This window comes from Silene latifolia, chromosome Y, assembly GCF_048544455.1.
Source record: "Silene latifolia isolate original U9 population chromosome Y, ASM4854445v1, whole genome shotgun sequence".
Classification (NCBI taxonomy): domain Eukaryota; kingdom Viridiplantae; phylum Streptophyta; class Magnoliopsida; order Caryophyllales; family Caryophyllaceae; genus Silene; species Silene latifolia.
The window spans coordinates 169,132,288-169,204,376 of NC_133538.1; the positions used below are offsets into that span (position 1 = coordinate 169,132,288).

The 72,089-nt window shown below is 41.1% G+C and overlaps 1 pseudogene; it reads right to left on the reverse strand.

The window, feature by feature from the left end:
* Nucleotides 1–31,291: 31,291 nt before the first annotated feature.
* On the reverse strand, nucleotides 31,292–59,826 carry LOC141629393 (alpha-glucan phosphorylase, H isozyme-like; annotated as a pseudogene).
* Nucleotides 59,827–72,089: the final 12,263 nt, after the last annotated feature.

Here is a 72,089-nt window from a genome sequence, read left to right on the forward strand (position 1 = left end):
AAAAAGAATTTCAAATATTTCAAATATTTCAATATGTGGGGGCTTGCTCCTAGTTTTAAGGATTCCGTTGCTATGGCTTGGGCTACTGTCTATAGAGGGACTAAAATGTTTTCAGTTGTTAAAAAACTCAAAGCTCTGAAGCCTATTCTGAAGAACATTAATAGAGAGTGCTTTTCTGATGTGGAGAATAATACCAACATTGCTAGTATGGCTTTGGAGCATATCCAGAAAGCCTTAATTGATAATCCTGGGGATGCTGATCTTATTCAGCAAGAAGCTGCTTTAGCTCATGAACTGAGAGATTTAGTATCTGCCAGGGACAGTTTTCTGCTTCAAAAAGCAAAGGTGCAGTGGTCCTTAGAAGGAGATCTTAACACTTCTTAATTTCATCATGTCATTAAGAAGAGAATGTTGCTCAACAAAGTATTCCAAATTGAGGATCGGGAAGGGAATTTGTGCACTGATGGTGATTCAATCCAGCACACTTTCTTAGAGTACTATCAAGGCTTACTGAGGTCTACTAATACTACCACTGAGGTTAATGTGAATGTGGTCAGAAAAGGTACCTGTTGTACTGTAGCTCATTGGGACATCTTAGCTAATCCTGTTACTATTGAAGAGGTTAAGAATAGCATCTTTAGCATTCCTAAGAATAAGCCACCTGGTCCTGATGGCTATACAAGCCAATTTTTCAGGGATGCTTGGGATGTAATTGGGACTGATGTGAGTGCAGCAGTAATTAATTTCTTTGACACTGGGAAGTTATTTAACCAACTGAATGCAACTATAATTACCTTAATTCCTAAACTGGACAGGCCAACCAGTGTCAAGCATTTCAGGCCAATTTCCTGCTGTAATGTTCTTTATAAAGCTATTTCCAAAATTCTTTGCAATAGGCTGGCTCTTGTTTTACATGATATAATAAGTAAGAATCAGGGAGCTTTTGTCAAAGGCAGAAGCATTCTAGAAAATATCTTCATTTGCCAGGATTTGGTAAGGCTTTATCACAGGGGAAATGCATCTCCTAGGTGCATGTTTAAGCTTGGTTTACAAAAAGCTTATGATTCTATTGAGTGGGCTTTTGTGGATCAAATGCTAGGTGCCCTTATGTTCCCTGAGAAGTTCAGACAAATGATTATGACACGCATTACTACTTCTTCTTTTACTATTAATCTCAATGGGGCTCAATTTGGTTATTTCAAGGGTAGAAGGGGCCTTAGACAAGGTGACCCTATTTCACCTCTGATTTTTTGCATTTGTATGGAATATTTGACAAGGATTATGGATTTTGCAACAAGAAAATGGTATTTTAGGTTCCATCCTCTTTGCAAGAGTTTGAAACTTACTCATTTACTCTTTGCTGATGATCTCTTAATGTTCAGCAAAGGTGATGTGCAGTCCATTATGCTAATTCTCAGAGTTCTGGCCACATTTTCTGCTGCATCAGGTCTTACTGTTAATGCCTCTAAATCTGAGGTTGTGTTCTGTGGAGTCACTGATAGTTTGAAGACTGACATTATCCAGGTTTCTGGTTACCAGGAAGGGAAGTTGCCATTTAAATATCTGGGTATACCTATCCAGCCTTGTAGACTGAATAAAGCTGATTGCAGTGTGTTAGTTGAGAAGATTGTTTTCAAAATTAGAGGGATTGGAGCAAGGAAGCTAAGCTATGCTGGTAGACTTGTGCTAATCAACTCTGTGTTCAATACCCTACATAATTATTGGGCTTCTATTTTTCTGATTCCTAAGGGAGTCATCAAAAGAATAGAAGCAATTTGTAGGAATTTTCTCTGGTGTGGTGAGTCATATTATAACAGAACACCTTTGGTATCTTGGCATGATGTTTGCTTCAGTAAGAAGGAAGGTGGTCTGGGTATTCAGAATGCAGGGGTGTGGAATGTAGCAAGTGTAGGTAAGCTTGTTCATTGGTTGTATACAAAGGCTGATAGGTTGTGGGTGCTTTGGATAGACCATGTCTATATCAAAGGAACAGCTTGGGTGAATTATAAGCCTCCTCCTGATTCTAACTGGAACTGGAGGAATATTTGTCGAGTTAGAGGTCTTCTTGAGGGTGGTTATCAAGGTAATACCTGGATAGCTTCTCCTGGTGGTTACACTGTCAGTGCTGGCTACCATTGGATGCAGGGTTCACACCCCCCTGTCCTTTGGTATAAGGATGTGTGGGATAATTGGTTACTACCCAAGCATTCTTTTATTGCTTGGTTGATTTAGAAAAAGGCTCTTAATACTAGATGTAAGCTTCATAGGATTGGTATCTGCTTAACTAATAGATGTATCCTATGTGAAGTGGGAGAGGAAACGCATGACCACCTGTTTGCTGAGTGTGTTTACAGTTCTAGGGTTATTGCAGGTGTTGAGGAAAGGTTCCATATTAGTTTTACTGGGTCTACTCAATTCTACTCGAAGTTAAGAAAGAAGACTTGTAGAATGGCAAGAATGGTTACATTCTACATGATATGGCAGGAGAGAAACAATTGCAGGCTAACTCTTCAGATTAGCAGGCCTGAAACTTTGGTGTCCAAAATCTCACAGCAAGTGCATAACAGACTGGTTGCAAAAATGTCTACTGTGGTGAAGGCTAATGACTGTGGTTGGCTAAGTAGAATACACATTCGTTGTAATTTTTGTACTTAGTCTATATGATGGAATATGAAAATGGATGATATTGTAATATTTTTGATTATATGAAATACAAAAAGCTCACATGTTACCAAAAAAAAAAAAAGAATTAAGATGTCGTAATTAAACGTAAACGGTTATATTTAATAAGCAAATTATAAATATGCATATTTATAGTTAATGTATATATTATACGAAATTGTCATAATAAATGATGACAGACCAGTATTAATAAATCGACTGCAAACTGTTATGTGTGAACTTATTAATACGGGACGATATAAATGACAATTGATAAATAATACACATTTTATACATTTTGATAACAACCAAAAATAAGAAGATTTTCTCCTTATTTTTGGTGGTTGGTCAAACCGAAAAAAGGAGAAAAAGAGGAAGAAAAATATCTTCCCCTAATTCTCTCCATTTGGACTGTTTAAGAGGGATAGGAGAGGATTATTTTTCTTACTTCCTTTTGACCTAATTCTCACATCACAAAAAAAAACCTAAAATCATTAGAAATTAGGGATCTCATTCTAGCAAAAGGAGAGGCATTTCTCAAAGCATTTTGGGTGCAACAATTAGGAGAATATCGATCTCGATATTTGTTCTTAGGCCAAATTTCTAGGACCAAAGGTTAATTCTAATCTCTATTCTTTTGTTTATACAATTCGTTTATGACTAGCAATTTCATATTTCATAATTTCGTTATAATCCGAAATTTTCTTGATGAAATATACCGATATTTCCCACAAGTGGTATCAGAGCATAGGCCACGAAATTATTCTATATGATTTTCATAAATGAATTAAAACAAACAAAAAAATTTGAAAAAAAAAATTTCGGCCGAAACCAATTTTTTGTTGCCGAGAGTTTTTCTGTTTTTTTTTTTTTTTTGATGTTTTATTTCCATTTGATTTATTGATATTGTTGTTTTAATATGTTAAGATGATAATATGATAAATTTGTAGATGTTTTGATTTAATAAGAATTAAATTAAAATGTAAATGGAAATCGTTTTGTTGATGATTTGTTTTTGCTATATAGTTTTGGCATACAAGTTAATTTAATAATGTTCTAATCAATTGTGATGAATCAAATATTCGGATAATCGATTTAATCATAATTTAGATATTCATTTTAAGAGGTTAAATTGAATCATCTAGTTTGAATCTATGTTTAAATTAAAAGATGATGATTATGCCAATCTTGTTATATTAGCAACATTAAACATTTTTGTTCACATAAAAAGTTTTTTTTTTTGAGAAAAGAAAGAAAAAAAAAACGGCTGAATGCCGTGAGCTTTTAAAAAGAAAAAAAAAAACTGTTTTTTTGTATTTAGGGCAAAATGCCGAGGGCATTTAAAATTAAAAAAAAAAAAAAACTGTTTTTTTGTTTTTGGAAATGCCGAGAGCTTTTATTAAAAAAAAAAAAAATTATGTTTGTTTTGGTCAATAATTATTATACATTAAATTTATAATGTATGATCGATTGTTGTGAAAAAGTTCACAAATTAAAGATACCCAATTATTTTAAAGAGGTTTAAAATAATGTTATATTAATTCATATCACTAGTTAATGTGAATTAAGATTGGAATTATTGTGAGTAATTGAGGAATTGTCACATAATTTTGATAATTATAAAATAGGTGGTTTGATAAATTACTCTATATAATTAAGGAATTATGTCTTGAATGATTAATTTATAGTTGATGTATTTTATTTAAGTTGTATGAATTGTTGAATGGTTTAATTTACGTATTTTTGCAATCGGTTGTAATTTGTATTACCTAGTGTGGCCTTAGTTGATTATGTTTTCGTAATGATGGAAACATAATCTTAATGTAATTTTGAGATCTTGTATCTCCTTTGGTTTTCTTTAAGTATTATGTTTTTGAAATTAGAATGTAAATAGGTTTATTTTGTAATTTTATTTTAATTTTGAGAAGACTAAAGATGGAGATTGGATTGCTCACTCCCGCTACATGGACCAAGATAGAACATCAAGACAAGCTTCTCGGGTCCAAGGATGGATTCCAAAGTTGTATTTATATTCATTTTGGTAGATAGGCCAAACTAGGACTTTGTTTTTGTTTTACGTTTTTACATTCTCGTTGCTTTTCTATGCATGATAATTAGTGCATCATACTCCGCCTAAACCAAACCACCTACTAATATGCATGAAAATTGACTCATATAGATTGAATGTTAGTTATCATGGACATAAAGATGTCACACCTTTTAAGCCATCATCTTAATTTATTCATTCTCGCATGCTAGATATTAGTTCACTTAAAATGAACTAAAATTAAGTTGATGGGATCTTCCTCTATAACTAAAATTGAGACTAGTCTTTATAAGGGAAAACAACTATGAATCCCTTCTTCGTCGGTAGGCATATAGGACCTTACTCTCCATGTGACCCCTTCTACGTTGGGTAAGTAGTTTGTGTTGACTTATTTTACCTCAACATTATAATCCGAAGAGTTTCTCGTGATTATGATGGACTATAGATAGAATTTACAAAAATTTATCAACCAAGAATTCTAACAGTAGAATTAGCCAAGAGGTTGTCTCATCAATTTACAGATAATTGAGTCTTGGGATCATTTATATAATTCTTGAGGGAGGTCAATTGTATAAATGCTTGAGTCTTCGCTTATAACAGTTTTGCATTAGACTTAAATCATAACGATGAGTATGCTTATTATGTTTTTATTCTTCTTTTCGCAGTGTAGAATTCGTTTTATATTGATAATACTGCTTACAACAAATGGCTGGAAATAATAATATCCCTATGCCAAGTGCCACACTTGCACGCGAGTCCTGGCTCAAAACTTTCATGGACCACATGAATCAGTCCACCCGACTGCAGAATGACGGGTCCAACTTTGCGGACTAGGAGGCATCATTAAGGAATGCTGTCATTGCTGACGGTAAGCTCAAGTACTTAACTGAGCTAATACCGCCAAACCCAGGCCCCAATGCAAGAGCTAACGAGTCACTTGCTTATAGTGACTTCGTCATGGAAGCGGGTGCGATAAAGAATGTACTCATTTTTGAAATGGAAACCAATTTGCAAAGACGCTTCATTGCCCAAGGTGCAAACAAGATTTTCACCACGCTCACTAATGAGTTCTCAAAAGCACCGAAAATCGTTACTTATGAGCATACTTGTCGCTTCTTTGATGCGAAACTCCAGAAGGGCCAACCGGTTAGCCCACACATTCTTAACATGATTGAGAATGTCGAGAAACTGGAGGCACTTGATTGCAAAATCAGTGAGAGCATAGTCATTGACCGTATGCTTCATTCACTTCATGATGGTTTTTCCCTCTTCAGGGCAAATTACTACATGAATGACATGAAGAAAAGTCCTCATGAGCTACACTCACTTCTCGTACAGATCGAGAAGGATATGAAATTGAGTGGGAGCATGAAGCAAGATGTTCTCATGATTTCCAACAAGAATAAGGGTAAGGGAAAAGCTCACGGCGACCTAACTGTAGGAAAGCCAAAGTTTAAGAAGTCGGGAAACGGTAAGAGTGGGCCTGGTGAGACTAATGGCTCACAAGGCAAGGCAAGGCAAAGAGCAAAGACGGTAACGTTGGGTGCCACCATTGTCACAAGACTAGGCATTAGAGGAGGAACTGTCCCGTGTACCGTGAGGACATAAAAGCAGGCCGCATCACTCCTGTTGGTATGTCATCTTATATTCATATGATTGAGATTAACCATGCAAGTTTCGAAACTTGGGTACTTGATACTGGTTGTGGTTCTCATCTGTGTACTCATTTGCAGGGCCTAAAAAACATCACACCTCTCGCAAAGGGTGATGTGGACCTGCAAGTCGGGAATGGAGCAAGAGTTGCTGCAGTCTCAAAGGGAACATAAGTAATCCAGCTCCCGAGTGGTTTTGATTTATATTTATATAATTGTTACTATGTGCCCAGTTTATTTAAGAATATTATTTCTGTTTCCGTACTTGATAAAGACGGTTTTTCATTTTCAATAAAGGACAATAGCTGTATTTTCTCTTTTAATGAAATGGTTTATGGCAAAGCAGTTTCCATGAATGGAATTTATATCTTAGATCAAACCACAGATATATTACATGTGAATAATAAGAAATTAAAGGTTGGTTTTCAAAGATCAAACTTATCTATGGCATTGTCGAATGGGACACATAAATGAAAAACGTGTAAAGAAACTCATTGAGAGTGGGACTATCCCCACATTTTATTTCTCTTCATTTGGCACGTGTGAATCATGTCTTATCGGCAAAATGACTCGAATTTCCTTCAAAGGTGTTGGAATGCGAGCTAATGACCTATAAGGACTCATACATACTGATGTATGCGGACCTATGTCAATCACCGCAAGATACAGTTATAGATATTTTATCACTTTCACGGATGATTTGAGTAGATACGGATATGTCTACTTAATGAAGCATAAAAGTGAGTCTTTTGAAAAATTCAAGGAATACCAGAATAAGGTTGAGAACCAACTGGGAAGAAAGGTTAAAGCACTGCGTTCAGATCGTGGTGGCGAATATCTTTCAAATGAGTTTGATCAACACCTTAAAGACTGTGGAATAGTTTTACAGTTAACTCCACCTGGAACACCTCAATTAAAATGGTGTGTCCGAACGGAGAAATCGAACACTACTTGATATGGTTCGATCCATGATGAGTCACACGGTAGTACCTAATTCATTATGGGGTTTTGCTCTTTTGTCATCTGCTCTTATACTTAACCGAAGTCCGTCTAAAGCTGTCGACAAGACTCCATATGAAATGTGGAAGGGAACGGTCCCTAACTTGTCCTTTATTCGGGTTTGGGGCTGCGAGGCTTATATCAAGTGGAGACACGAGGATAAGCTCGGCCCGCGATCGGTCAAGACATACTTTATTGGTTATCCAAAAGGAATGTTTGGTCATTACTTCTATTCGCCTACCGAACATCGAGTTTTTGTTGCGGCTAGTGCAAAGTTCTTAGAGAAAGAATTTCTCGAGAACAAGTCAAGTAATAGAACCTTCGAGTTGTCGGAGATTCAAGAACCAACAACCGAGGAACAGATGGAGGAAGTTGTTCCTTCAACTAATGATACGGTTAATATTCCACAGGAACCTAGGAGGTCGGGTAAAGTCTCTAATCCTCCAGACAGATACATTGGTATGGTCGAGGAAAATGACGTTTTGCTCCAAGAGAGTAATGAACCCGCTACCTATAAAGGTGCCCTGACCTGTTCCGACTCTAAGATATGGCTTGAAGTCATGCAATCCGAGATGGACTCCATGTATGAGCATGACGTATGGGATCTTGTTGATTTACCTAACAAGGTACGACTTCTTCAGTGCAAATGGCTTTACAAAATAAAGCATTATGTAGACGGGCAACCAGATACCTATAAGGCACGACTAGTGGAAAAAGGTTTTACTCAAGTGCACGGATTTCATGATGAAATCTTTGCACCCGTAGTTATGGTGCGTTCCATTCGGATAATCTTAGCGATTGCCGCTTTCCATGACTATGAAATTTGGCAGATGGATGTGAAAACCGCCTTCTTAAACGGTTATTTGGAAGAAGAATTTTACATGGTACAACCCGAAGGTTTCATAGATCCTGAAAATCCTAAGAAAGTGTGCAAGCTTAAACGTTCCATTTATGGACTTAAGCAAGCTTCTCGGAGTTGGAATCATCGTTTCGACCAGGTGATAAAAGAGTATGGTTTCACTCGATCGGTCGAGGAACCATGCTTATATATCAAGTCGAGTGGGAGCAAGATTGTTTTCTTGATATTGTATGTCGATGACATACTCTTGATTGGGAATGACATTCCTCTCTAATCTTCGGTAAAAGGATGGTTGAAGAACCATTTCCAGATGAACTGGGTGAGGCACAACGCATATTGGGAATCCGTATCTATCGAGATAGATCACGACGGATGTTATCACTGAGTCAGGAGTCTTATTTAGATAATATTCTTGAAAGGTTCAGCATGACCAACTCCAAGAAGGGGAACCTTCCAATGACGTCTGGGATGCATTTGAGCAAGTCTCAGTCACCCAAGACACCTTAAGGGGTTGAACGCATGAGTCGTGTTCCTTATGCATCAGCCATAGGATCAATCATGTATGCCATGATATGCACACGTCCAGACGTGGCATATGCATTGAGTATGACAAGTCGGTACCAAGGCAATCCAGGTGAAACACACTGGATAGCTTTTAAAAACATCCTTAAGTACCTACGGAGGACTAAGGATTGGGTATTGACTTATGGAAGAGATACTAAGCTATGTGCAATCGGTTACGCAGATGCTAGCTTCCAAACAGATCGAGATGATTTGAAATCTCAGTCTGGATTCGTCTTTACTCTTAATGGTGTTGCAGTCAGCTGGAAGAGTTCCAAACAGGAAGTTTTAGCAGATTTTACTACTAAGTCCGAGTACTATGCCGCTTCAGAAGCAACAAAGGAAGCTATATGGATGCGTCAATTCTTACAAGGACTATCCATAGTTCCTAGTTCGAATGACCCAATCACCATCTATTGTGACAATAGAGGTGCCATCTTCTAGGCCAAGGAGTCTAAGTCTAGCAACAAGTCTAGACATGTACATCGGAAGGCTCACCTGATCCGTGATTACGTGGAGCAAGAGGAGATAGTGATTGACAAGATTGCTTCGGATGACAACATCGCGGATCCTCTCACTAAACCATTGAAATATGATAAGCATGAAGGACATGTTATTTCCATGGGAATTAAACGTGTTTCTGAGTTGTACTAGTTGCTAATGGATTCGATACATTATCTTTTTCATATGCTATTTATAACTTCATCGTATCATTTCATATTTTGTTTTTCATGTGGATTGTACGAAAACATTGAACGCCACAAAGTGAACTGAATTACATTATATTTATTTTGGTCCGTAATCGCCTACATGAGCTGATAACTCTGGCTATTATTTTGTGAAGTTGATTGATGGTGGGTTCAACGAGCCATAAGTCAAACGGTTGGCTGATCGATCACGGATGCGAGTTATAACGATACCTCGTAGGACATTGTGACAACGTAATGGAGTCCTAAATGTTTAAAAACATTCGGTGCCAGATCGTGGATTGGACGTCCATTGTGTTCCTAGAGTCGATTCTTTTGACTATCGACTGTCTCTTGAGATTAAGGCAGTTTTTGGGTGACTTTGGTTTCTTTCTCATGGTCGACCGTAACAGGAGGCTAAGCAGATTTTTACTGGGTCATTTCATACTGTGCTTATATCTATAGGATTCGAGTTGAAGAAAATATCCAACCTTTATTAGGTTTAGTTATTTCTCAGGGCCACTCGAGGAGTTGTAACTGAAATGCATGGTCATGCTCGAATGATGATTCGTTTATCAGTTAAGTTACTCTCTAGTCGGGAAAACCACTCTTGATATTGATCACTTGTAAAATACGACCTTTGTGAATACGGATTTTGCAAATTGTTTTACATTAAGTGGGAGAAATTTTAGGATATGAGAATCGGTTATCGCACATACACTTGTGAGGACAAGTGGGAGATTGTTGGAGCTAGTGTCCTCCACAGTTAGTGTGATAACGTGTATAAATCTCTTATAGGTTCACAGGGTATACTTAGTATTTTATCGGTTCATTAACGTTTACTAATAACGGTTGGCTTGCTAGAAGTTTGACGTTATTATCATACTGATGACGGTGATCAACTAGTCCCTAAAAGTCACACCTAAAGGATGTGTTTGAGAGATGTGATTATATGAAAATATAATCACATTGATGCCTTATATGACTAAAAGGTTAGTCCATGTATTTGACTAAAAGGTTAGTCAATGTGATGATGAGACGATTATTTAATTCAATTAAATAATATCAGCTGAGACGAATTAATTGTTAATTCGTAAAATTGAATATAACTGTTATATTTAATTAATGTATATAATGTTAGCTTAAATGAATTAAGATGTTAATTCGTAATTAAACGTAAACGGTTATATTTAATAAGCAAATTATAAATATGCGATATTTATAGTTAATGTATATATTATACGAAATTGTCATAATAAATGATGACAGACCAGTATTAATAAATTGACAGCAAACTGTTGTGTGTGGACTTATTAATACGGGACGACATAAATGACAATTGATAAATAATACACATTTTATACATTTTGATAACGACCAAAAATAAGAAGATTTTCTCCATATTTTTGGTGGTTGGTCAAACCGAAAAAAGGAGAAAAAGAGGAAGAAAAATATCTTCCCCTAATTCTCTCCATTTGGACGATTTAAGAGGGATAGGAGAGGATTATTTTTCTTACTTCCTTTTGACCTAATTTTCACATCACAAAAAAACCCTAAAATCATTAGAAATTAGGGATCTCATTCTAGCAAAAGGAGAGGCATTTCTCAAAGCATTTTGGGTGCAACAATTAGGAGAATATCGATCTCGATATTTGTTCTTAGGCCAAATTGCTAGGACCAAAGGTTAATTCTAATCTCTATTCTTTTGTTTATACAATTCATTTATGACTAGCAATTTCATATTTCATAATTTCGTTATATACCGAAATTTTCTTGATGAAATATACCGATATTTCTCACAGATTATGGGCCCACCACGCTTCCGCTGCGAAACACTAAACGCAGTGATCAAAACCCCTTCTCTTAGCATACCCACAAACAACTCAATCCCACGTTCCGCCATCTCAGCCATCAAACACCCAGAAATCATTGAGTTCCAAGTCACAACATTTCTCTCGGACATTTCATCAAACACCTGATATGCACACCCGATACGATGACATTTCCCATATAAATCAACAAGGGCACTACAAACATAAACATTCGACAACAACCCCACTTTAACCACGGTGGAATGCAGTCCGAAACCTGTATCGAAAAGGCAGGATATTGAGCATAAAGATATGATTTTGTTGATAATATGAAGTGATCTATCATATTGTATCTCACTTAAGAGGTCTAAAACAAGAGTTTTTGGGTCGTAATCATGATTAATAGTGGAATTAACGGTCTTTAGGCACACGTTAAAAAAACCGTTATTATTATAAGCATTTAAATGGAGATTAGAGGTTGAATATTTATAAGAGAAAGTTAAACCGCGGGAAAATTTGAAGACGGTTGAATATAGAAGTTCGGACAAGGATCTAAGTGACAACGAAGTGGTCATAGTAGTCCGTTGACCATAAGGTACTGTTTAAGCCCAATTTTGTTACATAAATTCTCATTATACACGGACACTATCCATCTATAGTTATTAACGGATAATGTCTTTCTCACAAATTAAAGTCGGTAGTGCAAGTGGGTGGGAAATGGATACTCCCACTTGCACTACCCACTTTAATTTGTGAGGGGGACACTATTCGTCTATAGCTATAGACGAATAGTGTCCGTCTATAATGAGACTGACTGATTTTGTTAACACTTATACGTGTTTGCTAGAAGATTAGGACGCCGTATCGCCTATCGGCTAGGTTGCACGAAAACGGGCACGAACACGGACACGACACGTGATACGACACTTTGAAATTTTTAGGACACAGGCACAACAACAAAATATCAATATATATTAAAATAAAAGGAATTTGACGAACATTATAACCAACATCTAAACTTTGGTCATTTAAAGACCACAAAGCAAAATAGTAAAATAACAACCAATATTAATATTATATACATCAAAATTAAACATGTCTAACTATCTTCTATGCTTCTTCCTATGCTTTGCTTATATCAAACCAAAAATAATAAGTTACCACCATTCTCTCAATATTCCTCATCTTCTATCTTTTTGCAACTCTCAATTTTCCTCATCTTCTCTTATCTTTTTGCAACTCTTTCAATTTTCTTCTGACATTACTTACCACCATTCTCCCATATTCAAAATCAACGCCCTAATCTTTGTTCATTTGTATGATTTCCAAATCAATAACACCCTTTGTTTATGTCCTATTAACTGATTATGACTAATTAGAGAAACCAAGAAAAACTCTAGAATAAGAAATTAGGGGAAATTGATTTTGAATAAGAAATAAGAAATTAGGGGAAAATGATTATCCTGGAATGTAGTGTCGCCGCCGGGCCGGCGGCGACGGCAAGGAGGTCTTGTGTCAGCGGCAAAGGGAGGTTGTTGGGGTCGTACTGTTGTCCAATTGGGTTTTGTTGTTTTGAAAAGGCATAAATGCCGTGTCCACCAACTACGGGCTGTGTCCAAATGTTATGGACCGTGTCCGACACGCCGTGAATTAAAATAAACCGACGACACGGTTTTTGAGGTGTCGGACACGTTTTGAGCCTGTCTTAGGCATGTCCGTGTCTGACACCGTGTCGGACACGCGGAGGCCATAAATGAGCCGTGTCCGTGCAACCTAGGCATCGGTTAGTTTTGCATAAGATCGTTGTTGCATGGATTAAGAAAATTATAATTGGTAATTGTTACTCGTATATTATTAAATGAGGGACATCTTACTAATATAGTAAACCATCATCTGAGCTAATTCAGTTAGTAAAAATGTAAAATCATGAGCGCTAGTACTCATGATCAAGTTTAAACTTTAAATCCCGCCAACATCAAATATGTTACTGTGGCTCTATTTGTATGCATGTAAGAGTCTTATCTAATTATTTGTTTTAAATTTATTTTAGTTTTGATCACTATATTGGTTGGTCCATGGAGGTGGCCGAAAACAATGGTCCCATGGTGGGAACCCAAGAACAATATCTCACGCTATCAAGTATCGATTTTACTCGTGATCGTGAAACGGGTAGTTGCGTCATGATCTCGATTGTAAGTTGTGTAAAGCTACAAATCTGTGTTAATAGAAGACAGAGAAAGTAGAACCACTAGGTTAATCAGCTGCCAATTAGTTGAGGCTGCTTGACCTACTCGGCTACTCGTGCCGTTGTTTAAATTTCGCAAGCACGAAACAATCAGTTGAACGAATAAGAAGAACCAAAACACAATTACCACTACCTTGTAAAGCTAGGTGCTTTATGTGCTGCAAACTCATTAGCAACCAATATTACCATCCTTACAACTTATTTATTACGGAGTATATAAGAAAAGAAGAATTAACGGAATATCAGAGTAGGAAAACGAGCTTATATAAGTACCCCCATCGATGTATGGTCTTGGCTTTGATAATGACAAACGATAGCATCTAATTTATCGTTTGAGTACTACAAGCGAGGTTCTACAACCCCTTAGGCATACATGTGTGATTGTATGTTCGCTGCTGGTTAGCAGCTTACATCTCAAACAATGCATACACTCATACCTACAATGAGAATTAATATCTCAATCAATACATCTCCTGGAAGGCGGTTTCCCAGCACCATATAATAAAACCACCCATTAAAAGATAAATTGTAGTCACCATTACTAATTAACCAATGGAAAATATACGACTTTATTTTTTTTTTTTTTTTTTGACAATAATGAACTTCATATATTAACTTAAAAAAGTACATATAATATCAGCCAGTTGCCAAGCTAACTGACCAGTGAACATACAGACGAAGGAAACTACGAATTGTGCACAAAGAGTGGCGCAATTCGATTGGTACTGGCTTTGTGGATGCCAGAACAGAAGATAATTTTTTTGATGTAACTTTGAAAGAAACGGAATGTTGCGAAGCTGAGTGAGCTCTATACATTGTGAGAAGTAAGCCTTGTGTTGATGCTGCAAAAACCGTGGATGCACGCACATGTTGAACAACAGGAGTGCCAGAGAGCGTATCCGAAGAAGAGATGATGTAGTGATCCTGATGAGATGACCTGCAAACAGGAATAAAGTAAGTCACAGCAGAGAAAGGCAAAGCACAGTCCAAGGTCGGTAAAGACAGTTTGGAGGCGGCTGCAGAATAGGAAGACCAAAGTACGGTCAGCTGGGAATGAGATGCAAGAAGGTAGTCAGATAGATGTCAAATCTGAATCGGATTGACGCTGCAATTGTCAAACACTACCGAGTTGCGAGTCATCCAAACGGCCTTAATAATACATAAGAAACGAAGTAGGCACTGATCTGCATTTCCCGTGACCCTATGAAAATAGCTAATAAAATCAGCACTCCATCGTTGCAAGCAAACAGCAGGATTAGCTACAGAATTAATGCCAAGAGCCGAAGATAGCCAAACATGTCTAGAAACAGTACAAGAGCGGAAAGATGATCTAAAGACTCCGAATGTGAGTGGCAAAAAACACAGCAAGTACTAACCTGGATGCCTCTAACAAAGAGATTTTCTAAAGAGGGAAGGATATTATGTACTATAAGCCAAACAAGGAGTGGGAACTTAGAAGAACAGCGAAAACCCCAAAGAACTTTCCAAGGAAAGGCAGAGTAAAACGAGGGAGAGCAGGAAAAGGATATCTGTGCCAACAAGAAATCATATCCTGAGCGGACTGTATAGAATCCATCCTCCGTTTATTTCCAGTATAGGAAACCATCTATATCAATATGAGGGGGTTCCATAGCAAGAATAGCCTTGGCACAGGGAGACTGAAACCAACGATAAACAGTGAAAGTATTCCAATTACCCGAAGCATTGAGAAAATCACAAAGAGTTGGTGTTTCGGCAGCTGAAAATAATCTCACAGAGGGGGTGTGGCCGTTCACCCACGGGCTGGTAAACAGGTCAACAACGGCACCGTTACCAAGCTTCCATGAAAAACCAGAAGAAAAAGCATTAGCCGCTCGACATAATCCAGACCATAAAAACGAAGGATGAGAGACTTTTGATTTTGAAGCAGGAATAGGTAGATCCTTCCTGTACTTGGGAGTCATAAACTTTGATGATAAACCAGACGGATGATGATGTATATGCCAGAAATTCTTCATAAGGGATGCCTGACTTAGCAAAGAGACATATTTGAAACCGAGGCTACCACTTTCAAGAGGAAGCTGCAGAGAGTCTCGAGAGAGCCACTGAATAGATCTATGACGAACATCTTTGCGCCACCAGAAAGCCGCAATCAGAGAATCAAGCTTCTTACAAATTCCAAGCGGAAAAGGAATAGAAGTCATTAGAAACCGTAGAGAGCCAAAAATAATAGAGTTGATAATAAGTAGCTTACAAGGCTGGCTGAGGTGGAGAGAGGACCAAGCAATAATACGAGATGTCATCTTATCCAACAAAGGATGAAATGTTAAAGACCTCTTAGAAGAAAGATCTACCGAGACACCCAAATAATTCCCAAAGCAATCAGACGTTCTTATTTTTAAGAATGGATGCCATGTGGGACTTGAAATCAGTCGGAGCATTAGGACTGAATTTAATAAAGGACTTATCCAAATTTATCATCTGTCCCGATGCGAGTTCAAAGCACCGAAACAAATCCCTGAGAGTCTCAAAAGAAGATGGATTTGCTTTACAGCAAATGAAGGCATCATCAGCATAAAAAAGATGCGTGATAGGTGGAGCATACCGGGAAACCTTAAGGCCATGCAAGGTGCCAGTCTTTTCCGCTGTTCGCAACTGGCAAGATAAAATCTCCATGCACATAATAAACAAATAAGGTGAAAGAGGATCACCTTGCCTAAGACCACAAGAAGGTCTAAAGGTAGCAGAGGGCTCGCCATTGATAATGATATTATAATTGACAGTCGATATGCATTCCCAAATAATATTTTGCCAGAAATTTGGGAAACCGAATTTCTTTATAACCGCAATAAGAAATGTCCAAGAAACACGAACGAAAGCCTTATGCATATCAAGTTTCAGCGCAGCATAAGAAAGCAATCCTTTCTTCGTCTTATTAAGATAATGCATAATCTTGTGAGTAATAAGACAGCCGTCTGACATAAGCCGAGAAGGAACAAAAGCTTGCTGAGATTCCAAAACAATCGATGAAATAACAAGCTTGAGGCGATTGGCAAGACACTTGAAGGCAAGACGATAAATAACATTGCAGAGACTGATAGGACGATATTGAGAGATCAACTCCGGCTTCTCAACCTTAGGGATAAGAATAATATGTGTATGGTTCCATTCTTTCAGCATAACACCCGAGTTAAGGAATCGAAGAAGAGCCAAAGTAACCAGCTGGCCTATCTCGGGCCAAAACATCTGGAAAAATTTGGGAGTAATCCCGTCAGGCCCAGGTGATTTGGAACCATCCATACCATTGAGAGGATGTATAATATCAAATTCCGTAAAAGGAGCAGATAACAGTAAGCAGTCCTCAGAGCTGAGCATCGGAAGATCAAGTGACTGAAGCAAAGGGGCAACAAACCCACGAGGTGAGCCAGGATCATGAGGAGGTGTTCCACACAGGAGGTCTCGAAAGAAAGATGTAATCTCCAACGAAATCTGCTCTGGAGTAAAAAGCCATTCACCAGAGCTAGAAAGTAAAGCAAGAATACGCTGATGGGAAGACCGTTGTTTAACACGGGAATACAAGAACCGCGATGGGAGGCCATCAAGAACCTCATTTTTCAGTTTTGCTCGTTGTAACCAATAAGCATGCTGAGTCTGAATAAGTTGAAGTTGTGCAGAACGAACATGTTGAAAAGAGGTTGCTGACTGAACATCTATAATCCCAGAACTAGAACAATGAGTTTGATGTTGTATCTCAGACCAATTAATACCATGGGACAGCCGATGATGAATAACCCATTGCATTATAGAAAAGCGGACAGCAGCAAGGCGGCGAGACAAAACATACATAGGAGAGCCAGCAATAGATAGCTGCCACGCACAAGCTACTAGTTGGGCTATCTATGGTGAATTGAAGCACCAGTTATCAAGACCGTAAGGGCGTCTGCACACCTTTAAAGGAGGGAAAAACTTGAGGATAATTGGAGCATGGTCTGAAATAAGAATAGGAAGATGCATAAATGATGCGTCAGGGAAAATGTGAAGCCAGTGATTGTTAGCATAGGCACGGTCAAGGCGTTCCATAATTAACTGACCATCAGAGCGATTATTTAACCAAGTAAACGGTAGGCCAAAGAAAGGGACATCAAGCAAAGAATTGTCAAGTCTCCAGGTAGTGAAATCCTGTTGACCGCGAATGTCACATGATCCACCTAATTTATCGGAATTCATCTCAACCTGATTAAAATCACCAATAATTAGAAAAGGAGACAGACTAGAAATCAAAGCAGTAATAGAGGTCCATAAAGATAGACGCAACTCAAAAGATGGTTCACCATATATAAACATCACATACATATCAAACTTTGTACATACATCAGTTACTGGTAAACATAATTTACACAAAATAAAGTGAGGGTGAATACTAATAGAGCTAAGTACAACCGAGTCATCCCAACGCAAAAGAAGACCCCCACTATGCCCAACTGAGTCTATGCCACAAAAATGAGGGAGTCCAAGATGGGATGTCTTCGAAGCAGCAGCAGATAAAGAAGTCATAGTCTCTTGCAAAAACAAAATTGACGGATACACCAAAATAAAAACGGAATTGTAGGATCATCCATCTCTCCTAATCCCCTACAATTCCAGGCAAAAGTATTCATTGGAAACCGGGTGGCGAATTATGGTCCACCACCAGACCTTCAGCTAGCAAGTCTTCAACGCTGGTACAAGGCAAAAAAGAAACAGGTAAGGAATAAGAAACAAAACGAAAAAGAAAAAGCTCATCTGGACGAGCGCGCTTGGGAGGCAGCTGATCAAAATCATCACACGAAAGTGAACTGAACAGATGCTTAGCAACAGGCCTCAAAATAACATCAACCTTATTAGAAAACGCAGGAAACAAATATGAAAAAGGAGGAATATGAGACGGATTTAATACCAAATCAGGAGAAATGGATACAAAATCCGTCGTGGAGTCCAAATCAAAAAACGAAGATCTATTTGTTCGTTTAAAAGCTGCACGACTAGAAGAATTTATACCGACTTTTACCTTACGTTTATAAACCATAGTTATCGACCTCGAAATAGGTTCCACAGGGTCAAAAGCAACATCAGAAGCAGAAGTGATTGAGTCACGGAAAAGGCAGCCAGCATCTATAATCTGAGAAGGAAGAGTGGGTTCCCGAAGGCCTAATAAAGGCGAGTCCTCCATAGCATCTTTAGGGACGTGCATACGAAACGCCGGAGAAGGTGGATGAACAGAAACAGCAGGTGGAACAAAGCGAGAAGTAGAAGGAGGATCAAAAGCCGCATTTCCACGCAACACCGGGAACGATTCCAACAGAACTTCACGGGAAAAATCTTCGTGGACCTGGAGGTCTGGAGGAGCCGATGACGAAGGACCAGCCTCATCAGGGTCGTCATCTTCAGAGCTAGAGAACGAAAAAACAGGGGAAGCACCCCCTGAGTCCATCACCACATGGTCCCCATCAACCGTAAGATCAATAGTAGAGTTCAAGTACTTGTATCTTGGTAGAAGACCCATGATTTCTGGCCACAGGTCTTGCAAAATCTGAAAACACATTCATAAGACAAGGATATCCATTGATGTTCCCTCTCGTTCAGCGCTAAATAACAGCCTGGAATCAAAGGCTTTGAAAGGTCGATCCAAACTTTAACCCGGACAAAGTTTCGCGGAGGTAGCAAAGTCGGGTACGATTCCTATTCACATACATCACCAACATGGGACAGTAAGAACGCCGCAACAGAGGTATTCATCAGATGAAAAGGCAAATGCTTCACCCTGATCCAAATAGGAACAATATGGAACAAGAGGTTGTCTGGGGTTGAAGTAGCCGAGATAGGACGGAAGACGAGCAGGCTACCATCCAAATTTACCGTTTTGACGCTGACGGAAGTAATCATAATCTTGCTTGGAAGAGAACGAGAAAAGGTAAAAAGGCTCAAAACGACGGACCGAAACCGTACCATTCAACTTCCACTTCGCATTGACAATCTGCAAAATACGGACAATCTCGAAGTATCGTTGATCCTGCAGCTTCCCCAAAAGAGTGAGAGATGCATCAATATCCGTGAAATAGACACACAAAGCTCTACAAGGAGGCGAGACGGTGGAAGAGGAAGAAGCCATTAAAAGTTGGAGATGTATAATTTAGTTTTATGAAGACGGAGAAGGAGAAAAGACCAACTGGAACAGTTTATAAAGGCGATGGGAAAAACATGTAAGCTGACACGTGTAAAAGGTCGGACGATGAACTGACATGTAAGCAACAAGTAGGGAATTTAGGTTAGGAAGAGAGGCGGAGGTAAAGGTATGCGGTGGGATAAGCATGAGAAAAAGGTTTAGCCGGCAAAAAGATAAGGACTCCTAGGGAGAGAACTCTAGAGAGATTTTCTAGAGAGATTTTTTATATATATACGACATTATAATAAAGCTTGTATAAGCGTTTCCAAACTCCAAAGTATTTGTGTATCTTGATGTCAATATTGGCAGTTTTATTTTAAGTGGACGAGTCCAGCTAAGAATGTAACACCCGTGAATTTCCCGTCTTGACATTTAAAATTTATTAAACCGTTTAATCACTTTATTATATATTTTTGAATTTTTGAATTTAATTAATTTTAATTCAAAAGCGATTTTTATAAAGGTAATAAATATAAAAGCTCATTTTTATAAAAATACGTATTTTTAATTTATATTCTTGAGGCATAATTTATATAAGAATATATGTATACATATTTTTGGTCGGATAGTAATAATAGTGACAATACTAATATTAGTTTCCGTCTCAAGTTAATATAGACTCGAGACATTTTTCCGTCTAGCTATAGACCGTCACATTTTACTTTTGAACCTCGATAAAGTATGGACCAACCGAAATCCGACGACCCAACACACCATATACGGTATACCCCTACTATCTTATTACTCTCTCTCACATTCATTTAAATAATTATTTAACTCTCACCCTCACACACACACACACTATCCATAAGACCAATCCCAAGTCCCAACCCACTGACCCTCCTTCCTTTTTTCGAATTACCTGTAAACATCACACTGCAGCAACAAAAATACACCATCAGAAATTCAGAACTCACAAACTCATTTCCGTCGTCCTTAAAACCCAGATTTTGACTCCGTCCTTTCACCATTCCTCCTGATTTTTGTACCATTCTTCTCCTTATCTCTTCCTTCATCTTTTAAGGTAAGAAAGATATAGTCTTGTGGAGTTTTCGTCTCGACCCGTCTCATGAAGGTAACGTTCTTAAACTAATCTCGGCTGTTATTACGGTTTCTAGGTGAAGACTTTGAGAACCCTGAAGGAAAGCTCGGACTTGGGACGTTTTTCACTCGAGAATTCGAAAGTTAAAGGTAACGGTGATAGGTTACTCGACAATCGTCGAAATTTCTGTTTTTTGTGTCCTTTTAAATGTTCTTGTTTATTAAAGTTTAAACCTTTATATTGTTTGGCATTTGTATGATGTTTCTCGTCTTGAATGGTGCTTGACATGGGACTGTTTTGAGCCCGAGTGTCCGTCATGAGCCCTGTGTGTTTGAGCCCGGTTTATGGTTCATATGGATTCGTGATTGTGGTTGCTTGAGTTCAGTTTTGGAGTGGTCTCTGTTATGCGCCTTAGGACTGGGTCGGGTTCGGCTTTTAATTTGTGCGTCTTTTGGTCTGCTTTGGTCTGATTTTTGGGTCGGATTAAGAAGTGGTGTGAGGGGTGGCCATGAGTAGTCGGATGGTGTGAGTGGTAGTCGGGTGTCGGCTGTTCGTGGCCGCGTTAGGTTGTTGTGATGCTGAATTTTTGAGTCGGAACGATGTAGCTCTCAGGTTGCTTGAGCGGTTTAGGGGGGGTATGTTTCGGCCTAGCTTGGACCGTAAATCCGAGTTGTGAAACGGGTTTTGGGTAGCTTGCTAGGTGGTCAGTTTGGGGCAGCCGTGGAGGAGTGGTCAGGCGGGCTGCTGTTGGCGGGTTGTGGCTGGCCGTAGGCTGTTGGTGTGGCCATGGCTTGGCTGTTTTGAGGTGGTCTCGGGTGGGGAGGCTTGGGTACACCATATTCCCATAACCCTTTGTTTCCTTTTGGTGTTGGTATGCCTTAGATAATTAGGCCTAGTATGTTTATTCAATTGGGTTAGTTATGTATCTCAATTGGGCTTGCACATAGGTACCTTTTGCTACTGGGCCAAACTTACTAGGGGTACCCTTGGTGCCAAGTTCGGATTATTCGAATTATTTAAATTACGTCTCATTCCTTATATGACATAATTCGTTAAATATAGTTCATTCATATATTTTTCTCACATAAATGTGGAATTTATTATTTATTCAAGTCAAAATTTGATGAAATGTCTCATTTACCTATAATATGAGTTTTTAATCCGTTCATTCCCATTTATTGATCGTATCTCAAATGTGAGTGAATTATTCTACTTATTTAATTAAATTGAGTCATTTATAATTGGTTGCTTGTTTTGCTTTTCATAAATGGTTCATCTCCGTTTATTTAAATTTTTATTCAAGCGACAAATATTGAAGAAATGGGTTACTTATTCATATTCATGATTATGATTTGGCATGAAATGTCTTATTTAGATTATCATCGGCTCATTTCATTGGTAGCCTCTTTCCAAGTTGATTCGCATCGCTTGGTTGAGTCGTGTAGTAGTCTCTTTCCAAGTTGATTCGTATCGCTTGGTTGAGTCGTGTTCGTTTGATAATGCCTTTATGCTATACCGTATTGCTTGACTTATCTTTACGCCTCTTTCGACTGTCCCCGCCGATTGTGGGTTTAGCTCATATCTTCCGCCTCTTTCGACTGTCTGCCGATTGTGGGTTCTCGATTTCCGATTTAGGGTTCGGGTCTTGGATGCGGACTGTCTCGCCGCATGTCGAATCGGGAAATGTCTTTGTCCCGAGAGTCTGGCCAGATTTAGACTAGGACTGAGTCTTGGGAGTACCATTGTCGTCCTACCAGGGGAATTATATATTGATATATGAGTAGTAAAGGTCTTGTTTGGTTATAGATATTGGTATTTGTCTGTTGTTTGTTTTGGTCCTATCGGACACTAGGGGTGAGCTATAAGCCCTCTAGTTGCGATATGATCGTCGGGATTGATGTTCCCATCCGTTCTTATGGTGAGATGCAACCCATAAGTATGAATGTGACATTAGTGGCCACGTCCCGTACAATGTTTGCTAAGTGGTTTTTCAAGTAATGGCTACAGTTTCTATCCTTGTAATTTGCATTGGTTGACCTCTTACTTAATTGCTTCACATGATTCGGATTCTAATCTCATATCTATGTTGTAGTTCCTTGAAATGCGTGCCCTTGTATAAATGACCGTATTCTTGTCTTCCATATTATTTAATTCTCTCATATGAGTAGTTTAACCGTTATCATGCTAATATTGATCTATCTTGTTCCATCTCATTTAATTACCATGTTTAAACATAAACTTGATATCCACATTTTTGTAAGAGTCTTACATGACTTACCTGTTTTAGTTCTTTGTTATGTTCGTTTCGACATTTTGTGGCTGGGAGAACCTTGAGTTACTCCCCACTGACTGTGGCGTTCATGTTTACATGAATGACAGGTATTAGTGGTGCATTCATGGGGTGAAGACATGTGTGAACTAGCGAGTACTTCAGCCTAGTAGTTGGTTTATTAGGGTTGTTTAGACTCACCTTTTTTTTTGTATTGTCATTCGAGGGATATATTTTCCCTCACCTTGATTATCACATTTGTATAATTTAAACTTTATTTCCGCACTCTTTATTTATGTTTTAGATTTTGGTGAACCCGCGCTTTAAATTTTAAAAGTTTCAAAAGATTCCTAATTTTCCGCTTTAATTTATTACTTATATTTTCCGCGTTATCGCGGGGTGTCACAGTTGGTATCAGAGCCTTTGTTGCTCCCGACGCACACACGTGTACCCCACTTTAAATTTGAAATTGACCTTAAATAATGAATGAGAGATGGGTAGAACTAAGGACCTAAGTTAGTAGTCTCTTTGTGTAGGTTATTTGTTAGGCGCTAACTTGATTGATTTATTTGGTGTCTTGAGAAGATGGTGCGACCAACCAAGGTGGAGAATACTATCATGGAAGCTCTTACTCAAATCCTCCGGAATCAACAAGATGCGAATGCCCAAGTCAATCATCGTCCTAACTCCCGTGGCAAGAGATCCTTTGTTCCCTCATCTTCGTCATCTGCTAAGAAGAAGAAGAAGCTTTTTCCAAGAGGACAAGTACCAAGTGGGCAAGTGCAAGGTGGACAAGCTCACTCGTCGGAAGACAACCCTGAGGATACCCGCAAGTGCTTCAAGTGTAGGCAAGCTTATCACCCCGGGATTGGATGCTTTGATATGCCCTTGAAGTGTTACCATTGCAAGAAGCCCGGTCATCTCATCAAGGATTGCCCCGAGAAGAAGAAGATTGCTCCTCCTCCTCATGTTCCGGAAGCCAGGTCAAGAGGATCCATTCGTGTTGAGAATCAAGTCGGAGCCGTCGTTCCTCCCGACACCGCTTCGGGTGTGTTTTCTATCCTTGATCAACCTTATCTCACTTTTATTCCATGATACTCATCCTTCTTCTAAACTCTCTTTTCTCTTCCTTGGAAGCTGCTCTTGTAATCTCCCAACTTGTCCTTTGTTCCTTGCTTATCCTCCCTTAACGCCTTTTTGATAGTTCTCTTTCTTTTGTGAGACGTTTATTTTAGTTGGATAATTTGGCTTTGTGGAGTTTGTTTGTGGTTGACCCATAACCATTGGTTTTGAGAAGTTGTGATGTTGGAAAGACTTAGGTAGTGTGGTGAGACATACTTAGTGATTCTTATACCTAGTTCTTTGATAAAGTGAGTATAATTTATTGGTGGATTATGCGTGTTAAGAGTGAGTTGCCTATGTTACTAAAGTTATGGAACTTAGCCTTGTTGTTTATACTTGGAAGTTTGAGTTGAGCTCGAGTTTAGCATAGTCGGTATACTTTTGTGAGTGTTCTGATGATTACATAGGAACCATGTTAGGTGAGAGTTCTTGCTAGTTTTGGAATCTCATTTGGGCATCAACTTCGCGGTAATCAGGATTAGTAGCCAGAGTTCTTGAGATGTAATTATAAGTTGGGATCGATAGATATTGAGCTGAGGTGAGTTAGATGTTTTGGGTGGTTGTCTCGTAGTTTGGAGAATGTCACCATTTATGCCTTAGGTTTCGAGAGTATAAAAAGATCTCCTTGGGATAATAGAATGGGCAAAAGAACTTTTGAATTTGGATTTTGATTGATGGTTTACTATTTTGAGGAACCCATGGTTGACCTTAGTTGAATCTGAGTATAGGTTTGTTAGAAGCTTTGACCTTGATCTCGTGGGAGTTGTTTGTAGATGTTTGAGAATTTGGAGTGGTGAAATCACACCTATAGTGGAGTACCTTGTTTCATGGAATGGCTTAGGATGAGGTAGCGTAAGTGTTTCGAGGAAACTCTTGGGAGTGTTGTGGTTATAAGTTTTGTTGATAGGAAGTTTTCAGAACCATTTGGATGATGTTGTTATTTGAGATTTGAGTGTCTGGCGTTTCCTTGTTGTCTAATTCCCCTTTTTTTCCTTGATCATAAGCGTTACCGTTCACACCTCTTTTCCTTGCTTCATCATAGCTCTTTTGACTAGTTAGGTTTGAACCCTCTTAGCGTACTTTGTTCTTAGGATATCTAAATTCTTTTCATTTCGTACCATTTCTAAACATTTCAAACTACCATCTTGGTTCGTTGTTAAATATTTTATGCTACTTTTACAAAACTTTACCTATTTAAAGGTTCGAAAATGAAAATTTGATTTAGTACTCTATTTGTTCTTTGAGTGTAAAATTATTTATCATGATTTTAATTGCTAAGCCCGAGTTACTTTAAATTTTGCTCAATTTCTAACTAACTTTGAGTTATTTATGATCCCTTGTCAAAGTTAATATTATAATTTCAAAGACTTGACTCCTTTTTGAGTTTAAAAAAAAATGAAACTTTTATTTTCATTTTGGTTTTTGCAAAAGAAAATTTGAGTTGACTACCTTTTTCGATTGGTTATAACATTGATGGAATGTTAGGACTCGTTATTAAAGGCGTCTAATAACTTATCCTGCGCTTATCGATGAATGGTTTTTGTTTAAAACTTGTCTTTGACTTGGAAAGTTAGCGTTCTTGTGTGCACGACAAGAGCAATTTCGTTCCATGAATGAGACTTATACTTTTGAAAACTCTCCGTTAATGTTTTTGAAAATTTTGATTTTTGATTTATAGAATGATTTACATTTCGATCTGGTTATGTCGGAAAATTTTATTTGAAGCTTTTGAACGAATTTTAATTCTTACGATAAGTAACCTTTTAATGTTTTGGTTACCGATTTCAAAATTCCGGTTTTATTTTTATGTAACCTTTCATTTTTACTTTCAAGTTTCGAGGACGAAACTTTTTAAAAGGTGGGGTGATTGTAACACCCGTGAATTTCCCGTCTTGACATTTAAAATTTATTAAACCGTTTAATCACTTTATTATATATTTTTCAATTTTTCAATTTAATTAATTTTAATTCAAAAGCGATTTTTATAAAGGTAATAAATATAAAAGCTCATTTTTATAAAAATAAGTATTTTTAATTTATATTCTTGAGGCATAATTTATATAAGAATATATGTATACATATTTTTGGTCGGATAGTAATAATAGTGACAATACTAATATTAGTTTCCGTCTCAAGTTAATATAGACTCGAGACATTTTTCCGTCTAGCTATAGACCGTCACATTTTACTTTTGAACCTCGATAAAGTATGGACCAACCGAAATCCGACGACCCAACACACCATATACGGTATACCCCTACTATCTTATTACTCTCTCTCACATTCATTTAAATAATTATTTAACTCTCACCCTCACACACACACTATCCATAAGACCAATCCCAAGTCCCAACCCACTGACCCTCCTTCCTTTTTTCGAATTACCTGTAAACATCACACTGCAGCAACAAAAATACACCATCAGAAATTCAGAACTCACAAACTCATTTCCGCCGTCCTTAAAACCCAGATTTTGACTCCGTCCTTTCACCATTCCTCCTGATTTTTGTACCATTCTTCTCCTTATCTCTTCCTTCATCTTTTAAGGTAAGAAAGATATAGTCTTGTGGAGTTTTCGTCTCGACCCGTCTCATGAAGGTAACGTTCTTAAACTAATCTCGGCTGTTATTACGGTTTCTAGGTGAAGACTTTGAGAACCCTGAAGGAAAGCTCGGACTTGGGACGTTTTTCACTCGAGAATTCGAAAGTTAAAGGTAGCGGTGATAGGTTACTCGACAATCGTCGAAATTTCTGTTTTTTGTGTCCTTTTAAATGTTCTTGTTTATTAAAGTTTAAACCTTTATATTGTTTGGCATTTGTATGATGTTTCTCGTCTTGAATGGTGTTTGACATGGGACTGTTTTGAGCCCGAGTTTCCGTCATGAGCCCTGTGTGTTTGAGCCCGGTTTATGGCTCATATGGATTCGTGATTGTGGTTGCTTGAGTTCAGTTTTGGAGTGGTCTCTGTTATGCGCCTTAGGACTGGGTCGGGTTCGGCTTTTAATTTGTGCGTCTTTTGGTCTGATTTTTGGGTCGGATTAAGAAGTGGTGTGAGGGGTGGCCATGAGTAGTCGGATGGTGTGAGTGGTAGTCGGGTGTCGGCTGTTCGTGGCCGTGTTAGGTTGTTGTGATGCTGAATTTTCGAGTCAGAACGATGTAGCTCTCAGGTTGCTTGAGCGGTTTATGGGGGGGTATGTTTCGGCCTAGCTTGGACCGTAAATCCGAGTTGTGAAACGGGTTTTGGGTAGCTTGCTAGGTGGTCAGTTTGGGGCAGCCGTGGAGGAGTGGTCAGGCGGGCTGCTGTTGGCGGGTTGTGGATGGCCGTAGGCTGTTGGTGTGGCCATGGCTTGGCTGTTTTGAGGTGGTCTCGGGTGGGGAGGCTTGGGTACACCATATTCCTATAACCCTTTGTTTCCTTTTGGTGTTGGTATGCCTTAGATAATTAGGCCTAGTATGTTTATTCAATTGGGTTAGTTATGTATCTCAATTGGGCTTGCACATAGGTACCTTTTGCTACTGGGCCAAACTTACTAGGGGTACCCTTGGTGCCAAGTTCGGATTATTCGAATTATTTAAATTACGTCTCATTCCTTATATGACATAATTCGTTAAATATAGTTCATTCATATATTTTTCTCACATAAATGTGGAATTTATTATTTATTCAAGTCAAAATTTGATGAAATGTCTCATTTACCTATAATATGAGTTTTTAATCCGTTCATTCCCATTTATTGATCGTATCTCAAATGTGAGTGAATTATTCTACTTATTTAATTAAATTGAGTCATTTATAATTGGATGCTTGTTTTGCTTTTCATAAATGGTTCATCTCCGTTTATTTAAATTTTTATTCAAGCGACAAATATTGAAGAAATGGGTTACTTATTCATATTCATGATTATGATTTGGCATGAAATGTCTTATTTAGATTATCATCGGCTCATTTCATTGGTAGCCTCTTTCCAAGTTGATTCGCATCGCTTGGTTGAGTCGTGTAGTAGTCTCTTTCCAAGTTGATTCGTATCGCTTGGTTGAGTCGTGTTCGTTTGATAATGCCTTTATGCTATACCGTATTGCTTGACTTATCTTTACGCCTCTTTCGGACTGTCCTGCCGATTGTGGGTTTAGCTCATATCTTCCGCCTCTTTCGGACTGTCCTGCCGATTGTGGGTTCTCGATTTCCGATTTAGGGTTCGGGTCTTGGATGCGGGACTCCCGCCGCATGTCGAATCGGGAACTGTCTTTGTCCCCGAGAGTCTCGCGATTTAGACTAGGACCGAGTCTTGGGAGTACCATTGTCGTCCTACCAGGGGAATTATATATTGATATATGAGTAGTAAAGGTCATGTTTGGTTATAGATATTGGTATTTGTCAGTTGTTTGTTTTGGTCCTATCGGACACTAGGGGTGAGCTATAAGCCCTCTAGTTGCGATATGATCGTTGGGATTGATGTTCCCATCCGTTCTTATGGTGAGATGCAACCCATAAGTATGAATGTGACATTAGTGGCCACGTCCCGTACAATGTTTGCTAAGTGGTTTTTCAAGTAATGGCTACAGTTTCTATCCTTGTAATTTGCATTGGTTGACCTCTTACTTAATTGCTTCACATGATTCGGATTCTAATCTCATATCTATGTTGTAGTTCCTTGAAATGCGTGCCCTTGTATAAATGACCGTATTCTTGTCTTCCATATTATTTAATTCTCTCATATGAGTAGTTTAACCGTTATCATGCTAATATTGATCTATCTTGTTCCATCTCATTTAATTACCATGTTTAAACATAAACTTGATATCCACATTTTTGTAAGAGTCTTACATGACTTACCTGTTTTAGTTCTTTGTTATGTTCGTTTCGACATTTTGTGGCTGGGAGAACCTTGAGTTACTCCCCACTGACTGTGGCGTTCATGTTTACATGAATGACAGGTATTAGTGGTGCATTCATGGGGTGAAGACATGTGTGAGCTAGCGAGTACTTCAGCCTAGTAGTTGGTTTATTAGGGTTGTTTAGACTCACCTTTTTTTTTGTATTGTCATTCGAGGGATATATTTTCCCTCACCTTGACTATCACATTTGTATAATTTAAACTTTATTTCCGCACTCTTTATTTATGTTTTAGATTTTGGTGAACCCGCGCTTTAAATTTTAAAAGTTTCAAAAGATTCCTAATTTTCCGCTTTAATTTATTACTTATATTTTTCGCGTTATCGCGGGGTGTCACAAAGAAAACCAAGCGGACTTACATATGAACAAGGTTATACTTCATCCCTTATGGAGTTATGGTACAGGGCATTGTTCTATGTTCCAGATCTCCTTTGCATATTGAGCAATCGTCTTGTCGCTGCTGAATTTGCCACTCCCTGCAGTGCTTAGTATAGACATCTTGAGCCACTTCTTTTTATCCCTGTAAACCAATCTAACATATTAGCAATCCAGGCAGATTAGACATAAGAGGCGCCCTACGAATGTCGAATGGTGTGGCAAGTGAGGGAAACCAGAAAAAAGGTTGTTCGTGTCTCAAAATTGTAACTAAGGCCCTGTTCTTTCTGCATTTTTGAAATGAAACTAAACCGAATCGAATCGAATCGAATTGAATTGCCGAAATGAATCAATCGAATCGAACTGAATCAATCAATCGAATGGAGTCAAGTGAACAGAATCGAATCAATGGAGCTGAATCAATCAATAGAGTAAATAAATCGAATCGAATCAATAATAAAAGTTTGAATTGATTGAATTGAATCAAATAATCATATTAATAATAATAATAGTATTCAATATTATTGTTATTATCAACTATAATATATTAATATTCATAGTATAATAGTAATACTAAAATTAATATTTATAAGAAAAAAATTATAATATTATATATGATTAATCATAAATTATAATAATGAAAAAATAGTATTTTTCTACTAATAATATTTTTAATAACAATAATAAATAATAAGGTCATATTAATAATGATATTAGTAAAATAATTGTTTAGAATAAAAACACTCAAGTAAGCGTTGCTCGAATTCAGGTCGAGTCAACGCCTTACTCTCATATGGCATCTCGAGCCTATGCTTGCTCTCTTCGGATGTATCTTTCACGCGTAACAAATGCCTCAGAGGGTATGCAAAAGGTCCTTCTCTGATGCCTTACGGTAATGGTGGATAGTCGGGACCTTGCTTGAAGCTAAGGTCTCTGTGCCCTCTTGTAGTAGCTCGAGTAGTCTTACTTCTAGAGAGAGGAAGTTGTTGGTGAGAAGTTTTTACCATTGATTGGTGAATAGTGAGATATTTATAGGTTTTATGTGTACCTCAAATGATGGTTTGGCAAGCACGGTTACCATATCCGCTATGAATATGCCTTACCGATTCGCGATTCGCTTATAGAAAATGTGTTACATGTATTTTCAGTAATCAACTTGATAGAATTCGCTTTTAACGATTTGTGATTCGTAGGGTACCAAGCGAATTTGTAACCATGTTGGCAAGCGTGTTGACTTGTAAGACCCCGTATTGGCAAGTGAGTCAAGTCGGTTCGGTGTGCCTCATTAATAATATTAATAATAAATGTTATGAATTTTAATAATAATACCAATAAATGTTATGAATTTTAATAATAATACCAATAATAATTATAATAACAACGACAATAATAATAATAATAATAATATTAATAATAATAATATTAATATTATCAACAACAACAACAACAACAACAACAACAACAATAACATTAATAATATTATTATTCATTTTAATAAAATATTCATCATCATCATCATCATCAACATCATCATCATAATAATAATAATAGTAATAATAATAAATAAATAAATAAATTATTAAAAATATTATTAATTATAATTATAATTATAATAATAATAAATAATAAATAATATTAATATTAAAAAAATAGTATTATTGTTAACAAAATTAATAATAACTATTATTTAAATTAGTAAAGTTTGAAATGAGTCAATTTAATGGAGTGAAAATTTAATCAATCGAATGGAGTTAACTAAATCGAATCAATCAATGAATGAATCGAATCGAATCAGATCAATCTTGAATTTTTCAATCGAATCGAAATTGAAATGAACTAAATAGAAATAAATTTAATCGAAATGGTGAAAATAAAATAAGCCCGGAAAGAACAGGGCCTAAATATTGTATGCTTCATCAACTTTAGCCTGCAAATCAATGTAACTTGGAAAATCATGACCAACCAGGAAATAATCCCCATGACCATAGCCAGAATTGCCTTCAAGAGTCCAGAAGAGGTTCATAATCATAACTTCCAAATGCTCCAGATCTTATGAATTGTTTAGCCTCCTCATAACGTGGATCCGGTTTAAACTGCTCCCTCAATATCAAATTCATATTTAGTGAAAAAAGAGTCATGTCAAGTATTTGAAATTTGAATTAACATATGAACAAAATATCAGCGGGACTGACTCCAGCAATAAAAAAAAAAAAAAAAAAAAAAAAAGGAAAGGTAAAGTGCAGGAAACTCTTTGATCAGACTATTGAGCAATGTGTACTTTGTTTCCATGCACTAATTTCCGAAGAATGAATGTCTCGCACTGACGTTATAACCAATGCCCAAAGATAAACCTAACCAAAAACTCTTCTGTAAATGAGTTTTATTCAAGTCATACTCCATGGTAAAACTGCAACAATTTCCCAAATACCCTAATTTGTTGCAACTGCTATTTACAGGTAAAAAACATGCAGTTTTACAATGATGCTTATGCAATTTTGTCAAGTAAAGGTGCTAGACATTTAGACTATACCAGTCCATTCTCTCTATCCTTTCGGAGCTGTGGGACTTCATCTGCGGTGGCACCAAACAAAAAGAAATTATCCTCCCCAATTTCCTCCCTGATTTCAACATTAGCCCCATCTAGTGTTCCTATTATGAGGCATCCATTCAGGGCAAACTTCATGTTACTTATTCCGCTGGCTTCCATGCCAGCAGTGCTGATATGCTGTGATAGCTCACTTTTGGGAATAAGCATCTCGGCCACAGAGATATTGTAGTTTGGAACAAATACAACCTGAATGATTTCCAATGAGTATATAAGTGAAATCGTTGAGAGCAGAGAAATATATATTAAACTTCGAAAACAGAACATTTAGAGCTCATAAATCTCACTTTTCATAGTTTATTATCGATCTTTAATATCCTAAGCTTCACTTTAAGGAGATGAAAACAAGGAGAGGGGTTCACTTTAAAGATCTTAATTCCAATGGAACACATTTAAAAACCTCTCTCAATCAATTCTGACTCTACATACAGATATAATGTCTTCTTATGCATTCCAAGTTAGCTAACTATCTTCCAAAAAGTATGACAGGCTAAATTAATTGTCTTAGCAAATATGATGATTTTGAGCAGTTTATAAACATAAACCCGTGTTGAAGTGATAAAAATTGCCTAAGTGTTATTCAGGCAATGTTTATTGATTTCGAAAGAATGTAATGAGAAGAATTCATGATATAGAACATAATGCAAATTGTTCCCTTTATGTGATTTTCCGAAAGGATAAAAGATATTAAAATTAATACCTTGAGATAATTGTTGACTTCCGGATCAGTGTTAACAACAGATCCAACATCATTAACCAATTTCACAATTCTTTTCACATTTGTATATGTCGCAAAAGCCTTTCCACCGATCATAATAGTCCTAGGTGGTGTTTTACTCCTCTCCTCTGGCTTCATCTCCTCTTAAAGCAACCTTATGTAATTAATGTTGGTGATTTAAGAGTAATTACCGGTTCATTTGGCGTAATTAAGGTTGGTTTGTAGATGGGTAATTTCTAAATAATATAATGCGAGTTCGGGAAGTACGGAGTGTGCACTTGTATAATTATTTACGGGATTACGGTATAGTTTTCGTTCGAATAATTGTGACGAAAATTTGACAGTAATTAAATTCTGCGTAATTTAATTAATTGTATCTGAATTTCTAAAGAGTTACAACCCTTTAGAAATACATCTCCCTTGTTTCCCTATTTCCCAAATCCTTTTCTATATAAATGAATAAAGGATCAGAAGAAAAAGTTACAAAAAAACATAATCTTCTACTGCATCAAAAAAACGATATAACATTCTACACAAAATATTTCTATATTACGTCTCTGATTTTTGTGCCAAAAATCAGAGGGCACCGTCTTATATCAATAGGAAATTCGGTTTCACCCATGCACTAATAAGGGTCGAATTATTCTATTAGAAAAGCGGAGTCGATTCGGTGTGGTTAACTATTGTCAATTCATTTCGTGCAATTCAATTTTCCTAACAATTAAACGCAAGAGCATGTGCTTAAATCTGATAGAATAGTTACTTGGCTAGTTCAAACTTTTTAGGTGTAACTGGCAAATGGTAATTTTTCGAGTGAAGCATTAGCACGGTAACATTGTCCCGGCTGCAGTAACTCCCTATGTGAAAGAAAAAAATTGGGGTTTAATTGTTCATCGGCTGATATGATATGAACCATTTTTGGATTAGAAAAAGGTGTGAAAGACTTAGTCTTAAGCTTAAGACGGATATACCCGTCTTAAATGAGAATTTGCCAAAAAAGAAAAAGGCTCCGTACCTTCAATTTCTTGTACCGGTAAACTGCACCCAGAATGTTTAGAAGCTGCCTTTTGTATTCATGAATTCTCTTGACTTGAATGTCGAAAAGGCTGTTGGGATCTATGCTTATGCCTGTCACTTGAAGTATGTATTGCACTAAACGCTGTTTGTTCACCATTTTGGCTGAACTCCACTCTCCAGAGGTCTTCATCATCAGCAAACTATAAACCAATATAAGTACTTTTAGGTAAAAACAATTTATGCAGTTAAGGTTGGTATAAGCAAAATAATTTAGCTATTAAAAAAAGAACAGTTTAGCCAGTATTCAGTTTAGAACTACACCATTATATTACAAACAAAAACATGAATAAATTTGTGGTTCTATTGCGCTAGGTCACATTGTGTGGTACTGTGGCATAACCAGAATCCCAGAAAAGAAAACCAGACATAAGCACACCTACCCGCTTGTCAATTTCAGTTATAATTTCCATATGACGCGGGAGAAGCTTCCACATTACAGATTGAGACCACTTCTCCAAGGCTTCGGACAGAACAGTGTGGTTTGTGTATGCAATTGCCCTGTTTTTAGTCACATACTTGTCATCATGGAACACTTAACTTAGATATAGGGAAATTAACCCAAGTAGACTGCACCCTACCTGGTTGTTACACCCCAAGCTTCATCCCAGCCAAGACTCTCATCATACATGAGCAAACGCATAAGTTCTGGAATCGCTAGAGTGGGGTGAGTATCATTAAGTTGAACAGCTACTTTGCTAGGAAATTCATACCACAGCCTTGGTCCCTCTCCATCTTTCCTCTCTTTGAATCTGCTAATGATATCCTGCAATACGTGAAGCAAGATTGCCAGACTGACAACATGACTAACAATCTATATGTATTCTCCATCTCGTGCTGGTGACATGGTATGGAAATTAACAAGAACAGTTCAATAGTCTCACTTTTATTAGTAAACTAGTCAATAATTTATTATTTCTTACATAACTAGATAAGACCTCCTAACTCATGCATATGAACCACAACAAGAGACTGCATCAGAGATTTAGAGCAACAGTGTAGCATCTCTATACTCTGCTAATGTTACTCAGACTCAGATAGAGGTGTCCAATTAGGGTGCGTGTTTAACTGTTTTAAGTGTCCAACTAGGACAGACTAGGCTATGTAATAAAAAGTTCCGTGTTCTTGGCCCAAAATGAAGTGCCTAAATTTCATACCCATCTCAGTGTTGAGTGTTGTGTGTCGCACCGTCACACACATGTATGCGAAGTAATATTAATAGTTGGAGTAACCTAGATTCCCCGCCCTGGGGAATAGCAATTAGCTTAAACGTTCAAACATTCACAGGAAACATTATTGTAGCAAATGTTCCTCTACTAGATAAAGTGATATCAAATGAACTATCAGATAGAAACCTGGCTCTCAGTTCACAGCCTACAGAGTATATTATTCCTTGAAAATTTACGAACTATATTTATTCTGGAACGTAACATAGTAATGGATAATCCACACCAATTTACAAAGTCCCGTGACTTTTCTTAATAAATATTTCCGCTCCATTTCATTCCCCTAAGGTTACAACAATTTCACTATGGTGGTGACAAATCAAAGGCAGCAACACATTAGCATGCACAAATCAACGAGGAAAGAAGGGGTTACCTGAAGTGAAGCACTGCATAAAAAGAATTGCTGCTTGAGACGCAATAGCTTTCCGCCTTCTGTAGCATCTCCTGGATACAAAACAGCACAGATCTGGAGGTAGACAAAAAGAAATATTACAAAAACTTGTATATCCGTCCAACTATCTCAAAGTAAGTTAATCATGATGCTCACTTGCTGAGCTCTGGAATGGAGTTGCAGAGAAGCTTCATATTGCCCATCATTAAACTGGAAAAGATCAAAGTCCCCAGCAGAAGCTTTTACTTCCCAAAGGCGAAGACTTATAGTGTTCTTGGTCTTGTATCCTGGGATAGGGACATCATAGGCCAGCGCTTGAAAAACCTCACCATCTACCCATTTCCGCCTGAGATACACATAAGAAAATGCTCAAGATGTAGAGGGGTATGTAGGTCACATTTAAGTGTCAAAGCACCACACTTTCTGATGATGTGATAGAAAGTCTTTAAAAGGAATACTTACGATCCATCAGGATTGACCTCAACATGACTGAAAAATCTCACAGGATATACAACATTGTGCCTGACAATTTCCCAAGGACTGGACTGAACTGCAGAATTTCAGAAGCTTATATGTAAATCTACCAAAAGAAATGTGAAAATATGTAAGTAATATGGCTCCTTAAAATAGTTCTGTATTAATTAATTAATATGCAGGAAAGCAAAATTAGCTAAAACCTCAAGCCAATCTTCAGCAAGTTCTTGTTGGCCCTCTTTGGTAATTATCTGCTTGAAAAGACCATGTCTGTATCTCAAACCATATCCCTATGCTGGAAGATTCAATGAAGCACGATGCAAGCCTCCCTGATGTGACCATAATTAGAGCATATTTAGTCCCCGAATTAGCCTTGTTCCCATGCTTTTTAGTGCATATTTGGGTCATTTATTGTCTTTAGTTCTTTGTTTTGCATATTCTTTGAGGTTTTGTATCCTTGGTAGGAAAGGAGTGCAACCCTTGCATTTTCATGGCAAAACGAGACTAAATCGATTAAATTCAAATGACCAAGCATCAAGGAGAGACAAGATTAAAAGGCCTTTGTACATACTATAGTAGATGTGCAATGATGAGAAAAGATCCTTGCATCCCCGAGGAAATCCCCAAGGATTTTATGAAGAAAAGGGAAGAAAGGAAGAAGAAATGAGATCGCCCAAATCAAATGCGGATTGTCCTGAAGACGCCCGTCCTCCACCTTCACAATCCGTGCGTCTTCACTCCAAGACGCCCGGCAAAGAACCCTTAAGACGCCCGGGCGAGAGACCCACGAATCCGGCCGTCCCGTGCTAGAGACGCACGGATTCCCAGGCAGACAATTTCGTTTCTTCAAGCTTCAAGAAAGATGCCCATCCTTCCAAAAATACCGGCGTTTCCTTAAGTAGGGACTTAATCGTCATTTAAGCCCTTAGTTAACCCTAATTCCTATACCTAATCCCCACTATAAATACCCCATTAGTCTAATTAGAAGAGCATGTTCTTCTTAGCAATATTGAGTGTAGTTAATATCAATCAAATCTCTATTTAATCTTGTAATCAACAATTAATCAAGTTTTAATACAAGTTTTATTTCCTTAATTTCTCTTTTGTTCATCCTTTATTTTGGGTAATTGAAGATTGTTCCGGGTGTAATTCCGGAGCAGGATTGTGACCACTTGAGCTTGTAGAATGATGTCGTTGGTCGTCTCTTCCTTTCACTCTTTCCTGTAAAGATGAACAAACTGAGGGCTCGGCTTGATACCGAGCGTACTCACTCCGACGCTCAAGTCAGTAAACTTAGAGGGATAAGTTGTATGTGTAACTTGGCAAAGTATATTGTAGAGAGATAAGGGAGTTTATACCAGATATTCCAGTTAGTTTCTCGATGAGAGATGATGAGTATTTATAGACTTTCACCTTTTGTCACGTAGTGGCCAAGTGGCGTAGCAGGTGGAAAGACTGTCTTACCCTCGGCCGAGGGACCCATGACAGGCCGGCAGGCCTGGTTGACTCCATGCCGAGGGGGCTGGATGTGAGTACACGGATTATGCCTCTCGGCCGTCTAGTTGCCAAGCCGAGACCCAGTGACAGTGACAAAGCTTTTTAGTCGGTTAAAACATTTTTCTCTTGACTTGTTGTCTTTTAGCTTTGACATTGGTCAATATGTTGACTCGGTCAGCGGGTGCAGAATATGCCTCATCAATTTGCCCCAAGCGTAGTCTATGCCGTGGTATGGACCTTCGATGCGTGTTGAGCGTATTCTGCGCATGTCGAACTTCTTCCTCGGCTTGGTCCTGTTCAGGCCGTACCAAATCCCCCCTCCACATTGTTGTGTAATGGACATCGAATGTGGAAAAGAAAATGGCGCTGGCCGAGACCAAGGTTGGGAGTGCCGTGTGCTTTTGATTGCCCCCGGCCGGTGCTTTGTCAAGCTTGGATGATCAGCTGGCCGTTGCAAGTAGATACCAAGGAGCGTGTCGAAGAAGATAGGTCACTGTATGTCGATTGACCTTCTGTGGCTGCATGTTTGACACGTGGCCTGGTATTGATTGGTGGACGTTTCATGGGCTTTGCTCTGATTGGTCCACTGAACGGGCTTTGCTCTATAAATAGAGCAGCGTGCCCCTCATTTTGTCGTACAAATTTCATTTTCAAGAAAAATTTTCTCTCTCTAGTTTTTCGAAGAGTTTCTTTCTCTCTCTAATTTTCGAAGCGTTACTCGGCGTAACTAGACCTGGCAAACGGGTCAACCGGGTCGGGTTCGGGTCGGGCCAGTTTGGGTCGGGTCATTTCGGGTTTCTCAAATTTTCGGGTTAGTTCGGATCGGGTCAGTTCATTTCGGGTTATGGGTCTATTTCGGGTTTGTTGGTCGGGTGTGTTTCGAGTCAAGCGGGTCGGGTTAATTCGAATCAGGCCATTTTCGGGTCAAAGATTAAGAGAAGAGAGGCATTTCAAGTCTATTAGGGTCAATTAAAGTTATATTTTGTCGGGTTATTTTCGGGTTGAGTGGTTTCGGATTGGTCATTTCGGGTCGGGTCTGTTACGGGTCCAAGAAATCTCGGGTCATTTTTGGGTCGGGTCGGGTCACTTCGGGTTTCGGGTGTCATTCGGGTTCAGCAATTCGGGTCAATTTCGGGTCTCGGGTCATCCTTTTCGGGTCGGGTCAACCGGGTCGGGTTGATTTTGCCAGGTCTAGGCGTAACACTTTCTTTCAAGGTAAAAACAAATTCTTCTCCAACTTTTATTTGTTAAGTATTCGTTTGCCACCATGTCTGCTGCTGACGCTCCGGCTAGTACCTCAACCCCGGGGGGCGAACCGCCGCATCCTGATGAGCAGGAGCCAATGGTTGTCACCCCGGTAGGGTTCGGGGGTCGCAAGTCGCCTTCTCCTGAAATCGACGAGAAATTCCTCGAGAATTTTGATGATGATGAGGAGGAAAAGACCCAATCTGATTCAGAGAGGCCGCATTACTTGTGGCACGGCGAAGCCTGCTCGATTAAACCCGATCGCGTTTGGACGAACAAGTTCGCTAGTGTCTCCGGGCCTGAACTTTTTGAAGACCATTACAAGGTTCGGCAGGGGTATAGAATTATTGTCCCCGAGGGTGATCGAGGCGATCTGTTGCCCTCCCGAAGGCTGTATAGGCGTGTATATTAGGCATCTGGAGTATGGGCTCCGTTTTCCTCTTCATGAACGCGTCGCGGCCATAATCAAAGCCATGAATGTTGCCGTGGCACAACTGCACCCGTTGGCCATTAGGACGATTATTGGCTTCGTATGGTTTTGTCTCTTTAAGGGGGTGACCCCAACGGTGAACCTTTTCCGCCGGCTCCACCATCTTCGGCTGTCTACCCTAGGCGGCACGGGGTGGTACAACGTGCAGACTGAGCCGGGTTACGTGACCGTCTCCAAGCTGACATCCTGCAATGACTGGAAGGGGCGGTGGGTATATGTCGAGGTTCCAGAGGACTACCCACTGCCCCGGTCCTTCCAGCGCCGCGTCAATTTGCGCTGCGAGAGTCAGGGGAGCATGAAAGATATGTTTCCCGTAATATGATTAAGATGGACGCCAAGAAGGTCTATCTTAAGGACGACGAAGTGCGGGCAATGAGCATGTTCGAGGCTGAGAGGGATGGCACGCCGAAGGGATGGATGCCTCCGACGCAGATCGTCCTTCAAGACGAGCCGCTTTGTCACGTCGGCCTCATACTGGCCCTCAGCCAGGGTGAGTGGGGTCGGTATGAGGCCCACCTTTGCTTTTATGCTTCGATATTTGAGCCTCGGTTTACTTCTTTTGCTTAACTCCTGCTTTGTTTCTTGTAGATCGATTTGGCCGGGATCTGTCTGTCTCCATCCTAAACAAGTTGGGACTTGACCAGGACGGGAGAGTTGTTGAGCTGCACCCTAAGGTCGCGCTGCGTGATCGCAAGCAGGCCCCGCACGAACTCATGGAGCAGGCGTTGAAGGCAATGGATGTGAGGGCGACTCAAGCAGAGATTGACGGTAACGTGCCGCGCCGGAGACCAAAAGCAACGTCTATGGCGGCTACGACGTGAACTCCAACTCGATCTCCAATCCCCATAGTCCAAAAGGATAAGGTGGTCGTCAATGTTGACGAGGACGTCACCGTTCTGGAGGGTCCTCCTCCTTCAAATAAGAGGAAAGAAACAACGTCTGCTGCTGCTGCTGTTACCGAGGCAGGAAAAGAGGAGGGGTCAGCTGGCCCTCAATCCAAGAAGGCCAGAATTGGTACGGATCTAACCCATGGCTCGGATTTAGCAGGTTCCTTGTGCATTCCTGATGACAGGCTTTCTGATATGTCGATGAATGTTGACATGGACGCTTTGTCTGGGTTTTTTTATAGATCAGCCGTCGCCAGCTGTTGTTCTCACCGAACGGCAATTGGAGAAGCGACACAGTGCGACGGGCGACAGAAATGTCGCCGCCGACTCCTCGTCCGAGAAGGCTTCCTTCGTTCAGCTCAGGGCGGACGGCATAAGGTTGGCCAAAAGGATGGTGAAGTGGGCTGAAGTTGCCGGCACTCATCTTATCGAGCAAGAAAAGCTCGTGGCTCAAACTGCCCCTACGCTTGAACGGCTTAGGCTTGAGCTTGCCGCTTCTAGGGAGGAGGCCGAGAAGACGAAGCGGGACTTCCTGGCCACCATGAAGGACTTCCTCGCTGAGCGAAAGCTTAAGGAGGACGCTGAGAAGGTGGTCCTGGCCGAGAGAGCCAAGGTTGAGTCCGTTGGGCGATGCCGCTAAGCTGCGGGAGGAGAGGAACAAGCTTGAGGGTGGTTGCAAGGCCATGGTTGAGCAGAGGGAAAGATGGAAGACCCTGCATTTGGCCGAGGCGAAGGAACATAAGGGCACAAAGGCTATCCTTGCTCAGAGGGAGAAGGATATTGAGATGCTGAAAACCGTTATCATCCCTGAAATGTGTGCCGGTGACGGGACCAAGTCAAGATGCTACAAGGGATGCGATTAAGGCCCTCCTTCCTGAAGGCGCTTTTCCGTGGCAAGATTTTGACAAACTTCTGGATGAGAAGGCGGCTGCTGAGGAGGCCAAGGCCGCGGCAGAGGCGAAGGCGGCGAAGGCTGCTTAGGAAGCAGCGGCCAAGGCGGCCCATGATGCTAAGGTGAAGGAGGCTAGAGAGGAGGCTGAGAGGGCAAGGGCACGCGAAGCTGCCAAGTCGTCCTCTGGGCCGCCCACCGACGGTGATGCTGCTGCTGCTGCCGGTGGCGAGCAGCAACAAGCATAGGGAGACGGGCGGTCGTCACCAGACTCACCTGGCCTTTCGGACAGCTTCAGCTGTTCGGGGGCCAACTTTTGAGCCTTTCCTCCCTGCCATCCTTTTAGCGCTTCAAGTCTGAATGTTGTAATTTTTGTTGTTCCTTCTTCTTTTCTGTTAAACTTTGGTAGGTTGAGCTTAGGCTACCCCCATGGGGACGGCCGTCGACTTTATTTTGTCTCACTTTTAAACATTTTTAATGAAGTTTGTTTATCTGCCTTCGGCTTGGCCGAGACTTTGATCTCATCCTCCATTTAGTTGTCTTCTTACGTTTTTAAACATATTGAGCGCTTTTTCGTTTTTACCTTCGGCTTGGCCGAGGCAATTAGATTGCGTATCTCAACTGTACTTAAACGTTTTTAGCATATTGGTCGTGTCCTTTGCTGCACCTGAACAGGCCGAGGTAGCAAGATTCACGTTTCCCAATTTGCTCAGCAACATGTTGGCATGTCGGTCGCTTCCTCCTCCACTCCCGACTTTGGCCGAGGCGGTCAGATTTGCGCTTCCCAACTGCTGTTGTAAACATGTTAGCATATCGGTCGTTTCCCCGTCACTCCCGGCTTTGGCCGAGGCAATCGAGGTTACGGCTCGACTGCATTCGTACCTATAGACATATTGATCGCTTCCTCTGCCACTCCCGGAGTGGTCGGGGCAGTCAAATTTGCGTTGTCAACTGTACTTATACGTTCTTAAGCATGTTGGTCACTTTCGCGAGTATCAACTGCATTTGTAGTGACTGCCCGGCTTTGGCCGTGGCGTCTACTTTGGTACGACTACGGAGGGGACAAGCATTTCGATGGAAAACTTGGATCACTTTTCATTAGATATAATCACGCGTTGGGGTGCCCACAACGGTCTCGGACACCTCCGTCGCTATATGAAATATTTCCTAAGGTTGTCTGTGTTCCAGTGGCTCATTAGAGGCACACCCTCCATGTCTGTCAGCCGGTATGTCCCCGACCTCATTTCTTCAACCACCCTGTAGGATCCCTCCCAGTTGGCCGTCATCTTACCATGGATGTTTCCTTTGTTGGTTGCGGCCGACTTTCTTAGGACTAGATCTCCTACTCTTAAGTTCCTTTTGTGGACCCTACGGTTGTATGCTCTTCTCATTCGGTTTTGATATACTGCCAAGTTGAGCCGTGCCGTATCTCGACTTTCTTCGACCAGGTCTAGGGAGGCCCTCAGGCCTTCTTCATTATCGACTGGGTTAAAGGTTTGCGTTCTGAATGTCGGCACCGCTGCTTCAATTGGCAGGACGGCCTCAAACCCATAGACTAGGTGGAATGGACTGTACCCTGTTGCTTCTTTCTCCGTGGTTCGAAGGGACCACAGGACGCCGGGTAGTTCATCAGCCAATCTTCCCTTTATATCTTCAACCTTCTTCTTCAACCCGTTCAGTATTGTTTTATTAGCTACCTCCGCCTGCCCGTTGCTCTGAGGGTGGTAGACGGAGGAGTATGCAAATTTGATACCGAGCTCTTCCAACCAATTCATCACCATGTCGCTCCAAAACTCTCGGCCGTGGTCAAATACAATGACTTGGGGTAACCCAAAACGAGTTATGATGTTCTCCCACATCACCTTTCTTACGGCCGCCGTGGTCTTGGCAGGTACCGCGACAGCCTCGACCCATTTGGTGAAGTAGTCAACGGCGACGATCAGGTACTTCCTTCCTCCGGAGGCCGTCGGAAATGGTCCTAATAAATCCATCCCCCACTGTGCAAATGGTAGGGGACTAAGTACCGGCTGCAGGTCTCGGGAAGGTGCATGTATTACCGGAGCATGTATCTGACAATTCTTGCACTTCTTGGTTTTTGCCCTTGAATCTTTCAGCATGGTAGGCCAGAAGTAGCCGACACGGAGAGCTTTGTGGGCTAGCGTTCTCGCCCCCATGTGATGTCCGCAGATGCATTTGTGAATCTCTGTCAGTATAAGCTCCGCGTCGGCTGGGCCGACACATTTCAAGAGTGGTCTTATTACGGACCTTCTGTACAATTCTCCTTCGAACACTAAGTACCTTGCAGCGATCCTTCTTATCTTCTGAGACAGACTGCGGTCCTCCGGCAAATCTTTTGTCAGCTTGTATTTCATTATCGGAGTCATCCACATCGTCTCGGCTTCGATGTCGCCCACCATGCCGACGGTCTCAGTGATGCTTCTAGCATTTCTGATATCCACCAGCACGGTTCGACGACATTTTTTATGCTTGAATCGGCAAGTTTTGAGAGAGCGTCGGCTCGGTTGTTCTCGGACACTGGGATGCACTTTGTATTTGGAAAGATTTTAATTTTGAGGTGTCAGCTTTTACCCTCTCCAGGTACCTTACCATCCCATCGTCTCGAGTCTCATACTCTCCTCGGATTTGATTAGTCACTAAGAGCGAGTCTGTTTTCAACACAATATGCTCCGCCCCGGCAGCTCTAGCTAACTCGACTCCAGTTATCACCGCCTCATATTCGGATTCGTTATTTGAGGCCGAGAAGGTAAACTTCAAGGCGTACTCAAACTCGTTTCCGTTAGGGCTGATGATAAGGATGCCGGCTCCTGAGTTGTTCGCCGTGGAGGACCCGTCGGTATACACTTCCCACACGCCGGGATGTGATTCTTCTTGATACGTGCACTCAGCCAGGAAGTCTTCAAGCGCTTGCCCCTTTATCGAAGGCCTCGGCTTGTACTGAATGCCAAAGCCGGAGAGCTCCACTGCCCATTTGACAAGTCTGCCGGATTTTTCGAATTTTTCTAATGCTTTCTCCAATGGCTGGTCGGTTAAGACCGTCACGGGATGTGCGTCGAAGTAGGGCTTCAGCTTCCTTGCGGCAACGACGACGGCGAAGGCTGCTTTTTCGATTAGTGGGTAATTTCTTTCGGCGGCCAGCAGTGTATGGCGATGAAGTAAATTGGGTATTGCTTTGCTTATTTTCTTCCTCGACGATTACGGCAAGACCGACCGTGGCCGAGGTAATCGCTAAGTATCGATATAGCGTCTCCCCCGGCGTCGGACAGACGGGTCGGTAGTGTCAAAAGGTGGGTTTTCAGTTGCCTGAAAGCCGTGCTCTATTCCTCCCCCCAGCTAAAGTTTTTATTCCCCTTCAGCACTTTAAAGAACGGAGTGCTCTTGTCGGCCGACCGAGAGATGAAGCGGGCGAGAGCCGCCATCCTTCCGGTCAGCATCATAACCTCTTTTCGATTTCTCGGCTCCGGTAGGTCTAGTATTGCTTTGACTTTCTCCGGATTGGCATCAATTCCCAGCGGCGCCGACAAGCACGCCGAGGAACTTGCTTGGCCGGACACCGGGTTACACTTCTTTGGGTTAAGCTTCATCTTATATTTCCTTAGTGAACAAAATGTCTCGCTCAAATCGGCTAAGTGCTCGCTGTCAGACTTGCTTTTTACAATAGCATCGTCGACGTAAGCCTCGATGTTTCGCCCTTTTTTATTTTGGAACACTTTGTCCACCAACTTAGTGTAAGTTGCGCTAGCGTTCTTCAAACCAAACGGCATCATTTTATACATGAATGTGCCGTGAATGGTGATGAATGCGCATTTAGGCATATCTTCCTCGGCCATAAATACCTGATGATACCCTGAGAAGGCGTCTAGCAGGCTTAGCATAGTATAGCCTGCCGTGGCGTCAATTAAACTATCTATTCGAGGCAAGGGATAGCAATATTTAGGGCACGCTTTATTAAGATTGGTAAAATCAACACACATCCTCCACGCCCCTGACGATTTCCTCACCATTACAACATTTGCTAGCCACTCAGGGTAAGTACAAGGCATGATAAAGCCCGCCGCTAGTAATTTGTCTACTTCAGCTTTGATGGCCTCATCCTTCTCGGCCGAGGAGTTCCTCATCTTCTGCTTGACCGGCCGAGCGGTGGAGAGCACGTTCAGCTTGTGAACGATCACCTCCCGGCTTACGCGTGGCATCTTGGCAGCTGAGTATGCGAAGACATCTTTGTTCTTCCTCAGCAGGTCTAGAAGACCAGCTCTGAATTTTGGCTCCAGGTCGACACCGACAGTTACGGTGCGCTCTGGGTCAATTTCCACTTCCTCGGTCTCGGCTCCTTCGACCATGCCGACATTAGTATTCATCGGTTCGCACTCCTGCTGCAAGGATGCACTCTTCCCTTTCTCCGATTTCTTCGCCACTTTGAGGGATTGCATGTTGCACCCCCTGGCAGACACTTGGATATTGACTATTTCATCTCTCTTGTCTTTTGAGACGAGCTTTTGCGCTTCCCCCCGGTCCGAGACATACATCAATGTCAGGGCCCGGATGGACATCACTGCATCGGCCTCGCTCAAAGTGACCCGGCCTATGAGAACATTGTAGGCAGATGAACCATCGATAACCACGAACTCAGATAAAACATTTTTAGCCGCATCCGCTTGACCGAACATCACCGGCAGTCTGATTGACCCCAGGGGCACCAGGTCGGCCCCAGAGAAGTTTTATAACGGGTTAGTGCAGGGGCTCAGGTCTCCAATCTTCAGACCGAGATTAAGAAAGCACTCCCTGAACATGATGTTCGTGTAGGCGCCTGTGTCAATCAGGCACCTTTTGACCAAGTGGTTGGCTATATCCAGGTGGACTACAAGCGGGTCGCTGTGCGGGGCGACGACTCCCTCGTAGTCCTTATTTTCAATGGTTATATCGGGGATGTTGGAAGCGGGGATCGCTGTTTTAGGCACAAAGTTGATGGCTTCGTACAACTCATTTAGGTGCCGTTTGTGCCCATTAGCTGACACACCGTTGTCGTTTCCCCCGATGACAACCTGGATTACTCCCATCCGTTGAAAAACTGATTTTCTATTCGCCCCGTCGGCGCTTGTTCCTGGGCCTCCAGCTACATACTTGCTGAGGCTCCCCTTTCGGATTAGCTCTTCGATGGCGTTCCTTAGATGTCGACAGTTGTCAGTTTTATGGTCGGTGTGGCCGTGGTACTCGCAAAACTGGCTTGCGTCATCGTCCCCCCTCGCCTTGGGGGGCCTTGCCCACTTCTGTCCATCGTTCTTGCTTAGGGTAAAGACCTCGGCTGGAGATGCGACCAGGGGGGGTGAGACTACTGTACCGCTTCTGGTAGTATGGTCCCGAACTCCCCCCGGCGCCCGCCGAGTGCTGTTTCCTATTAGATCTCTCAGGCCGTGACCTATTCCCGTCACGGCGACCTTCATCTATGTTGTCCCGGCGGCTCTTCCTCTCTGGGTGCCCAGCTTCACTGTGGCCTACCCAGGTTTTGTGATAGTCTTCCACCTTTACGGCTCGGTCGACCATCTTTCTGGCGGTTTCTAAGTTTAGGTCTTCGCACTTGATCAGCTCGTTTTTGAACTCGCCTTTCGGGAGGCCTTTCATCAGCGCGAAGGCCGCCAGTTCGGTGTTCAGCTTACGAATCTGCTGAACCTTAGCATCGAATCTTTTCACGTAGCTTCGGAGGGACTCGTCCTCCCCCTGTCGGATAGTTAGGAGATCCGATGTTTCCACGACCCTTCTCTTGTTGCAAGCATACTATTGTCTCTCAGGTCGGCATAACAGTATACCGAGCCATTAGGTAGCCCCTTGTACCAACTCTGAGCCATCCCATGCAGGGTCGTTGGGAAGACTCGGCACCACACCTCATCAGGCTGCTCCCATACCGATATGTACGACTCGAAAGCCTCGGCATGGTCGGTCGGGTCGCTATCCCCTTTGTATGATAAGGGCGGCAGCTTCAGCTTAGTCGGCACAGGGATCTCGAGGACATAGGCACCGAGGGGTCGCACCGACCACGTGTCGAATGACACGCGGCGATCGGCTCCTCGCAACCTTAGTCCGCTTCTCTCCCTACGCGGGAAGGGCTTGTTGTCCGACTTTGGTGAGTCGGACTTCTTTCATTCCTTCGGGGTGGCCTCGTTGTTGCCGTGGCGACGCTGTCCTCCGCGAGTGGGGGAAGGACTCGGTGCGCCCATCGGCACCACGGGCTCTGCGGCGTTCTAGCATGCCCGGCTCCTTGATCGCTCCCGCACAAGTTGTTCGGGGTCACTTTATGGGCCCTGGTCACTGTGGATGCGGCTGCGTCACCGTCGTCGTGACGGGGTAATCGCGTGCTACCCATCGGTCCGGGAATAGCTTTAATTTGGCCGCATCGACCACATGTCCCATGACAGTGATTTGGTCGGTAGGCAGCGGTGTTTCTGGCTCTTTTGGCATCCCGAACGCCGTGTCAGTGACTCGGCCGGTGGGGGACTGCCCGATCTCAGAATTGCGGAACGTGTCATCCTGGTAGAATGCCATTCCTTCACTCATAGTTTCTTGTTGCTTTGACATCTTAGCTCACTGAATGGTTTTTTTTTTTTTTTTTTTTTTTTTTTGTAATGTAGGTGACTAGCTTTTAGTATCTATTCCCACAGACGGCGCCAATTGTTCCGGGTGTAATTCGGAGCCAGGATTGTGACCACTTGAGCTTGTAGAATGATGTCGTTGGTCGTCTCTTCCTTTCACTCTTTCCTGTAAAGATGAACAAACTGAGGCCTCGGCTTGGTACCGAGCGTACTCACTCCGACGCTCAAGTCAGTAAACTTAGAGGGATAAGTTGTATGTGTAACTTGGCAAAGTATATTGTAGAGAGATAAGGGAGTTTATACCAGATATTCCAGTTAGTTTCTCAATGAGAGATGATGAGTATTTATAGACTTTCACCTTTTGTCACGTAGTGGCCAAGTGGCGTAGCAGGTGGAAAGACTGTCTTACCCTCGGCCGAGGGACCCATGACAGGCCGGCAGGCCTGGTTGACTCCATGCCAAGAGGGCTGGATGTGAGTACACGGATTATGCCTCTCGGCCGGCTAGTTGTCAAGCCGAGACCCAAGTGACAGGCCGACAGGCTTGGTCGGTTAGGCTGTTTTTCTCTTGACTTGTTGTCTTTTAGCTTTGACCTTGGTCAATATGTTGACTCGGTCAGCGGGTGCAGAATATGCCCCATCAAAGATTATTTGGGTTATTATTGGGAGATTGACAACCTCTCAATCAAGTATCAAGTACTTCTTTTATTCTTTGCTTTATTATTGGAATCATTAGCAGGTATAATTATCTTAATCCCTTTTTAATTATTGCTAATTATTTTCATTTATTCATCATGTTTCACTTTGTTGGTATGATTGACAACCTTGCTAGCATGTTTAACATGATAATGAGTGAGTAGTTCCTTAGCTAGGGTTAATGGGTAATTAGGGGAAATCAACATGGGGAATGATTCATGCTTAAATTAATATGCTTTCATGGTTTATTTGCTTGCTTGTTTTGATCTCAACTCATGCACATGTTATGTTTGATGAAATGCGAGCCTATGAATCCTTGCATTTTTTACCCATCACCTATCTTTTCAATGAGACTTGTAAGACATAAACCAACTCGAGTCTCATTAGACCATGCGTGTTGTTGAGTAGGGAAGACTAAGTCGACTTGTAGGTGTTGTACAATCTAATCGATTCGGCTCCGGGACCCAAACTTTCCTAGGATTGTAAGATATAACCCAACTCAATCCATCACAACAATAATTGCTTGCTTATAATTTGAGAACATGTTTGTATGATCAATTCCCATGAATCCCCTATGACCCCATGATACCCTAGTGTCTTTTATCAATTGTTTACCACCCTTTTAATTCATCTTGCCTGTTTACTTTCATTGCTATTTAGTTTAGTGACCGTCTACATCAACCCAATTGTGACACCCCTAAGACACCGCTAGTTGCAATAGAAATCTCATCTCAATTCCCGTCCCTTGGGATCCGACCTTTACTTGCCTCTTTACTAATTGTAGAGTTGTTTCTGAAGCTATAAATTGTGTTTTGGTCTAGGTGCTCCTAACGACAAGTTACCCAAAAGATTTAGTCCGGCCAAAATGGCGCCGTTGCCGGGGACGGTGTTAACTTGATTTAGATTTTCTTATATTGTTATTAGTTGTCTTTCTTTGCCTTGGGGAAGTAAAACTCCTCAAGGTTTGTTCTAATTGGTTTCAAGTTGTTTGATATTTTGCAAGATGGACCTTATAGATTGTTTTGTAGAGGACCACTTAAGTATACCTTTCTTCAAAGATCCCATGCAAGCATTGGAGGCCTTGGAAGCAAGTGAGGCTAAAAATATGTATTGGGAATTGGAGGTAGATCTTTTTGAGGCCGCTCTAGCTAACAAAGAACTTACTCATGCACAATCCGAATTAGTGCATAACATCCTTGTGGAAGCATGTCAACCTATAGAAGATGAGCAATCCATCCTAGAAGACATCTTACAAGCTCAAGAGCAAGAGGAATCCATCATGGAATTCGAATGTGATGAGGTTGATGAGAACGAAGAACAAGTTGAATATGCTATGAGAATGGAATGCCTAATGGAGATGGAGCAAATTCTCAATGAAACTCCAAAGGAGGAAAGTGAGGTACAAACTCCTACTTTAAAACCCCCTTCCCCCAAATTTGAAATATGCTTACCTTGATGAATCAAAGACCAAACCCTTGATTGTTAATGATAGACTTGATGAGAACCAATTGGGAAAATTGCTTGGTGTGTTGAAACAACATGAGAAGGCTATAGGTTATAGTCTAGATGACCTTAAGGGGATATGTCCAACTTTTGCATGCATAAAATTCATCTAGAGGAAGACCATAGACCTACCATTCAACCTCAAAGAAGATTGAACCCCCACATGCAAGAAGTTGTTAAAGGAGAGGTTATGAAATTACTTGATGCGGGAATCATATATCCCATATCGGACTCTTTGTGGGTTAGCTCCGTTCAAGTGGTATCTAAGAAAGGAGGTACCACGGTAGTGACAAATGAAAAGAATGAACTAATACCCACAAGAAAGATCACCGGTTGGCGTATGTGTATTGACTATCGAAAATTAAACTCCGCAACAAGAAATGATCATTTCCCCCTACCATTCATTGATCAAATGTTTGAGAGGTTAGCCTCCAACAAATTCTTTTGTTACCTTGATAGGTATTCGGGATTCTTCCAAATCCCTATACACCCGGATGACCAATATAAGACCACCTTCACATGCCCTTATGGTACTTTTGCATATAGGAGGATGCCTTTTGGCTTATGTAATGCCCCCGCCACTTTCCAAAGATGCATGATGAGTGTCTTCTCCGATTACCTAGAGACCATAATGGAAGTTTTTATGGATGATTTTAGTGTTTATGGAAAGGACTTTGACTCATGTTTGCATAATCTTTCTCTTGTGTTGCAAAAATGTGAAGATGTTAGTCTTGTTTTAAATTGGGAAAAGTGTCACTTCATGGTCAATGAAGGAATTGTTTTGGGTCATTTAATCTCGGAAAAGGGCATCAAGGTCGATAAAGCTAAAGTTGAGGTGATAGAGAAACTCCCACCTCCCGTAAATTTTAGAGGGGTGAGAAGTTTTCTCGGTCACGCGGGTTTCTATCGCCGTTTTATAAAGGATTTTTCAAAAATAGCGAAACCCCTCACTCAACTCTTGCTTAAAGATGCCCAATTCCATTTCACTGATTAGTGTGTTGAAGCCTTTAATAGAATCAAGGAATCACTAATCTCGGCACCGATCATTCAACCTCCAAATTGGGAACTACCGTTCGAGATTATGTGTGATGCTAGTAACTACGCCGTTGGAGCGGTTCTTGGCCAACGGGTAGGAAGAGCTCTTCATGCCATCTACTATATAAGCAAGACTCTTGATCCCTCCCAAGTAAATTATGATACCACCGAGAAAGAGCTTCTTGCCATTGTCTATGCTTTAGACAAATTCCGTCCCTACTTACTTGGATCCAAGGTGATTGTCTTTTCGGATCATCGTGCTCTCCGACATCTCTTGATAAAGAAGGAGGCAAAACCAAGGTTGTTGAGATGGATTTTACTTCTTCAAGAATTTGACTTGGAAATAAGAGACAAGAAAGGAGCCGAGAATGTAGTGGCGGATCACTTGTCAAGGATCCGGTTTCATGATGAACATGGAGAAACTCCGATCAATGACTCATTTCCCGACGATATTTTCATGGCCATTCAAACACAACTTGAAAGGCACATCACCCCATGGTTTGCCGATTATGCTAACTATATTGTTGGAAGAGTACTCCCTCCAAATTTGAACCACACCAAAGAAAGAGATTCCTATTCGAAGTGAAGAGGTACTTTTGGGATGACCCAAACCTCTACAAGAAGTGTAGTGATGGGCTCTACCGGAGATGCATCCCTCAATGGGAAGTCCAAGGAATCTTGGAAGGGTGTCACTCGTCACCCTACGGTGGGCACCATGGAGCAAGGAGGACCATTGCAAAAATTCTTCAATCGGGCTTCTATTGGCCTACAATGTTTCAAGACACAAGAGAATTCATCATTCATTGCGATGCTTGTCAAAGAACGGGGAATATCTCTTGGAGGAACGAAATGCCACAAAGGGGCATTCTAGAGGTGGAGATCTTCGATGTTTGGGGGATCGACTACCAAGGTCCGTTTGTGACATCCAATGGGAATAAGTACATCCTTGTGGCCGTAGACTACGTCTCAAAGTGGGTGGAGACAATTGCCACTCCAAATGATGATGCAAAAACGGTCACCAAGCTCTTCAAGAAGATAATCTTCCCAAGATTTGGAGTTCCTAGAGCAATCATAAGTGATGGAGGAACGCATTTTCATGAGAAGAAACTTGCATCTCTTTTGACCAAGTATGGTGTTCAACATAGAACTGGCTTGGGATATCATCCTCAAACAAGCGGTCAAGTTGAAGTTTCAAATAGAGAGATCAAGCAAATCCTTGAGAAAGTTGTGAACAAGACCCGAAAAGATTGGAGCACAAAGCTTGATGATGCTCTTTGGGCTTATAGGACGACCTATAAGACTCCCATAGGAGCCTCCCCTTACAAGCTTATCTATGGAAAAGCATGTCACTTGCCAATCGAATTGGAGTACAAAGCTTTTTGGGCAATCCGAGCACTTAATCTTGATCTCAAATTGAGTGGCCAAAAGAGGATGATTCAAATTCAAGAGTTGGAGGAATTTCGACTACAATCCTATGAGAAAGCCAAGATCTACAAAGAAAAGACGAAATTGCTCCATGACAAGAGGATTAGACAAAAGGCCTTGCACAAAGGGGACAAAGTCCTTCTATTCAATTCCCGCTACCGACTTTTTCCGGGAAAGTTGAACTCTAGATGGATGGGTCCCTATGTGATAACCGAAGTTGGAAAATATGGAGATTTTGAACTCAAGGCGGAAGATGGAAGCAAGTTCAAGGTCAATGGTCAAAGATTGAAGCCATACTATGAGGGAGCGTTTATTGGAGAGGTCGAGGTCGCCTACCTCATGCCTCCTCATCCTTGAAGGAACCATCAAAGGGAGAGTTTGGTGGAGTCCTCCCTAAACCACCACTTGTAAATATACTAACCCTCTAACTTGTATTTATAATTTTATTGCATTTCCTTAATTATAGGCATAAACTCTTTTCATGAGAGTAAGTGAGGGAGGGTCACTAACGAATTTTGAATGAAGGAAGGAACCAATCTTCAAGTGTGGGGAAGCATTTATGAGAGGAAAGGAAATCAAAGGAAAATTCGCAGCTTGAACCCGTGCGTCTTCAATGGAATCCGCCCGTCCTGCTGGAATACGGGCATATTGGGAAGAATCCGTCCGCCCTCCTAAGCTGTGAAATTGGAAATTTAGGGACTGTGGAAGAATCCGAGCGTCTCAGTAAGGAAGCCGCTCGTCCTGAGGAATACGCCCGTCTTTGCAGAAAGAGGGCCGTCTTTTTGCCTGTGCATTTCAAGAAATTTCACTATCTCAGAATCAGTCCGTCTTTGAGAAAAGACGCGCGTCTCGTCTTCAGAGAATCCGAGCGTCTTGTGGTTGGGACGCCCGTCTTTGTGGCGTCATATTTTTGGAAAGTTAACTGTGACAGAATCCGGGCGTCTTACCTAAAATCCGCCCGTCCCGTGAAGTTGGAATCCGAGCGTCTTCTGCTCGAATCCGCCCGTCTTCCTGCGATAATTTGGCCCGACTTTTCTTAATTTATTTACACCCCACCACACAATTTGTGGCACATCACCCTTCCTTCCACTTGTATTATAAAAACCCACCTCCTTATAACTCCAAAGCATATCCAAATCACTCTTTTACCCCACAAAATCAAAAAGCCCCAAATTTCTAGGGTTTCAAAGGCAACACTCAACCCACAAGGAGCATCTTTATTCTTTAACAAATCAAAAATCCCAGCTCAATAATCAAGGAATGGCACCAAGGAGATCTTCTTTTAGGAATAGGAGGAGACCAAGGATGAGGGGAAGTTCTTCTACCTACCATGTCAACACATTAAAAAGGGAGCATGAAGAAATAGTGGATCTTACAAGACTTGATGACTTCTCAAATGTCGAATTTATCAATGATGTGCAAAGACTAGTCTTCCACCGGCTTCTTAGTAAGAACATTATCCCCACTAAGTTTTTATGTCATAATACTTTGAGGAAACTTGGGATTTATCACCAAGTGGAAGCTCTCTTTGAAGTATTTGGTCTCTCTACCCTTTTCCACATATATGAGCAAACTTATCGATCCCTTGTGCTTGAGTTTTTGAGCTTTTTGAAAATTACAACCTTGAACAAAACAATTTGCATAGAATTTAGGTCGGAGAATGTTTCAAGGATGATGACCCTTGTAGAATTCGCAAATGTGCTTTGTCTCGATGTTTCACCTACCCGGACATCGAAGCCAAAGAAATATAGTGTTGAACCTTTGTGGAGGGCCATGACCGGCCGGGATTTCATACACACCAAGGAATGCCTCGCTTTTCATATTCAAAATCCGATCTTGAGACTTACTTATCGATTCCTCTCGGGCACCCTCTTTGCTCGCCGAGATCCGGCGATCGTGAATCAAATAGACCTTGTGTTTATGGAATCCTACCTCAATATTCAAGGAAGAAGTGTGTACCACTTCAATCCACCTCTAGTGTTACTCGAGAAATGGGCAAAGTTTAGGAATGGTGATGATGATGATGGGATGAAACACATTGTGAATGGAGGGCTCATTACTAGGCTTGCGAAGCATTTCAATCCGAGATTCAATGAGAATAATGAGTATGCTCCTCTTTCGGGAAACACGTGGATAAATGAAGATCTTCTTCTTATTCATCATCATTGGATAACCCTTGAGGGGGTTGAAAAACGGATCAAGTGGATAACGAAAGGAAGTGATCCGATTTTTCTACCGATGACCGGCCTACCACGGATTTCCCCAAGAAGAGGACCTTTATCACCAATCCCATCTTACCTCATCCCTCCAAACCCAACTCAAACAAGACAAGCACCACCACCTCCAAATCAACAACAACAACAAGAGCAACAATCTCAAGATGAGAAGATCAAAGTGCCTCCCTACCCATTTCCTTATCAACCGTATAACCATCCCAACCCCTTTATCCTTCCCCGTGATGACTTTGTCACGGGAATTCTACAAGATTTGCACTACCGACAATATGAAGCTACCGTGGACAATTACTATGCACTCTATCCTCAATACCACGATATGATTCATAAGGGAAAGGTTAGTGAAGAGGGAGCATTTCCCTCTTGGGCACAAATGGACTTACTCTTCCCCAATTCGGAGAGGGCAAATGAAGGGGCAAACGGGAGACAAGAGGAGGGGAGCAACAATTCTTGTGGAGGGGACACGGTGGAGCTTGAAATTGAAGAGGACGAGTACACGGACCCGAATATGAGTGATGCATCAAAGGAGATATGGGATAGTGATCTAGAGGGAGATGATGCCGATCTCTAGAGGATTACTTCATAGCTAGGTGGAGCGGGCGAGAGGCATCCATCACAAGCTTAAGTGAAGTTTCCTCATCTCCTCTCTTTTAAGTTTCAATTTTCATGAAAAGAAGTTTGTGTTTTGTTAACTTGTATACTATTTAATCTTGATCATGGTTGGAGTAGTCTTAGCAACATAGAGGACTAACACCTCGGCCCCATTGAGGTGTTCTTATTTTATTGTTCCCACTTTTGAAAATCCAAAATGACAAATTTAGTTTCATGCATTGCATCGTGTGTGCATGAACTACACCCAACCTTAGGACATTAGAAATAATGTCTAACTCGGTTTGGGGAAGTACATACATACACAACGGGAGGTAATCTAAATTATCCTCTCCGTCATAAACAAAAAAAAACCATGCATCATGTAGTGTAGATTAGTGTAGCTTGAATTTAGTGTAGAATTCATGCATCATGCTTGCATGATTTCCCATCATTTTGGCCATTGAGGACAATGCCCATATTAGTGTGGGGATGGGGAATTCTAACTTAACTTTTATTCAAAAAATCCAAAAAAAATTGAAAAATTTCGAAAAAACCATAAAAATTTGAAAATTTGAAAAACCAAAAACATGTTCATTTCCTTTGTAGTGTAGTCATGTATATATTGTGTTTGTTTTATCATTGTTCACATTGATCGACTACGCCACATCCGAGACATGAGGATATTGAAGACCGCATAGTATGATCTTTCCAATCTCATTTTTCCTCTTTATGTTAATGACTATGTGGCTTTATTTTGATTGATGCGGTATAACAATGTGAACTTAGGACTTGCATTTAGTTTATATGTCATATTAGTTGGTAGAATCATTTGCATTAGGATGTATATATGTTAGTTGCATCATGGCATGTAGTTGCATGTTAGAAAAATTTTGCGAAACCGTTTACTTGGGAAGTTTGACAAGTGTATATAGGCCCTAATAGATGCTTTTTCTTCTCAAGACTTTGCTTGTTAGAATACTTGTAAAACACCCTAGGATGTGTCATGCTAGTATCCTTTGACCCATGGATTAAGGCCTAGTCAAGAGTACCTTGTGGTGTGATAATTCCTTGGCTACCGTTTATTCCAAGGTGACCCTTGAAACCATGCATCCATCCATCCATCATCCATGTTCTACCATATTTTTGTCATCAAAGGGAATGGGCACAAAAAGAAATTGATTTGAGTTCAATGAAATGAAAAGTGAAAGAAAGTTTGCAAAAAAATGCATCAAATGAAAAGAGAAACAAAAATAGAACTCCTAAAGTTTCAAATATAAGCCACCCTCACTACATATGGGGTGACTTTGAAAATGTTCAAAAGAAATGCAAAGAAAGTTGTCAAGTGTTGAAATGCCAAAAATCAAAAAGAAATGGCAAGAAAGTGTTCTCAAATGTTATATGCCACATGAAATTTGGGGGAAAAAACAAAAATGAAAGCAAACTCCCAAAGAGAAACTCAAATATCTATTGATCCCTTTATCCACCGTATCCATTTTTGTGCATGGTAGAGAGGGGACGACCCTTCTTCTTGTCTAGGCAAGAGGGGGAATTCCGCGATCCTCCAGTGTTTCTAACACCATAGGGAGTCTACTCTTGACAAAAACATTTAACGATTGAGGACAAAGGTACCATAGCTTACACAATTTGGAGGTGATTTATTGGTATTCTTCTAGGCTTATTAGTTTGAAGAAATTGTATCTATGAAGGAGTGTGCACCCTTGAATTGCTTCCCTTGTAGATAATTTCCGCCACTTAGATGAGGAAAGTGGCTATTCTTTTGTAGATGCATCCATTATTTGATTTTGTGTGCTTAATGTTTGGATGTGTCGCCATTTTGGCAAGACCCACCTTGCCTTGCAAGAAGGCATCCTACCTCATGGTTGTCTTGTTGTGAGTTGAAGGGGCGGAGTGAGACCCGCTAATTGTCTCATATCGGCTATGTTATTAGGATAGTTTAAATAATGGTCCTAGTCTTTGTCACCTCTTTACTCGGGACGAGCAAAGGTTCGGTTTGGGGATATTTGATGTGACCATAATTAGAGCATATTTAGTCCCCGAATTAGCCTTGTTCCCATGCTTTTTAGTGCATATTTGGGTCATTTATTGTCTTTAGTTCTTTATTTTGCATATTCTTTGAGGTTTTGTGTCCTTGGTAGGAAAGGAGTGCAACCCTTGCATTTTCATGGCAAAACGAGACTAAATTGATTAAATTCAAATGATCAAGCATCAAGGAGAGACAAGATTAGAAGGTCTTTGTACATACTATAGTAGATGGGCAATGATGAGAAAAGATCCTTGCATCCCCGAGGAAATCCCCAAGGATTTTATGAAGAAAAGGGAAGAAAAGAAGAAGAAATGAGACTGTCCAGCAATCCGTGCGGATTGTCCTGAAGACGCCCGTCCTCCACCTTCACAATCCGTGCGTCTTCACTCCAAGACGCCCGGGCAGCAACCCCAGAAGACACCCGTCTTCTCCCCAAGACGCCCGGGTAGAGACCCACGAATCCGGCCGTCCCGTGCTAGAGACGCACGGATTCCCAGGCAGACAATTTCGTTTCTTCAAGCTTCAAGAAAGATGCCCATCCTTCCAAAAATACCGGCGTTTCCTTAAGTAGAGACTTAATCGTCATTTAAGCCCTTAGTTAACCCTAATTCCTACACCTAATCCCCACTATAAATACCCCAATAGTCTAATTAGAAGAGCATGTTCTTCTTAGCAATCTTGAGTGTAGTTAATATCAATCAAATCTCTCTTTAATCTTGTAATCAAAAATTAATCAAGTTTTAATACAAGTTTTATTTCCTTAATCTCTCTTTTGTTCATCCTTTATTTTGGGTAATTGAAGATTATTTGGGTTATTATTGGGAGATTGACAACCTCTCAATCAAGCATCAAGTACTTCTTTTATTCTTTGCTTTATTATTGGAATCATTAGTAGGTATAATTCTCTTAATCCCTTTTTAATTATTGCTAATTATTTTCATTTATTCATCATGTTTCACTTTGTTGGTATGATTGACAACCTGGCTAGCATGTTCAACATGATAATGAGTGAGTAGTTCCTTAGCTAGGGTTAATGGGTAATTAGGGGAAACCAACATGGGGAATGATTCATGCTTAAATTAATATGCTTTCATGGTTTATTTGCTTGCTTGTTTTGATCTCAACTCATGCACATATTATGTTTGATGAAATGCGAGCCTATGAATCCTTGCATTTTTTACCCATCACCTATCTTTTCAATGAGACTTGTAAGACATAAACCAACTCGAGTCTCATTAGACCATGCATGTTGTTGAGTAGGGAAGACTAAGTCGACTTGTAGGTGTTGTACAATCTAATCGATTCGGCTCCGGGACCCAAACTTTCCTAGGATTGTAAGATATAACCCAACTCAATCCATCACAACAATAATTGTTTGCTTATAATTTGAGAATATGTTTGTATGACCAATTCCCATGAATCCTCTATGACCCCATGATACCCTAGTGTCTTTTATCAATTGTTTACAACCCTTTTAATTCATCTTGCTTGTTTACTTTCATTGCTATTTAGTTTAGTGACCTTCTACATCAACCCAATTGTAACACCCCTAAGACACCGCTAGTTGCAATAGAAATCTCATCTCAATTCCCGTCCCTTGGGATCCGACCTTTACTTGCCTCTTTACTAATTGTAGAGTTGTTTGTCAAGCTATAAATTGTGTTTTGGTCTAGGTGCTCCTAACGACAAGTTACCGAAAAGATTTAGTCCGGCCACTCCCTAAGCCACCATTTCAAAGAGCTGCATCTTTTTCCTACAACAATTGTACTGACACCGACTCAGCATGCAGTTGAGTTAAGCAACTACCAATTACACAAATCATCATACAACACATTAATAGTCCGTATTTTCCTTAGGGCTCGCTTGGAATGGGAGTAATTATTAAGGGAGTAATAGAGCTAAAATGAACTAAAAAATGGAGGGAAGGGATGAGGATGAGAGATAGAAATGGATAGAAATGGGAAAATATAGTGTAATAGTTCCTCCATTAGGGGAGTAATTGTTACCTACCTTCCCCTCAAGTAATTATTACTCCCCTAATGGAGGAACTATTACACTATATTTCCCCATTTCTATCCATTTCTATCTCTCATCCTCATCCCTTTTCTCCATTTTTTAGTTCATTTTAGCTCTATTACTCCCTTAATAATTACTCCCATTCCAAGCGAGCCCTTAGTGTTATTAGGAGTAATGCCGGCACCATATCGCACATAGACAAGTAGACAACTGCTAGAAAGTGATAAGCCAAGTATCCGAGACTTGGCCTTTTACAGGTTTCAGGAATACAACGCATTCTAAACACTATATTGAAAATCAGTATTCCCGTCACCTTCATATGCATGTTAGCTATGCGTACCAAACGCAAACTATGCTCGCTATGAAACAACAACATTACGTAGTTTCTCAAGGGCCAAGGTGAAGGACAAGGAGGTGTCAGATATGTGCACCGTTAGCCTTGCCCTTGTATTACGAGTACAAAGAGATTGTGTCTTGCTTATACCCAAAAATGAAAACTGCGTCAAGAATGGCACCAATGACTGGAAGCGCAACAGTTCAGTGAGCCATTATTATTGAGAGTATCATACCAAAGAATGAGTCTTTGCCCTATTGGAAACGAGGTAAATGATTTTGGCAAGAATCTTTAATCATAATTAAATCAGTTCCAAGAAAAAAATCATACCTGTTCGACAATCTCCTCAAGCTGATGACCAAGTTTATTCAAAGCATCAGTATAAGCATCGTGGATGTTCAAGTTCCCAATAGCATTTGTCAGAGCTCGTCCTTGCAGATACTCCATGGACAAGTAGTACGTCTGTTTCGGATGAGTCTAGTGGAAGTGAGCATAGGTCTCGTTCCATTGCTGCAACAGAATGATTCAAATAGTACAAAGATAATCAGTTAGCCTATTACATGTCTTGACAATTCCCTACAGCAAAGCCTAAGAAACACTAGCGTAAAATACAAGTAAACAAATAAAAATCAAGGAATCACAATCTAGGCTATATTGAGCTCGCGAAAATATTCACATCATGACATACCAATATACATATACCATGAAATTAAATTTTTCTAAGGACACATAACACAAAATATAGGCACTGTACTTCATATATGCTAGGAGCAATCCTAAATGCCAACTAGTTAAAATAATCTTCGAGTTTCTGACTAACAGGTAACAAAACATCATGAATGCTGGAATCTGTACCTGAGTAAGACGATCACGAACACTCTCAGCAGTGGCATAGAAAGCCTGCTGTTGTAACGGAGGCGTCCCGTTACCCAATAGTTAGTTGATTAGGGTGATAAGAACAAAATAATAGCGAATAAAAAATAAAGTGACACACAGATATACGTGGTTCACCAGTAAAATAACTGGCTACGTCCACCCTGAAGGAGAGCAAAATTCACTATTGTGGAGATAATAGTACAAAAGTAGACCGGTATACACGCGCTCAATATGAGCCAAAAGTATACCATATTCTACCAACAAAATAGTAATCTCAAAGAGACAAAAGAGACAACCCAAACAAGATGAAGAACAAACGATCTTGTGGCCGCCAAGATCCGAACAACTCCTTCAATCTCCAAATTCAGACGAACGCCAATCTACTTGAGCCCGAAACAAACTGAAGCTTCCTACCGAAGGAACCTCACAAATCGACTCTCATAAGATTGTGCTCACAAATACTATCTCCACCTCCTTAATTAAGCTAGAATAAAACTTGGGTCTTTATATACTTATTCCACCCAAGATAAAATATCTAGACTAATTAGGAAACAAAGATAATTAGGAAATTAATAACTAATTTCCTAATACAAGACAAAAGACTAATTAGAAAATAAACAATTTTCTAATACTAAACAAAGCCCAACGAAAGACTAAAACCATCATATGGTAAGTAAAATCCAAAGTGAAAGACTCCTAGCAATTAATGCATTACCAAAACACCTTGTACACCCACCAAAAGAATATACGGAAGACTTGGGGTATGCGCACAACTCACACTAGGTAGGCCGTGACTCGCCCGGATGGCTGCCTTCCATTCTTTGCTTTCGCTCTTTCAATGATTCTTTCTGCCTTGTCTTAGTTAGTCCGTCTCCGACACAAATTCAAGGCACAAATTCCTAACACCTGCTCAAGCTCAAACTTCAAAAGGGAGAAATGAGGGGTGAATTTAGCATGATAGTTGATATTGGACGCTATCTCAGTTGGTTCTTCAGACAGTGGATGTGCGTCAGCTGGAATTTTCGAAGCAATTTCATGTTTCGCTACACCATTCACCGTCTTCTCAGTTCCCATTGGCAGCAGTCAAAAACTCTCTTAATCTATATATCAACCAAAAAACACCAAACATGTTATCAAAGATCAAACAACTTTACAATAAAATAATTGCTCAAGCAATAACAATAAACCTTCAAATTTCCAGTCAATTTAGTTATTCCAGCCACAAAACACTAGCATTTCAGTGATGGAGTCTCAATGGCACGCTCATAAAATAGACAATAAATTAAACCTCTTATTATGATAGGAGCTCGTAAAAGACCAACTGCAAAGGCAAATTCTTTCATAGTAAGAGAGAGAAAATCCCTAAAAAAAACCCCCAAAATCCCAAAAAAACCATCCAAAATCGCCTTCTCGCCGGCGACAACTCCGTTTCACGCTTTTCTGGTCGCCGGCGAGGTTTTCTTTTTCACTCTTTCTCTTTCTTCTGCTCTTTTACCTCTGTTTCGTTCGGCCATCTACTACCTGGGTTGTGGTATTACTCGATTTCGATCAAGCTCTCAAAACAGTTTCCGCTTTTTATGCCATTGATTGACGGTGTTCCGTCTTCACTTCTCGAGTAATCCATACGGTGGTTGATGTTTTTACTCTTTCTCGTCTGCATACTTAGAGGGTCTCAGCGACTCGATCGATTCGATCGGCTTTCACCTTCATCTGTCCAGGTTGGCTACCCACTTTCACATTTCCTTTTTCTCGGATTTCACCGTTCGTTCCTTTCTTGCTGGACTCTCCGTGGCTGCGTTTATAATCTCAGCTTTGATCAACTTTGTGTGTTCTTTTAATTCTTCCTAAGGTACTGTGGTGGGTTTGTTTGGACTCACTTTTTCATAGCTTTTCTTTTATGTCTTTTGGCTGGAAATCTGTTGGTATTGGGGACTTTTACCTCTTATCTTTGATTTCTCTTTAATTGGTATTAAGTCTATTTGTACCCATTACTTCGTTACGCTTATTATGTCTCCTTCTACGGTTCATCATAAATTTCTGAAAGCTTTTGCTTGTGCCCATGTAAGCAATGGGCTTATGGAGAAGGATGGGGATAGAATGTTAGGCTCTTTTCTGAAAATACAGGGGTCGGCTCGGAACCTCCTAACGGAGGTGAGGGAGCTTAAAGATACGGGGAACAGTTTTTTTAGGCAAAATGAGTTTGATATGGCCGTAGCTTGCTATGATGAAGCTTGTAAACAACTTAGTTTAGGCTTGGGAAATGTTGGAGGCGAAGATATTCAATCACTATCTGACCTTGCTGTTTCCCTCCTTTGTAATATGGCTGCATGTGCCCTGAAACTTGAGGAATACAAAGCTGCTTCGGGTATGTGCTCCATGATTTTGGACACTTTTCCTCGGAATGTTAAGGCACTTTTTCGTAGGGCGGTTGCTTCTATTAAGTTGAAAAGGTTTTCGAAGGCTGAATTGGATTTGGTTGAGGCCTTAACTGTTGAACCTAGTAATAAGGATGTGTTAAGGGAATTAGATGTGGTAAGAGGTCACCTTCTCATCAAGGAAAATGGTAAAAGAGTGTTGGAGGTTGCTACTAATGATTGTGTGGATGGGAACAATAAGAAGCATATCCATGTCTCGGCATCTAACGTGGGTATAAAAGATAGTGAAAGCGGGATCACAGAGGTGATGGAAGATCAAAGTGATGTGAGTATGAAGGATAATGAGAGTGTGATTATGGAGGAGAAGGGGTTTCAAAGTTTTTGTGCTAAAAAGTCAGCTCTTGAATTCGCCAAAAAGGGATGTGGGAGTTCCCATTTAAGGATCTCCGTGCAATCTTATAAACAGTTGCTTGATGGTAAAAAGATGAGTTTTTACCGTAAACGAGATTTGACAACCTTAACAATTCGGATCCTAAAGAGTGAGGATACTAAGGGGAGTGAGGATACTAAGGAGAGTGACACTATCAAAGAATGCGGTAATAAGAAGAAGAAAAGGAGATGTCATAAAAAGTGGAAATCTAAGACGATGAGGGCAATGAATGAAGACATGACTTCGTCCGATAATATCAATGTAAGTTTGTGCGCGAGCGCATCCGATGCGGGGGTCAGTACTTCAAGCGCGTCCTCAACTTGTGACAATTTTTCTCCTCCTGATACTCATATCCACCATGATAACACAAAGGGTGTTGCTAATGATCCAAGCGTCCTTGTTTGTCGCGTTAATGAAAAGGCTACTTCTTTTTGCCCTCGAGCTCAGAATGACACAAATGACCATGAACCTTTCACCTTTTCAGCTCGTCCTAAGAAGTGTAAGATTTACTCGCCTGAAAAACCATCATGCGCCCAGTTTACCCCTACTTTTTGCAGGTACCTCTCTGCTCATCATGCGCGCGAGAAATGGAAGATGGCTACTTCCAAGAAGAATCAAAGCCAAGGGGATGAATCTCCAGGACACAATTTATCTATTTTCACAAAAAGTAGATCTCTCTTTCATAAACTTCTACGTCCTCGTGGCGTAAGTGTGTCTTGTCGCAGGTACTCCTCCGAAGCTCAATTGAAAAGGAAGAGAAAGGAAATGTTCGCACAAGTTGCTGCCCTTGAACATCCCGTTAAGAAACCTTGTTTGGTTGTTAACCCCTTTTGTAGTTTATTTTCGTATTCAAATAATGTAATAATAAAATCCGACTCCGAGAGTCGGGTTTGTAGTGTGTAGGATACCTTTCTTTACTGTTGTCAAAAAAAAAAAAAAAAAATATTATGATAGGAGCTCATAATGTTTGCGCTCATAATCTCATATGAGTGTCCCATGCTAATAAAAGACCACTATAAACCAAAGTCTAATTCTTTTGTACTTCTGGGCTCTGGCTAATGAGGTAGACTGTCCCTCCTCCTAGACCCGTTTAACGAGGAATTTCACCAAGATCAATCAACATAAACAATAAAAGGTTGAGTTTTCCACATGGGCGGATGCAAGAATTTATCGAAAGGGGGCACAAAATTTTTTCCGATACATTATTTTTTATTTTAAACCGCATTTTTTTATTACGGATTTTTTTTTCTCCCAAAAAATAGAAAAATAACTAATTTTAATAATTTTTTTAGTTTAAAAATTAGTACGGAGTATATTTTATTTTGAACTTTCTTCTGAAATAATTAAATTTGAATTTGAATAGGGTGTTGATTTTCGCAGTACACGTTTTACTCATCGTAGTACACTATTGACAATTATACCCCTTTCATTTTCCCTGTCCAATTTCTCTCTAATATATTTTCTCTAATTTCACACTCTCATTCTCCTCTAATTTCACACACTTCTGACTGTTTCGACTGGCAATGGTGGAGGGATCTCGACTAGGTTGATCTTGGTACTAATCAGTCATTGATAAAGTCGTCCGTTTTACTATTAATTGTTGTAGTAATTCTAAGAAGCTTGACAAATGGCGGCGATCTCCAATTTTTTTTTTTTGAAATCAACAGCCCAAGGGCTTTACTCAATTAATAATTTGTCAAAACGAACAGCAGAGTTTGCAGACGATGGTAAACCATCATCCCATACAACTTTACTCATAACACGAGGGAAACAATGAGCTACACAATTATTAGTACGAGATAAATGTAGCCAAATGACCGACTGAAACTTGGAACTACACTCGAGGATGTCTTCGATGATCAAAGCGAATCCACTCTGTCCCGTCTTTCGTTCATTAAGAGCTTCAATGACTTGCAAGCAATCACTCTCTACTTCAACGTGTTGTATCCCGCGCCTCACAGCCTCCTCCATCCCATCCAACACGGCACACGCTTCCGCCATGGAAACCTCCCAATGTTGTTCTCTACCAACAGCCACGCCCCACATCACGTCCCCATTAGAGTCCCGACACACCACTCCTGTATGCACCCCTTCGTCTTCCTTCACTCCAGCATCAACATTTATCTTGACAAAGCCGTGTCTTGGTACCTTCCACCCACCATTCTCCCTCTCCCTCTCTCTCGGCCTCCCCACTACATCCCTCACTCCCATTCCCTCGCTATCCCCCACGCCCTCCAAAATAAAGTCCCTAGCCCTCCTAATCACCAGCTCTGGTTCCACCTCAACATTGTCGAAGATGACTTTGTTTCGGTGTTCCCAAATAGCCCAACACCCAACCATTAGCTTAACACTCTCCGTCACACACAACTCTTGCCAGCAAGCTTCCACCCACTCCTTGACATCGCCCCCTTGTTTCTCCGTGACCACCTCGATCCCCAACCCATCCCATACCCATCGAGCCACCCCACAATCCCGGAATAAATGTAGACTTGATTCAATAGAAAACTGACAAAAAGGACAGAAAGAAGACTCACCTCCGATTTGCGCCACAATGTTTGCCCTCGTAGCTAATGCTTCGCTACACAGCTGCCAAAAGAAGAGCTTCACGCGAGGCCAAATCGAAAAACTCCAAAGTCGATTCCAGAGCCGCTTCAACCTATTCCCATCTGAACTATCCGTCAAGTCCCCTACTTCCCCAGCCAACATCTTATACGCACTCCACACCGTATACAACCCGTCACGTTCCAACCCCCAATACCAGATATCTCGCGGTCTATTTGGGCTAATCCGGATATCTCGTATACGTTCTCGCTCAAACTCCAGAAAGAAATGGGTCAGCTTCCCCTCATCCCACTCGTACCCATTTGGCATCAATAAATCCGCGACCTTCATCACCTCATTCCCCGGACCACATGGCGAAATAACCCGTCCCGTGTGTGAGCTTGGAATCCACGCGTGACCCCAAACATTCATGTCCCTCCCATCCCCAACTCCCCGTCGAAGTCCCTGTTCCATAACTACTCGTGACTCGAAAATACCCCGCCACGTATAGCTAGGATTATGTCCAAGCTCAGCTGTCATAAAATCCCCAGCCGGGAAATACTTAGCCTTTATCAGACGGGTCCAAAGGCTATCCGGGTTAGTTATAAGCCGCCAAGCCTGTTTACCAAGTAAAGCGAGGTTAAACTGCTGAAAGTCTCGGAATCCCATTCCTCCAACACACTTAGGCCGAGCCAATTTCCTCTAAGCAACCCAATGGATACCCCTTTTGTTCTCATCATGTCCCCACCAGAAACGGGCAATAATCGATCGCAACTCATCACAAAAGTTTACGGGAATTTTGAACACACTCATCACGTAGGTAGGGAGAGAATTGGCCACAGCCTTTATGAGAATCTTCTTACCAGCCCTAGACAACATCTTCCCGTGCCACCCTTGTAAACGTTTGCAAAGTTTGTCCCGGATAATATCCGTTATAACTTTTTTAGACCGACCAATCACCGTAGGTAAGCCCAAATACCGAGCTTGCTCATCGACTTGTACCACACCCAACCTCGTCGCTATAAGATCACGCCTCCCCCTATCAACCCCACGGCTAAAAGATACCGTGGTCTTGTCTAGACTCACTAGTTGGCCCGAAGCTCGCTCATACTTTCGCAAAATATCGTTTACTACCGAAGCATCCTCCACCGTAGCTCGTGTAAAAAATATGCTATCATCCGCGAAAAGTAGATGAGAGATGGTAGGGGCCGAACTAGCAATACGGATCCCACGCAGCGCATTATCCTCCACAGCCCTCCTGATCATATTAGACAAAGCTTCAGCGCATAACAGGAATAAATACGGAGACAGAGGATCCCCTTGACGCAATCCCCTAGCCGGACGAAATTCTTCAGATAGGTAACCATTAATGAGAACTGAGAACGTCACCGTTGATACACACCCCATAACCCGTTCAATCCACCCCCGGTCGAAACCCATGGTGCACAACACTCGGCGCAAAAAAAACCCACTCCACTCTATCATAAGCCTTGGCCATATCAAGCTTGATCGCCATGTGTCCCTCTCTCTGTCTACTATTCTTCATGTGCTGAAATAATTCAAACGCAATCAGAATATTATCAGAAATCAATCGGCCCGGAGTAAAGGCGCTTTGATTTTGTGATATAATCTCCCCCAGGAACACTTTCAGACGGTTAGCAAGAACTTTGGATACCAGCTTATACGCCACATTGCACAAACTTATCGGTCTAAAATCGCGGATTTTGTCAGGCGCCTTCTTCTTCGGGATTAGAACAATATTAGTCTTGTTCAAACCACTCGGGGATATTTCCCCACGCAAAATGCCGAGGACCATGACCACCATGTTAGGACCAATAAACTGCCAATAAGATTGATAGAATAGGCCATTCATACCGTCGGTACCGGGTGCTTTCAAAGGATGCATTTGGTTAAGAGCCTCCACGATCTCTCCTTTGCTATATTCCGCACGCAAACCCCGGTTCATATCAGCTGTAACCCGCCCCTCAAGACCGAGTAGCACCTCATCAAAATCAGTGGGTTCGACTGACGAAAATAAATCCTGAAAATACGAAGTAGCAACTTGTGAAACCTCCTCTTGTCCAGCCCGTTCTCGCCCCTCGTCATCGATCAACATACCAATAAAGTTCTTTCTCCTTCTCTCCCCTGCTTTATTATGAAAGAATTTCGTATTCCGATCCCCATCTCGTAACCATAGGGCCCGTGAACGCTGTCTCCAATAATGTTCTTCCTGCTTATAAAGACCAGCTATTTCCGCTATTAATTTCCTCCCTCGCTTCACAGTCTCCTCCGTGCGGTCACCTTCATTTAACCGGGCCAATTGTTTACGTTTAACTTCTAAGGACCGATTAATCTTTTCAATGCTGATTTTCTTCCAGGCTTGTAATTCCCGAGCACAACCACGCAAAGCCTCCACCAAATCCCCATTACCCCGCTCAACCCCACGGATTACAGCCTCCTCACACCCCTCTTCCCCCACCCAAATTTGTTCAAAACGGAACTGAGTTCTCGCTTTACCGCCAATTTCGCGTCTGTCGAAAACCAGTTTGAGTGGTACATGGTCCGACCATTCTGGATCAAGATTAAACAGCTTCGCATACGGGAAAAGATCCTGCCAAGAATGAGAACAAAGAGCCCGGTCTAGTCGGCATTGACGGTTATCTGTGCCAGCTTGCCCATTATCAAATGTGAAGGCATATCCCTCCCACGGTACGTCTCTCAGCTCACATTCGTCAACTGCCGCTTGGAAATTGTTCATTTGCCATTGTGCCCGGCTCCCCCCCTTCATTTCAGTAGATAACAGAATCTCATTAAAATCCTCTACGCATACCCAAGGTAAGGAAGATTGACCATGAAGAAGACGTAGAAGCTCCAACGAGAGATGACGGTCTGAAACAGCAGGCCAACCATAGAAACCCGTGATTCGCCACTCCTTTTCCCCCTCCCGTATATGGAAATCCATATGATGAACCGACGCCGATACAAACCTACAATCCACCTCCTTTTTCCATAAGAGTGCAAGACCCCCCGACCGTCCCATACTATCCACCTCAATCCCATGATATCCCTCCAATTTCTCTCTCACCCTCTGCATATCACGACCACAAAGTATTGTCTCGTATAAAAACATCATGGTCGGGGCTTCCCTACGTACCAAAGTACGCAGGGCATTCACCGTGTCAGGGTTGCCCAGGCCCCGACAGTTAAGACTTAGGAGATTCATTGGTCCTGGCGGGGTTGAGCTCCCTCAACCTCCGCCTCAGGTATTAAGACGCCCCCGTCTACAAGAGTCCTCATCCACTTCTCGCCCCCATAGTCCACCTCCTCTCCCCTTCCCCTCTTCCCTCCACTTAGCACACCCATATCTCCAACCTGCTGTCTATCTCCCACCCTAGCTAACTTCTTCCATTCCCGCCTTTTACCACCCCCTACCGATAGGTTAGACCCATCAGCCTTTGTCCCCCCATCCAAGCCACTCACGTCATTCCCCGACGCCATGCTCCCTGTTTCAGCTCCCTCACTCCCCCCTGCGTTCCAAATCTGCTCAGAACAACAACCCTCCACCAGCTCACGGACTTCAGCAGGATCTCCCTTATTTCCACCTCCCGCACCCTCCTCCTCTCCTATCACCACACACTGCGCCCAACTCCGCTCCCCGCCACGCTCTTCCTCCCCAACTTCCTTCTCCTCTCCTCCATTAGACTTTCGTGATTTCTTCAGTTTAAGATCAATGGCTATCGATTGCAAGCGCTCAATCATCAAGCTAATATCCCTTTCCTCATCTCGCTTTTTCTCATCATCGAATAACCCATTCAAATTCCTCTTCGCCTTACCACCCCCCTCAGCAGCTTTTGTTTTCGAAACCTTCCAAGGAGAAGCCCTAAGCCATTCCCCAAAAGGGAGCTCATCCTCCTCGTACGGTCCATGTTCACAGTCCTTTTCCCCATGTCCCATAACACCACACCCATAACAAAAGATAGGTAGTCTTTCATATTTCACATCAAAATTCACCACCCTACCTTCCTTCATCATAATTGGAATCGTAGCTTTAAGAGATTTTCGAACATCATGAATGACTCGAATGCGAACTGCCCTATCTAGCTCGCTGTATTGCCCCTGATCAGTCTCGATAAACGTACCCAAACTAGCCCCAATTCTTCGTAAATTGGCCTGGCTCGTCCTCCCCGATATAGGGAGGTCATAGACTCTAGCCCAAATAGGAAAGTGGAATAGAGGGACATCAGTGAGCTTACCAGAGCGGTTAGGTTCGTTGAAACACCAAACAAACTTCTCAAAGTGCCAAGGTTGTCCTTCGAGAACTCGTGCTTTATCCCTGTCCCCTTCGAAGCGAAAGACAAAAGTCTTCTCCTTCGCATCCACCACGTTGCCCAAAATCGATTTCGAGGGATTCCATAATCGAACCATAGTGTCTATGGCTGCGCGCACATTCAGAGCCCTCGATGCCCATAGTTTCCCTACCAGAATCTTGCTATCATCAATCGAACTAACCTCCTCCTCCCAAACAAACACCTCATGCCCATCTTCTTTGTCGAACGAAATTGGCCCTTTTTCTCTTCGATTTGCCTTACGTGAGGAACTCATCCTTTGTACCTGCATAGAAAACCAAACCTACAAGAGAAAACAAAGTGGAAAGACCTCTCACACGATCTCTGATCGTGAGAAAGAGCCTCGATCGAGAGGATGAACCCTAAGATTTTTAGACGGAAACCCTAGGAACCCTAGACGGGCGTAAAGATAAAAGAGGTGGGGAATTTGATTAATGAGAAGATTTTTTGGCGGCGATCTCCAATTAGTAGTGGGCAAAGTATGCATTATACTTATCTCCTTGTTTCACATCCAGAACAATCATATCAAATTTCCTAGAGACAAGATAGAGTTCGACAATGACTGTGAAATGTTTAATTAATTTTAATAGAAGTGGAAATTAGGGGATTTGGAGTCTGGACCTTCATTTGAGTGATAATAATAGAGATACTTGAGAAATTAAATTATTAATAATTGATTAACGAATTACGTAATTCCTCTATATTTAAATAATCGTTCATCATTGAAGAATTTGCGGATTTTTGAAGGAAGTTAAGGATTCAACGATAGAGAGAAAAGAGAGAATTAGGTTTCATGTTTTTTAGCTAGGGGCAAACAAATGGAAAATGTGGTGTAAAAAGTACTACAATGAGTAAAAATTGTACTGCGAAAATAAATTCCGTTTGAATAAATGTACTTTGTAAATAAAAATAAATAATATCTCCTATGATAATATATACTCTCTCCTATTCATTCATTTTGTCCCCTTTCTATTTTGCACAAGAATTAAGAAAATGATTTTGGACCACACAAAACACTCTATTTCACTCTACCCCACATATAATTAAATTTGGACCACACAAAAGTTACCAAAAAAGGAAAGAGGGACAAAAATATGACTAGCTTCGATAAGGAAAAAAGGACAAAATGAATGAATAGGAGGGAGTATTATATTCTAATATTTAAATAAATACTAAACACAAGTGTTTCAATGGTAGAGAAGGTGGTATGTAACCTCGAGGTCAAGGGTTCAAACCCTGTGACCTTTCGAGGGTTAACTAAAGAGCTTAGCAACTGAACCACATAAACCTATTGATCATTTCTGTTACTTATAAAAAATTTATCCCGAAAAATTCATGGTGGACACGTGTCCACCCAGGCCCCCTAGATCCGCCCATGGTTTTCCAGCTTAATACACAAATTGGCAGCCAAAAAACTAAAACTAATTCAACAAAAAGAACAACGGAATTTAAGCACACATACCCAGACTAATGCAGTAAGTATGTTAGATCGCACATGGGTCTGGGTCGTACCCATCGAGGAGGAGAGAATGTCCACTTTACAAGTCAAAGGAGTTTTCATCTCAAAACCAATTTGACAATAGCAAGAGTAGCCCCTTGGTTACAATGTGGGGACACTCACATGGTGGTTAATATGTGATTCCCACACACATGTGAGGCCCACTTTTAAATCAGTCCGGATCCATGAACCACTTTTAAATTAGACGGAAGCCATCGACGGATGGAATTTTCTCTAACTGGAAACAAGCTCAGGGCCAAATAAGAGGTACTCAAAGCCTCGACTCCAGATCGCACACAATGGCCCAGTTAATCATCATACCCACCCAGGTCTTTAGCCATGGGCTGGGCCGCACCCAAATGGAGGAGACAGAGTCCGCTTCATAAGCCAAGGAGGTTCCACTCTAAAACCAACCAATTGGCAATAGAGGGAGTATCCCCTTGCCTTATAAAGTGGTAACTCCTCTCCTCTTCTATCAATGTGGGACACTCACATGTGGGAATATATGGGTGGTTTTCTTCACACTCCCCCTCACATGTGAGGCCCATTTAAATCGGTTTGGGGGACAATTAGGCATCTCTTCCAGCCGTCAAAGCAAACCGTGTTATTTTCCAACTGTTGCGAATAATAGGCTCAGTTATTTC